Source organism: Vidua chalybeata, chromosome 10, assembly GCF_026979565.1.
Source record: "Vidua chalybeata isolate OUT-0048 chromosome 10, bVidCha1 merged haplotype, whole genome shotgun sequence".
In the NCBI taxonomy this organism is placed as follows: Eukaryota; Metazoa; Chordata; class Aves; order Passeriformes; family Viduidae; genus Vidua; species Vidua chalybeata.
The window spans coordinates 781,518-833,443 of NC_071539.1; the positions used below are offsets into that span (position 1 = coordinate 781,518).

Below are 51,926 nucleotides of genomic sequence, written 5' to 3' on the forward strand. Positions count from 1 at the left end.
CATGTGCAAGCAAAGCAAACCAAGGAATTGATTCCCCACTTCCCAAAGGCAGGTGGATGTTCAGCCAGCCCCGGGACAGACGGGCTCCATGCACAGAATGGGGACCTGAGAGGACAAATGACATCATCCCAAACACCCCCTCCTTCCCTGCTTTGTCCTGAGCACATGGCCTGGCCATCCCTGGGGGCAGTGGGGCTCAGCTGTGCTGGCTGTGGCCCCAGCCCCTGCACACCCCTGGCCCCCTTGCTGGCAAGGCCAGAACCACCTCAGACCTGGGCTCGCTCAGCCAAAGCTGGAGTAACACCAATCACAGCACAAATCCAACAGTGCACACACTAGCATGGAAAAGGAACTCTAATGCAGCACCCCTAACATCTGGCACCTTTCTGTATGTTAGCCTGTGTGCTTTAAGCACTGTGAGAAAGTACAGCAATATCACTATTTACACTTCAGTCACCTCCTAGCATCTGTGACCCCCTGAGCGTTTCTTCTGAGGGTGCTGACCCTGAGCCTCCACCATGTGGGGTTTGGGGGAACTCAACTTCAACCAAAACTGCCATTCTTACCCTGGCTCCATCTCCCTTTGCCTTCGTTTTGCATTAATTATTTAAAAATTAGCCATAATTTCTTCTAAGTACTGCAAAGACCATGAAAAAGGAGAATGCTGCAGGGTATTCTCCTCCTCCTCATGTAGAACACCTGAAGGTGAAGCAGTCAATTGGTGGTGGGGAGGGAGGTTAAACGATGTGTTTTGTGCAGCTGGCAGTGGCAGCGAGGAGCCTGGCACGCTCCATCCCTTGTTAACCCAAGGCAAAGCACAGGCCAGCCAGTACTCCAACTTGTTTCACCTGAGCTGTTCTGCTTTCCTCAGAATAAAGCATAAACCCTCCTGAACCTGATGATTAAGGTCATTTTTGCAAAGGAAAAAAAACCAACAAAACACCAAAGAAGGGAGAAAAGTTATATTTCCAGGCCTTTTTTCTCAAGGATAAACCTCAAAATCCTTAACAAACTTTGTTATTCAAATAACCTTCCATAGCTGGAGATCATTCAAAACAGAACATTCAAAACATTGAGAATAGTTGAAATAAGACTTGCAAAAAAAGACTCTGAATGGAATACTATAACCCATACATGAACTTCTTAAAAAAAAAAAAACCTTGAATGCAATGAAATAGTAACACATAATCCAACATGAATTTCATCTAACCATGCTTTCTGCAGTCTGCAATTTCAGTCAGTAGTGATGATGGATGGGGACAGAAAGCAAAGGAAGATTAATTGAATGGGATGAAGTGCAGAAAAGGAGAAGAATTTCTGAAGACTGTTTCCTCCCACCATAAAAATTCAACAAGTGTTTTCAAGTTTGGTTAAATTAAGCTGTAATTACCTTCTGTGGAAGTGCTGGTGAGCAGACTGCTGCACAGCTGGAATAACACAGCAAGTACAATTACTCACCACACCTCATTAAAAGAAAAAAAAATAAAACAGTTTAGGTATTACTAAGCAGTATTTTAGCAGGTTTTTTTAAATATCTGTTACCTGATGGGTAAAAAACCCCAAGAAAACAGCTACAGCAGGACAAGAACCTTACACCATCCAAGAGCTGCCTTTCTGTCCCTCCTCACAAAGCGACACCGAGCACAGAACACATGCACGTACACAAACTGCCAACTAGCTCCGAGTAACTGCTCCTCAGGATGAGGAAATCACCAGCTTACCCTACAGAAGTTGTTCCTCTAGCTAAAGAAAGGCCATAAAAAAGAAGGAGGCTGGGCTGGCTGGGCGGAGGTGTCAGCTGTAGCGCTCGCCCTGGAAGCGCGGCGCGAAGTTCCTGACGCCCTCGTTCTCCTGCGTGGTGATTAAGTCTATAATAGCTGTCAGCACTGCTGTGTCCCTGCATTTAACATCGTTCCAGTCCACGGGATGAGGGTTTTCTATTTTTTCTTGTAGAAGATCATCAAGTTCTTTTCTCAGTTTCTGGAAAGCGTTGTAATAAAGGAAAAGAAGGAAAAAGGAAGGAGATGGGTAGTTAGAGCTACACACAGCATCAACAGAGAGGTTCCAGTGCCTGCCCTCTGTTCTCCCAACTTTTACCCCTGCTCTTCTCCCCTCAGTTCATTTCCACATTGCTATTTTCAGGATCAAACACTGTCCCTCAAAACCCAGTCTCTTTGATGAGGAATGACCATCTCTGGATGTGATGCCTCTAAGAGCCCACACAGCACTTAGCTAACTACCTCAGGATTAAAAAGACCAGTTTAAAATAAAAATAAAATTTCAAGAAGAGTCAGGTATGATTTCTGGGATCTAGCACTAAACAGTGTGGGTGTGGGAATGGAACCCACTCCTGTTAACTGAGGAGCCCCACTCTCATGTTTCCATACCCATGTGGATATCTCCTGTACTGACCAAGTCATCCTACAGCATCTGTGCAAAATCAGATCTCTTTTGCTCACTTTGTGTGCTAGAACTGCTTGCTGGGAGTGCATTTCAAACATCATCTCCCTGAGTGATAAATCAACAGGCCCACAGGAATATCAAACCCAGAAATCCCTAAGCAGGACCAGTGTTACACTGAGCCTTCCAGGTAGATTATTTTGAACCAGTTACCTTGACCAAGTTAGCTATTTTTTCTGGAGACTGGAAAACAATCCACTCATCCACAGCGATGGTGTCCTGGTCCTTATCCTTCTGAATGGATATATCCCCTCCAAAGAACAAGAGGCAGTATGGAGACACCTCTGTACAATCGTACAGGTAAATCTGCACAACAACAGAATTGTCCAGTCACCCTCAAAATACCTCAAGTGCCACCAGTAATCCTTAATGAGACTCCTACAGAATTCCAGAAGATCCCTACTCAGTTACTCACAAATTCTGAAGAAATGCATGATGCAACTCAGTTCAACAAAAGTTACATGAAATCACATTGCACAAGGGCAAAAATGGTCCCAAGTCTTTCAGTCTTTCACACAGTGGTGAAATCAAATGAGATGCTCCATCACAATGAGAGGAAAAAATGTCAGCATATTGAGAAGTGTTAAGAAAAAAAAATAAACTAAAACAATTTACACCTGGTACTACCAGACATTGAAGAAACCCAAAAACCCCAAGAACTAAACCAAGAAGTTCCTTATTTGTGGTACAATACCCCAGTATCACAAAGGATTTCATCTGATGGTGTGTACAAGGACTGGCCTAGGACAGGAAGGCCCCAGAACAAAGGCTGTTCACGTCCCCTCTGAACCCTGATCCAGCCTCATTCAGGAGGGGATAATAAAACAAATGAACCCCACAAGCACAGCTCCAACTCACACTGCTGGTCCTCATCTTCAAATGGTACACGAGCCAGTTATAATGGAACTCGGTTTCCTCCACATTCACTGATTTGGGGTGGATATTAACTGATCCATCTGTCTTGGTGCAAACTTTCACCCTTCAAAGAAAAAAAAAAAAACAACAAAAGAAAGAGTCTGATAATGCAGGAAGTGATAAAACAACAGGCCAGGATCCCCGGGGTCTCTTTTCCCAAATAACCAGAAGTGACAGTGTTTGAACTGCTGCTCTAGAACCCCTTTAGAGCAGTGCTACTGAGATGTTGTAACATTACCCACGGCATGATAAGGTCACACAAGTTACTTCAGGTGTTAGCAGGAATCCAGATGTTAAGAAATCAACAATCCCACCCTTCTCAGAGGAAGCAATGCACAACCACAACTCAAACTCTAAAGTGAGATTCATTCATGCACTCAAGCCACTGCATCACTGTGCCAAATTATGCCACGTAGAAAACACCTTGAATACAAACCAACGTTAAACCAAAGCCTCACATTTTTCTCTTTTTGCTGAAGCTGGGCCGGATCTTTGCCACTTTGGGATAGAGGCCAGCACAGATGACTGCTTTGAGCAGCTTCTCATTACCTGCAGGAGACAGCACAGTAAGTGAGGCAGTTCTGCAAGCTGAGATTTCAGCTGGGATAAATTCTTCCTTTCCCCCCACGGTTACCTGAGTTGGTGTTAGATTTGGGATCCTTGGGGTTTCTACTATTCACAAATCCAGCTGCAAGGAGATGCTCAGCAAACTGCCCTTTCATGTTATGCAGCATCTAGGAAACAAGGAAAATTGCCCCAGAATGATGCTGTGCCAAAGGCTCCTCCTCTTCCCCACACACAGGATCCTGTCTGAACCTGGCAGGGTGTTGTTACCTGCATGGTATTTGAGGACAGGAAATACTCCCAGCAATAGTCCTTCTCATTCCTGAGACCACAGCTCCGAGCCTCTTCCCAGCCCTAGGAATGAAAACCGGAGTCGCGAGGCGCTCGCAAGTGAACGCTACAAACTTAAGGACAGCCAAACCTGGGGGTCAACAAACAGTCACGTGTTCCCTGCCAGGGAGAAAGTAAATCCTTTGATCTCTCTGTACATGTGCACACACCACAGTGCAGAAAAACCCAGCTTCACAATGTGCTGAATCACAACCTTCCTTTCTCCCTGGCGGGCAGTGATACCTGGCTGTGTTTTGCCAGTAATTAACTTTGTTAATTACCCTTTGTTCTAATTAACAAAGTTAAAGTTCTGGGCAGTAACTGCATTTTCCAGGCCATTTATTTCCTCCTCTCCTCACCACAACACAATACAGCACAACATCCAACCCTTCTGAAGTTGGCTTCAGCCTCTTGTAGAGGCCAGAAGGACAAGAATGAACAACTTCAGCAAGGTAACTATAATACTACATTTCCTTTGTCTTTTTCAGACTTGTCCACCAGAAATCAGGTTACTGAGCCTGGAGACAAGATTATGCAACACCAGAAGGGTGAAAATCAGTTTGGTTTTATGTTTCTGTAGAAGCCAAACAAGAAAGCCTACAGAACATAAACTGATCAGCTTTTTCCTTAGGATCATCTATATTACTCAAATTAAAATTCTAGAAGGAAAAAAACCACATGAAAACATGCTTACAGTGAAAGCATTCACCACAGTCAGATGGTCGCTTTTCGAGTTCTTTGACAGCTCCTTTCTTCTTGCATCTGCGATCTTCTCTTTGCCCTAAAAATTAGAACCTACATAATACCTAGACTGACATGACAGTTCTCTTCTCCAAATTCAGGTACATCTGTACATCTGTACATGTAACACATGAAAATGACAGTTATTTCAAATATTCCACAGGAAAAACTCTAATTCATAGTATGTGAAGGCAGTCTCACTAGTAAAAATGTAATTCTTGTGACATTAATGAAAGTGCTCTTGAACTGTAACACCTCACTGAGTCCCAGCATCCTCCTGAGATTCTTAAATTCCCAGATGTAACTGTCATCTGTGAGACTTTACCAGAGGGATGACAAAAGGGTCCTTGAAGCTGAGGCTGGCTGCAATGGTCAGCACGGGGTCCAGGCAGCAGAACAAGGCTCCAAACAGGATCATCTTCCCAATGTGTGGCTCCACGGGCAGCCGGGCCAGGTGCACACCCAGGGGAGTCAGCTCCTCCTGCCTGTCCAGAGCATTCTGCCAGGGCAAGGGCAGAAAGGAAACAACAAACACGTCATGTGAAACGGGGAGGATTTCCCTGGAAAAGCCACTGGTACACAGGTATCACCCACTAATATCCAAACCAGATGTTTCTATTTATGGCCACACTCATTTGTGCAAATATCACCAGAGCAAGGAGTCAGCAGAACAAACGTGCCACGAGCCTCTCCTTCCCCAGCACCCAAGGGAACAATGATACAAGGTGCTTCTCCCACTGCCTCATTTGTCTCCAACTCCTCACTCACCCACCTGCAACAGCAAGGTGGGGAGGCAGCAGGGGTACAGAGGAGGGAGTTAAATCAACACCCGCAAGGAAATTAGGTGCAGGGTCATTTTGGAGTCGTTTACAAAGTTTGAAGTCATTTACAAAGTCCCTCAGAACCACTGTGCAGAGCCCCTAAGCATCAAGGATTGTGTGGAGTGCCCCCTCTGTGCAGTGAGGGTCCATCGAGGCTCTGCACAAAGGGCAGGGGGCTGCAATGCCCAGAGCTGTGCAGTCACACCTGCCTGGCAGCACCCACAGCACCACGGCTCTGAACAGATGAAGCCACACTTTACCAGCTCCATGAGGTGATTTATGGCCAACATCACAGCATCACGAGATGGGGGGTCCATCAGTTTGCTCAGAAAATAGGCAATTCCACCAAGCCTCAGGATCTGAAAGAAAAACCACAACAAAAGCCTACAGCAACTGGAGAAAGACACTTGTCTAAAACTGGTCAGCAGTAATCACACTCATGGAAACAGTGTGAGTGATTCACAGCCCGAGTTAGAATCTCTTTAGTTAAGAACTAAGGACAAAGAAATGTATTAGGGCTGGAATTTGCAGCAGAAGGATCTATTCTTCATTCACTTCACATGCACATGGCAATCCTTCTGCTTTCATAAGGATTCAATGCAAACTGCCAAAAAGGGAAATTCACACCAGTTCTAAAACTACTTTGTAGTAAAATTCTTTTAAGAGATTATATAAATTGACTCACTGGCATTCTCACTGAAGCTTCTCTGATTGAATGACATGTGATACTCGGGGGACAGCACAGCCCAAATTTTTGTTAGTCGAGTTCACCTTTTATTGATACCAGACAATTCTGTTTCCCCTGGGTTTGATGCACCCAGACACAAGTTTGCATTTACAAAGTTGCTGCAATTATTGGCTAAATACACTGCATTTCTGGTGTAACAGAATTTTGGATTAACAACCCTAGGCTCACAGTTGCATTAACTTATTCTCTCAACCACTTACCCCAATGGAAAAGTAGCTAATAAATATATTTGAAGATTCCTCCACTTACCTTGATTTGCAAGCAGAGTTCTTCCAAGGGTGTCCTCAGGATCTCTGGTAACTGATAATCATCCAGAAGGCTGGCACGCAGTCCGTTGTACAGATGGTAACAGTGGCCTGGCTGAACTCTGCAATGATTTAAAGAAACTATTCCTTTGGGTTTGGTCATTTGTTGGGGTTTTATTTTCCCAATGAAACTGTGACATTATGGTTCTGTTTCTTACAAAGAGCTTCCCAAAACTCCTCAAGGAATTAGAACTGAAGTGTATTCAATTGTAAAAGCCACTTCAGTCTTCTGAAGACCCATCAGCAGGAAAGAGGCACAGAGAACACAGAAATTAATTTTTACACCATTGCCACTTTACTGTATCAGCCTCATAAATCAGGTCTGAGGGCCGTGACAAAAATTACAACAAAATGCAGGACATTCTGCTACAGGAGGGAAACTCTGGAGTTAAACACAGCACAAGTCAATTCAGCTTCCTAGGAAGGCAAGGAAATCATTCTCTGCCCAGAACAGGAGCCAGCAGTGCCAGCACATGCAAACAATAAAGAACCTTCAGCACTGTTGGAAACTCAACATCCCCAAACTTCCCTCAGCACCCCACTGCTCCCACCTTCCTGCTCGACCCTTCCTCTGCTTGGCATTGGCTTTGCTGACCCACTCTGCTGCCATGGTGCTGATGTTGTTCTGGGTGTCAAAGTGAGTCTCCTTTATTTTCCCCCCATCTATAACGAACACGACGTCATCAATTGTGATGCTGTAGGAAAAAAAAAGAGGAAGAAAAAGCAACTTTTCACCTTTGCCAGTGTGACCTAGGATTGGGTTTGGCCTCTCTTTATTTCCTCCCAGAGTAAGCAATTTAAAAAATCTGCCTTTGGGATTTCATTAAGAACTATGCTACTGAACAGTTCAAGTAAGGGCTGATTTATTCTCCTTGGTCTGGCAGAAGTCCCCACTTGGATTCTGAACAGAGGACAGCAGCTCAGATTATCCTGTATAAATCATTCAAGCAATTGTTTAGTATTCCTGCAGTTTAACTGTTCAAAACAACGTAGCTGGTTGAATTGTTTAGAACAATTCTAGGAAAACTCTGTTTAGTCTATAAATATTTCTAAAGATAAAGTGTTACAAGCTAATGGCACAAACACAGAAACATATTTTTGGGAACATCATACAGGTTTACACTTTAAATTATCACTTCCATTTCTTTAGTTAAACACACAGCTTTCCTGGCTCTGGGCAGCCAGGCACTTACCTGGTTTCTGCAATGTTGGTTGCAATCACAATTTTCCTCACTCCTGGTGGGGTCTTCTTGAACACCTGTAATTATCCAAGGCTCGTTTATGTCTTTGCCAAAACCAAACATGTGCTTCATTTTTTTTTTTTTGTAGTTGTGAAATATTGCAATAAAAGAGAAGCATACCTGAGTCTGGTTAACAGTAGGCATCAGTGAATGCAAAGGTATGATAATAAACCTATCTGAAAGTTAAAAATCAGTAGAAGATATGGTGTAAGCACAGAAACGTCCAATTTTACAGGAAAATCTATTAAATCAACTATGCAGAACAGAGAAAATAGGCTGCAAGTCAAGCTACTGCTTCTTGCTCTGAGATCACAGGTATCATAACAGCAAATCACAGGTATCGTAACAGGTATCATAACAGCAAATTCTAAAGTAAAAAGGTATAAAGGCCTTTTTTATGATGTGATAACATGACGAGTTAAGACAATATATGAAGTTATGTATAGTAATTCTGACTTCCTCTTTAAATTCTGAAGTTATTAAATAATTGGTCAAGTTTAATACACAAACTGACACTCAATCTTTCAATGAACTGGAATTCTGCACAACCACACTGCAAGTCACTACCTGAACAGCCAAGTGCCCAGCTCAGACAGCTAAGACAGGTGAGACAGGCGAGAGGGAAATATGGGAGATGCAGAAGGACAAGTTAAAGTGAGTCAGACAGGCACAGAGTACTTGAGAGTCTGTAAGAAATTCTCAACTCAACAGGATTTAAGGGAACTATCAGCAAAGCAGGGGAAGCTGCTCAAGGATGAAGCGCAGAGGAAGCGCACACAGAATGGAGTTTAGTTTTGGATGGGAGCTCTCCCAGCTGCAGGAAAGGACAAGAGGAAGAAGATGCAGGTCAGGCTGTTTTTCAGATTGTCACTCCCACACTGAGAAAAAGGAGCTGTTGTTAGCAGAAGAAAGGGTATCACAGACACACAAAAACTGCTGAACACTTTGGAGAGGAGACAAGGAAAACAATGAATCCAGCACAACTGCAGCAACCCCATGCAAAAGGAGTCTGCCCCCAACGGCACTGCCAGAAGTCCCACGGAGAGTTTGGGTTTTACCTGACTTAAACATGACTTGAGACATCAAGAGCTCATGCAAAGTGCTGATGTTATCCCAGCCTGGCAGAAACACCAGAATTGCACCATCCTACAGGGAAAAGAGGCAGTGAAGGGAAGAGAGATCAGAACACATCACACACTGCACAGAGAGCCAGCTCCTTGCACACTGATATACGGTGGGCATGTGAGATCTGAAACCTCACTGACCCAGCCTGGTACAGTCTGTCAAGGGTTTTTTTTCTATAAAAGAGCTACCTCCATGTATTTATCTGAATGTAAGAGTAATTCAAAACTGTCCAATTACTTAGAAGAGCAAACAAAAGTTTCTCTTGTTTCTGTGTGACCAGCCAAAGTCATTGCCAGCTCTGGCACTGCCCCCAGCTCAGTCCCACTGTACCTCCTCTTCCAGCACAATGTGTCTGATCAGTGCTGCTATAAGGTCCAGGTCCACCTTGTCATCATCCATCATTTCCAGGGCACTGATTGTACTTGCTGAATACCTGCAGCAGGGAAAGCACAGACATGCAAAGCCAGGGCTCCTGCTCCTCCTGCCTGGCTCCGAGTGAGCCACCCAGCCATGAACCCACCTGCAATCAGCTCAGTACTTTGAGCAATTCCTGCACCTCCAAAGTACTCTCCACATTTAGTTCAGTGTGATTGTTGTCAGTTCAGAACAGCTGAAGAATTACCATGTCATGACTGAACCTTTCTGAAGCACCTGCACGACCTCTCTCCTTCTCATCGATGAGCCAGGGACTGGTAGGTAATTTAGGTAATGAACTGAAATTTAACTTGAACAACTCAGAGGCAAAGGGAGCTAATCCTGCTGTCTCTAAAGCACCTCACTAGCTGCCAGCCAACTGTACAGGCAATTCACCACCATTTTCCACAGCAGCCACTGCCCCACTGTTACTAAAGCCCAGCAACACAATACAGCACTAATTTATGGTGGTCACTTCAGAGCTGCCTGAAAACTGAAAGCAGAAGAGAAACTTGGGCCCAACCTGTCCTGCAGCTGCCTTAGGTAGCCTGGCCACTGCTGCCTGTAGATCTCCTCCTTCTCCTCCTTCTCTGGCCTGCTCATGTGGCCCTGCATGAAGCCCTTCCTCCAGTGCAGCCGGCGGTCCGTCTTTTCTGGGGTGTACCTTTGCACAGGAGGAGTAAACACAATTCCATTTGAAACTGAGGGAATTTAGAGCAGCTGCAAAGTTTTCCACACCATGGACAATATGGTGTGCTTTAGCTAGATCATCTGCAAGAATCTTCAGTTTCTCTTCCGACAGAAATCTTACAAAAGCAAGGACCAACCAAGCATGAGAACATGAAGGAAAAAAAAAAAAGTGAAGAGCAAGAAACACTAGTTTGATTTAGAGACCTGAAAATTCATCACAGCAACAGAGAAACTGTTCTCCTCCTCAAGCCAATATTCCCAGGTAACTGAGTGCCACCTGTAATTACTGTACAAGGCCCCCTTAGGAGGTTTTCTGTTGAAAAATACAGGCAATTCTTCTTTATGCCAAGTTGAGCACACATACACTAAGCTAAGCCCCCCCAAACACTCTCTGAAATGATGTTCAGAAAAGACACTTGCCTCAACTTCTCAATGACATCTTCGAGCAGATATTCCACCACTGGGAAAGTGAACCCAGGGATGTGAATCATTGGGCAATGGTCTGTGGAGGGAGGCAGAACTCGGTTTTAAAACTACTGATGAAATACTGCACTGGAAGAATAGAAGCAATAAACATTCCTCACTAGTTCTGCAATACAGCTGCTGTGTCTACAGGACATTTCCAATTGTCAAATTCACCCCCAAATAAGGCTGCTGAATAAAAAAAGGACAGGCAGCAGGCAGTATTCTGCACACCAGTTCAGCTGGTTCCAGCCACTGGAAAAAGCTGGGAGACTGAACAACTCAAAGTTCAATCTGCTTGCCCCCTCACAGCAAGAATGCTGAAACATGGTAAATATTTACTAAGAAAGCACTCTGTGGATTGTGTTTCCATAATATGTCTGAAAAGCAAAACCAGAAGCAATATCAGGTCACAATAATGAGATAAAACGGAGAGAAACAGCATCTCCAGCAGCTGGCACATATTTGTAAAACTGAAGTAATTTCTTCTCTTGATACAAATCAATTCTATAATTCGAGAACTGCACTATACTATAGAAGCCTAAATTACTTAAGAAGAACACTTCTAGGAAGCATTTCACCTACCAAAGTACTCGGAAAACTTCTCTGCATTTAAAGTAGCACTCATCAGTATGACCTTCAGATCCAGCCGAACATTCAGGAGATCTTTAATAATGCTCATTAAAACATCTGATTGAAGATTTCTTTCATGGATTTCATCAAGAACTACGTGACTGATGCTGGACAAGTGCCTAAAATAGAAGGGGAAGAAATTGAACTTTTGCTTTTAGAAAAAAATAAAAAGCAGAGCCATGACTGTTTGGAACTGCTCTTACTCATTTCATAATTGCATTCAGTGTCTCATTAAACAGGAGCTCTTACTTATCTGACTGGAGCCACTGCAGGACAATTCCCGTGGTACAGTACAAAATTGAACCTTGCTTCCTCGGCAGGCGACTGAAAGAGACAAATAAGGAACGCCTCAGTTTTCCTCTGTATTTAACAAAATGCTTTAAAGCCTTAAACCCCAGCTGCAGGTGCCATTGCAGACATGATGCAGAGGTGCCTCACTCTGCCTCCCTCACTCACAGCACAAGGGCAGGAACAAGGAATTAGGCCACTGTTGCATCACTTTTGTGGCTGGGGAATGGAGCAGGGAGAGGCCCTGACTTCCCAGGCACCCTTTGCCATCTCCTGCACACTGAGGTGCTGCCCCCAGCTCCTGCCACAGGGCACAGCACTGTCAGCAAAGAGAAATAGCAGAGAGACTGTATGAACCCCAGTTAAAATGCTGGGAGGGCTCAGCTCTCCTCTCTCACCAGCAGTTTTGCTCCAACAAAAGGGTTCCTTTACGTGCTGGTACCACTTCAGATTTTTAAATTACTACAAATGTAAAAGCTTTTGCTCTGCAAGCCCCTGTCACTGCACCTATTACACAGTCCCATGGAATCAGTCCATAAATATGTGTAGCAAATGCACAGCTTTCCACAGAAATATGGTTTGGAGCATTCTCCCCTTTAGCATTTTCACTTTTCCTTGAAATTCATTGATTAAGGACATCAGTTTTATTTCTGCCTACAGCAGAACCTTTTACTAGAGCTGAAAACAGGACTAACTAGACAAAGTCTAACTTAGATTAGCCATTGTTACATGGGGCATAAAACACAGTAAATGCACTCAAACATTTTCCTAAAATTCAAAAAAACCTCATTCCTTCCTTGCAGGAATCCCCTCAGGGGAAAATATCAGCAGGAAATCAGTAATTTCTTTTTAGAACTACTTTTCAAATTGTCTCCTTTGGATCACAACCGGCCCTTGCCACGGAGCCGCTCACCTCTGCAGGCGGATCTGGTACCCCGTGCTCCTGCCATTGCCACAGCTCTCTGCCCTCTCAGCAGCCACTCTCTCAGCCACCTGAGGGGGACAAGGAACATCAGGCTCATCTGTGACTGAGCTGCTCACCAGTAGGAACACTTGGCACTGAGATGTTCATAGAGAAATGCCCTGAAGAGCCCCTTTTCTCCTCCCCTGAGAGCAGCAACAAGACTCTAGAGGAACACAGCCACTCGGGCAGTTCCCCTTTGAGCAGGGTGAGCTGGGCCATCTGACACTGAACCATCAAAGAGAGTAACTACTGAGCATTTGAAAGCCAGATTCTTTCCTGCTCATTAACACACCTGACACAGCATTAGGTGCCAGCTGCACTGCCCAAATCCATTAAAACCACAGACAGAACCCACGACTGAAGTCAGGGAAGCACGAGGCTGCGGTGCCAGCACTCCACGCCGAACTGTGACTAGCCAGGCGGCGCGCGTTGGCAGAACCGGCACTCGCAGCAGCCTGGGGCACAGCCCAGGGCAGGCACTCACGGAGATGGCGCTGATCCTGCGCGGCTGCGTGCACACGACGCGGCACGTGGAGCCCAGCCCGCGCTCGATGTGATCGTCCAGGATGAACTGCGTCACCTGCGTGGTCTTCCCGCAGCCCGTCTCGCCGCTGATCACCGTCACGCGGCTGCCGTTGATCAGCCTCACGAGCTCCTGCCCGCGCAAAGACACAGCAGTCACCGCGCTGCTGCTGCTGCTAACAGGTCCTGGGGGATTTTGGGAATTCTCCGCTCCTGTGGGATGAGCTCTGAGCAAAGTATCGACAGCTGAAGAAACGCTCGGCTGCTTCTTGTAATGCTACCAAAGAAGTTTAGCTTAGACCTCACAGAAGCCACTTCTGCACATCTGCACTTCCCATGTGTAGGGTTTAAAGCACACCCAACCTCAACACTAGCTTTAAACACTTCAGATCTGCACAGAAGCCACTTCTGCACATCTGCACTTCCCATGTGTAGGGTTTAAAGCATACCCAACCTCAACACTAGCTTTAGACACTTCAGATCCTGTACGAAAACAACATAGAAGAATGTTCTAAAATGGAAGCCTGAAATACATTTTTAACCCTTCCTGCTTGGCTCCTGTAGATCTTTGGAGGCTGAACACAAGAGCTTGCCCTGTTGGACTCCAAGCCTGCACAAACTAAAGGTTTTCAGCACAATGTTTTAACATTCCTTGTACCAACAGGCACAGTTTCCCAGCCTCGTCCTCCCCACCCCAAGGACTGTTGAGGGGAGTGTGACTATTTTAAGTAACAAATGCTAACAGAAAGGACATTACAGCACAGGGACTGCAGGAAGGAGCTCACTAATCACCCACTGAGCCTGCAAAAGCAAACAGATCAGAATACTCCATTTCTACTGCATGCAGGGGATATCAGCCTAAGAATTAAAACAATTAATAACAGCCCCTCCTGTCACTGACCTTATCCTGTGACTGGGAAACTAATGGCACTGAGGGCCAGCAGTGCAGCCACTAAGTCTGTAGTTAAAGCTAAAAAGGCTTAATTGGCATTATACTCAATTCTAAAGTGGCTAATTGTTCAGCAAAGGGCACAGTTTTATACACAGAAGAAAGCACAACAATCTGAGTAAGCAGGAACTTTCCAGAAGTTTAACTGGCAGAAAAAGAAGACCTAACATTAAATGTATGCAGCAGCCATGAATTCCCATGACATTCCCATGATATTCCCATGAGAACGCTGTACTGAGCCCCACACCACAATCAGTGAGCCCCTGGTACTGTCTGGAAAGGAGCAGTACTGAACTGTCAGAACCTGGGAGGCTTCTGCCCTTCCTGAAGGCCACGAGGGATTGCTGCCAGTCACAGGCACAACTGCTCTGCCCCGTTTTGGAGCACTGCACCACAGAGGCTCTGTCACTGCACACTCACCTCTCTCATCCCGTACGAGGGGAGCTTCTCTCGGAACCTCTGGGGAAAAAGAAAAGATGTTTCTCTTTAAACACCTTTTCAGCACTGAGGCAATAGAATGGATTTCACCTCTAACCAGGGCTAAACTGCAAAATAATTGCAAACTGCTCAGCAACGCTTGTTTAAGCACAGGCCCGTGGGAAATAACTTTAATTCCAGGTGTTGTTACAGTTTCGTTCAATTTAGAAAAACAATTTCAGCCCAGCAATTCAGCACATGATGAGGTAGGAATATACAGGTGCAAGAGCAGGGCCTGGTATGGAACAGAGAACTGGTGCTCAGGGTAAGACAATTTTCTATGCGAGGCTGCTCAAAACAAACCTCTGTTTTCAAGAGGCCACTCCTTCAGAGCCCAGTGTTGTGCTTTCATTTCAGATATAACTGCAGGGACACAATCCATAAAAGAGAAAGAGAAACCCACCCAATAAAACAACATGTCAGCCTCAAATTTCAGATTATAAGTATTTCTAAAATTTGTCATTTCTGATTTTTAATCACTGTTCTATCAATAGATATGAATTTTATGAATTCTAAAGATAATTTTAGCAAAAGTTACATTATGACAACTTTCTAGTAAATTACAAGATCTCACATTTTGAGGTTAGCTTAATTTAAAAAAAAAATCCAATTAGAAGTTTTTAACTTAACACAGGGAAAAGTACCTGCATTTCAATATATCTGGGATCAGATCTCTTCTTCATTAAGTCTTCTTTAAGTTGCTCATCTAAATCAGCATCTTGCTCGGTTTTTTCACAGAGGAATTCCACATCCAAATCCAGGGATGTTTTTTTCCAGGCTGGTGTCTGTCTTACAGGAGCTTTCTCAGCATCTGGTTTCACTTTGGCAGGCTGCTCTGGAGCAGGGCTGGAATCACAGAACAAGAACTTCAGATTCCCCCAGCTGTGCCTGGCCACATGCAGAGTGCAGGTAATTACAGCCAGCAGTTAATGAACCAACAGTCCATGGGAACACAGAACCAGGGAAGGGTTTGGGTTGGAAGGACCTTAAATCCCACCCAGTGCCAGCCCTGCCATGGCAGGGACACCTTCCACTGTCCCAGGCTGATCCAAGCCCTGTCCAGCCTGGCCTTGGGCACTGCCAGGGATCCAGGGGCAGCCACAGCTGCTCTGGGTCTGTCACTGCAGTGAAAATCATTAAACCAAATAAAGTCTCAAACTACCAAAACCCTGACCTCAGCATCTAAAGAACAACACGTTCTTTTGTACCAAACGAAGCCACAAAGCAACAAAACATCAGCAGAGAACTGCTGCTTGATCCACTGCCCCATAACTGGATCCCTCAGCCAGAAGGAGCCCCAATCCCTTCATTTCAGCACACCAGCCAATCCAGCTACTCCTGCAAATCCTTAACGACTCCAGAACAGACCCTGCGAAAATGTTCCAAGACTGCACAGTAACTGCAAACAGGAACCAAAACCCACCTCTGGAAGAGTAATTCCAGAGGCCAAGGGAGCTGAAAAATCCCTTATATCTACTCTAATAGGCCTAGAGATGAGTTAGAGCTTTTATGAGCTTAAGCATAAATTTAACACCCCAAACTCAGCAATAATGAAAGAGTTTTACAGCAATGACTACAACCATTTCAGTATGACAATACATGTGGAGAAACTGGAGGATATTTGTTGAGCCAGCGGACTCAATAAAGGTAAATCACTTCTGACACATCTTCCTGCCAGCTTATGGGAAGTTTGTGCAATTCAAAATAAACAAAAGAACTGGCAATTATATCTCTTTACCCTTCTTCATCCCCGGACCACCAGGACATGGCTTCTTGCTCTTTGTCGTTCTTAGTCTGGACAGAATTCAGCAGCTGCACGATTTGCTCTTCCCTGCGCTCGTCCATGCGCACCACGGCTCTCTAGGGCAGAAAGCACAGCGTCCATCAGCGCGGAGCCCCAAAACCACCTCGGCGGCCCTCACAAGGCCTTCTGCTACGGCCAGAGGCTCTTCGGCACGGCCCGGCACCTCCGCTCCTGCCCGCGCAGTGCCACAGGCACGCAGCCTGCCCCAGACCGCCTCCCCGCGTCCCTCACCTGCTGCCGGTCGGCGTCCCGGTTCTTCTGGCCCTGCCTGCGGGCGTACCACAGCCCGATCTCGCGGCCCTTCAGGTGCCCGGGGTGCCGTCCCCGCCCGCCGGGCCCGCCCGCCGCGGAGGGGGCGGCGGAGGCGGCGCCGCCATCGCCGCCACGGCCCCGGCCCCGGCCCCGGCCGCGGCCCCAGTCGCGGCGCTGCTCGTAGCTCATGGCCGCGGCTGCCGGCGCGGCTCAGCCCGGCCCGGCGCGGCTCAGCCCGGCCCGGCGCGGCCCCGCCTCATCCGCCCGCACCGCCCGCCTCATCCGCCGCCGCACTTCCTCCCGCCCGCCCGCCCCGCGGCGCGCTGGGCCCGGGTTCGAATCCCGCGATGGACCCGGGTTCGAGTCCCGGCCCCACGGGAAACTCGGGTTCGAGTCCCGCCCGACCGAACCCACCCGCCGGGCTCCGGATTCGAGTCCCGCCCGACCGAACCCACCCGCAAACCCGGGTTCGAGTCCCGCCCGACCGAACCCACCCGCCGGACCCGGGTTCGAGTCCTGCCCGACCGAACCCACCCGCCGGACCCGGGTTCGAGTCCGGTCTGACCGAACCCACCCGTCAAACCCGGGTTCGAGTCCTGCCCGACCGAACCCACCCGCCAAACCCGGGTTCGAGTCCTGCCCGATCGAACCCACCCGTCAAACCCGGGTTCGAGTCCTGCCCGACCGAACCCACCCGCCGGACCCGGGTTCGAGTCCGGTCCGACCGAACCCACCCGCCAAACCCGGGTTCGCGTCTCGCCGGGCCCGGGTTCGAGTCCTCACCCTGACCCGCCCCCCTGGACCCGGGTTCGAATCCCCGACCGGCAGAATGTGTGTGTGTGGCAGAATGGGGAATTTGTATCGTCTTCTTAATGTTTGATCTTCGTATACTTTCAGGCCTAATCAACAAGAAGAGAGATTTAATCCGTAAATCACAGAGCAGCCAATGAGCTTTAAGTGATGTCCAGGTGTTAGAAAAGCATTTCCAGTATCGTGTCGGTTTCGATGTTGACAAGGACTGCAAGTGAATCAAAACTGCTGTAACTTCCCTCATGTGGAGCTGCTCCCTCGCTTCCACAGGCAGACAGGCCACCCAGTGCCAACAAACACCAAAGCTGGGGTTTCACATTTTATTTAGGATTCCCTTTAGACACGCGCGTGCCTCAAATAAATAGCTATAGAAATAAATAACTTAAAATCCACTATGGAAAGCTGTAAAGCACTTGAGTATTTGTTATCCCCTTGATACATCACTAACAGTTTGAATTGATTCAACAGTGCACCCAAATAACATTTGCACGATAGGAAGAAAAAAAAACAAAAACCAGCTGACACTGTGTTTGCTCGGGTAACTCGGGCCAGGGGCAGCACTGTCTGCCAGAGCAGTTGCGGCGTGCGGATTAAACGCCTTTTCTAGCTGTCGCCCTGCTCCTCCCGCTCTCGGTAGGCTTTGTTCAGCAGCTGTATCTCCTCCTGGTAGCCAGCCCTGGCCGCCAGCTGCTGCTGGCTGTTGCGCCGGTGAGCCTCCACGGTGTCCGGGATGGAGATGCTGAGGTCGCAGCCGGGGCTGTGCGAGGGGATGAGCAGCGAGTAAGAGGCGCTTTCCCCCAGCTCGCAGCACACGAACCTGTTCTCCTTGCGCGAGTAGCGCAGCGAGGGCGAGCGTGCCTGCGCCGAGGACTGGCTGATGCTGCTGATGATGGACACGGTGTCCAGGGCCTCTTCGTTGTCGCAGATCTCCAGCACCTCCACGTGAATCTTCACGCTCGTGTCGGCAAACGCGCCCCGAGGCTCGCCCGCGCTCGGCTCGTGCCCGACGCTTTTGGAGCGGTACACCTCGATTTTCTTGGCCACCGGCGTTATCTTCTGCCCCTCGGAGCTCACCTCGTAGGTGGACAAGGAGAGCGTTTTGCCGGTGGGGGCCTGCAGGGACACGGTGCCCTGGAAGGCGCGGAGAGGCACGGCCAGCGCCGCGCCCGTGCGCTGCAGGGGAACAACACCGTTAGAGCTGAGATTGCCAAAGAACCGGCACGAATCGGCCAAAAAAACTAGCGCAAATAGGTAAAAAAATCCAGCACAAATAGGTAAAAAATCCAGCACAAATCGGCAAAAAAAACTAGCGCAAATAGGTAAAAAATTCCAGCACAAATTGGCAAAAAAAACTAGCGCAAATAGGTAAAAAATTCCAGCACAAATCGGCAAAAAAAACTAGCGCAAATAGGTAAAAAAATCCAGCACAAATAGGTAAAAAATCCAGCACAAATCGGCAAAAAAAAACTAGCGCAAATAGGTAAAAAATTCCAACATAAATAGGTAAAAAAATCCAGCACAAATCGGCCAAAAAAACCAGCACAAACCGGCCAAAAAAACCCCAGCATAAATCGGCCAAAAAACCAGCACAAATCGGCCAAAAAAACCAGCACAAATAGGTAAAAAAATCCAGCACAAATAGGTAAAAAAATCCAGCATAAATCGGCCAAAAAAACTAGCGCAAATAGGTAAAAAAACCTAGCACAAATAGGTCAAATTGGACAAATTGGCTAAAAAAACCCAGCATAAATTGGCCAAAAAAAAACTGGACAAATCGGCCAAAAAAACTAGCGCAAATAGGTAAAAAAATCCAGCACAAATAGGTAAAAAAATCCAGCATAAATCGGCCAAAAAAACTAGCGCAAATAGGTAAAAAAATCCAGCACAAATAGGTAAAAAAATCCAGCATAAACCGGCCAAAAAAACTAGCGCAAATCGGTAAAAAAATCCAGCACAAATTGGCCAAAAAAAACCCAGCATAAATTGGCCAAAAAACCAGCACAAATAGGTAAAAAAATCCAGCACAAATCGGCCAGAAAAACTGGCACAAATCGGCCAAAAAAATCCAGCATAAATCGGCCAAAAAACCAGCACAAAACGGCCAAAAATCCAGCACAAATCAGCCACGTATGCCCCGTTGTTAACTCCTCTTACTGCCTGCTCCTTGCAGAATTTCACACACCTGGTATTTATGACTTGAAAGAGTAGCAAGAAGTTTTTTTGTGTTACTGTACACCTTAGTGTATGAAGTCCCAAGTGGCTGTGACTCACTGTGAAATCTACAGACTATGAAAACCAGACTTTAAATAAAAGCTGATTCCTTCAGTGCAAGGTTATGTCCCGTTTAATCAAACTCTGATTTGCCAGACTGAACATGAGGCACCTGGAGGGAGAATGAGCAATCTCCATTTACTGGAATGAGCACTCCAGGTCTGGAGAATGAGACATTTCCCAATCACTTTCTGAAACTGCCTCTTTCTGAAAGTCTTCTCAAGCTTTCTCTTGAGAAATCAGTATTTACTGTTGAAGTGAAAAAGATCCATCAAGCCTCCTATGTCACTGCCCAGGCAGTAACCAGGGAGACACTGAATGCTGTCATTTCCCACTTGAACAGTTCCAGTGGAAATGTTCAATTCCAGACACCTTTACCTGCTTCTAACGTACAGAATCCATTTGTCAGTGGAAACCACAATGCTGTGCTCTGGGGAGCACTGTGGATACAAGTGCTGGGACTAAATCCATGGTTATGGGGCCCAAGGGAGGGATAAATGCATTTATCCTGGGTTTAGGTACAGCCAAGTAGCACTGATTATTACTGGAATTACTTTCAGTATAAATTATTATTAATGAGAACAGAAAGTGACCTTTATCTTGTCCATTTTTTGCTTTTCATGACACATCCATGGCAGTAAATAGGAATCCACCAGCAAACCAGACTCTACTGGCACATCCTGTGAAGTATTTTGCCTCCCACGGTTCCCTGCAGTTCAGTCTTTGCCTTCAGCTCCCGGCCCTTCCCTCGCCAAGTTCCACTGTTTGTGGAGAGGATTCCCCACGTCAGGGCATCCCCCATGCAGCCCCTGCCCCCAGTGCCTGGAGAATGTTCTGCCTGTTGGAATCTGGGACAGGGATTTGACTGGAGAACTCCACGTACCAGCACAGGCATTTTTAAAAAGCAACGACCAAAAAATCCCAGTGAAAGAAATCACAACTGCCCTTTGTTCCTTACGGGATGCTGGTGCATTCCGAGCAGAGACATCTCCGCGGAATCGACCAGGCAAATCCCCTGCAATGATTCATTATTTAATTATACATCCACCTTCCAGAGTTCACAGAAGACAGGGAACAGCTGTGGTCGCCACGAGGCAAAGCCTCCCCACCATCCCTGGGGGTCGGGAGCAGGTTCCCTGTCCTGCTCCCGCTGCCGGAGCGGGGTCTGGGCTGGCCTCCCCAGGGAGGATATTGTCCAAAGGAAGGCTTGGGTGTCCACAGCAGCTGCAGCAGGCTCTGGCAGACAGATTTCCATTTGGAAATGGTCAAAGCAGCAGCTGGGGGCTGAGTGGGACACGGGGACACCAGCCCAGCTGGTTCTGCAGTGTCTGGGGACAGCCTCCAGCACAAGGCCCTTTGTAGGCTCTCCCTCACAATCCCTGGTTCCCCAGGCCCTGGAATTGGCAGCCAGGTGTGCCAGCAGTGTCCCAGGGAAGCACAGGTGCCCTGGGCTCTGCTCCTCCTGCCTGGGACAGGGCTCTGCACGGGGGTACACAGCCTGTGCCGTGTGCGTGTGGCTCTGCTGGGCCATGCTGCCTTCCCAGACACAAAACCAGCACTCCAAAACACCTCTGAGCAGTTTGCATTCCTAATTACTTTGGTCAAACACAGCTTGAGATGAAAAGGTCTATTTTTAGAATGTTTCCAGTAAGGACCCTGGCTTTTTCTTTCCAGAGACAATGAGTTTTCTGTTTGTTTTAAAATAGAGGCTTAGTCTTCTACTTCCCTAAGAGTGCAAATTAGCTGCAGTGAAATTAATTACTGCAATGATTTGCCTTTTTCTGAAGCTGCCTGCAGTAAATGCAGAGCCAAGGGGGTATGACAGGGAGAGGCAAGCTCCCCTCAGGTGGCCTGAGCCCAGCACTCGCCGCTGGCCTGCCCGATGCAGGCAGACCTGCATTTGTATTTATCAGTAGCAGGAGATGCAACAGAGCACCCGAGGTGAGGACACCGTGGAGGGAAGGGCTGTGGGAGCTCTGTCCAGCCTTGCCCTCCTGGGCAATGTTTCCCCTCTCACCATCCCTCTGCAGCTCCAGAGGGCCAGTGGAGGTGGAAGTGCAGCAGGGAGCACCACAGAGTACACGTGCCTCTGGGAGCAGGGTGAGAGGAGGAAGGTGAGATGTTACACTGATTTTCCCAGCCACGGGAACCTCTTTGGAAATCAGGAACAAGTTCCAAGCACAAGTTCAGGGAAAGCCCCGTTGGGAAGAGCTCAGCACATCAGCAGGGGTGCAGGTGGTGCAGATTCCCACCAGCCAGTGGGAAGCAATGAGAACCTCTAAGGCCATTCCTAACTCAGCTTCTGTGCTGTGCCTGGTGTTCAAGGGGCTGCTCACAACCTTCCTGCAGCGAGTGAGATGCTGTGTATTTCTCATGTTAAATACTCCTGCCTGTGCTGGCTGCTGCTCAGTGAAGCCACTTGCACAGCCTCCCCCTCTCTTTCCTTGCAGGGCACATTAATAGGTCCTGTGCAGTCTCTTCAAAGAGTTTCCTTGAGGCAGATGAGGTAGAGAAAAATAATCAGCAAGCCTGGAACAAACTGCCAGCCTGGGAGATTTCTGTTGCCTGAGGGCACTGAAGCATAGACAAAATAAAACATGACATATTTACACTCAATCTCTTTAGGAAGGGAGATACACGGGTATTTTATGAGATGTTAAAGGTATTTTTCAAAAATGCAGCTGAGCAGGAGTTAGAAATGACAAGCACAATTTTCTCTCTCCCTCTCGATTACAGCCATCCTATCATATATTCAATAAACCCTGCTGCCTCATTCTCTCATGCCACTTTTGTTCCAGAGAAAACACTTTGATGGAGCAACTCTTTACTCACAGAACAGACAATGAAGAGACAACCAGCTCCACAGTCATTACTGTCACCCCAAGGAAGTGCCACTCTCCAAGCCCTCTGCTTCCCGAGGGAGCCAAAGGCATCCCGGGTCCTGTCTGGAACCTGCTCTTCAAACAGCTCCACCAAACCCGCTGATCCCACATCCGTGGGGATGGCTGCTCTCCCTCCTACGGTCAGTTCTTACAGCTTCTCCTCTTGACGAGAAAATCAGCAGCACTCCAAAGAGAGCCCCTGTGTTTATGGGCTCTCAGAAGAACCCCTGCATTTCCTGCAGAAGGATGTGGCCAATCAGTGCCAGGTGGAGTCTCCTTCTTTAACACAAGTGGGAAATGCAGAGTGATGAGAACAGAGTGACTTTTCTCAGACTTTGGGACTTCCAGAGAGGATGAATAAAGGAGATGGTTTTCAGCTTGTTAATGTACGGCCCAAACTGATCTTTCATCTACCATGAACCTGAGCAATGCATTAAGGTTATTTTTACAAGGCTTGCAGGGGATTCACGCTCTGCCCTTCCCCAGCTGCAAAGCAAATGCCAGCTGTGAACTCTGGCAGCCCCTGCTGAACGTCAGAACCAGGCAGAGCTGTGACTGCAAAGCCTGGAACTTTTACCCCATAGGAGCTTTAGTGCCTGGCACTGGCTTATTCCTGGGAAGGTGTCAGGGGTGGATGAGCTGTGATTCTTTGGAGTGCAAGAGGGGAAGAGTATGTCCAAAAGTGCCATTCAAGGCCCCAGGGCACATGAAACACCCCCAGGCAGTCACTGCCAGCTGCTCACAAAGAGCTGCTCACACCTGCTGCAGTCCCAAGGCTGCAGCTGAACTGGCACCAGGGGACATGGGGAAAATAATTTTTTATTTTTTTAAAATATCATCTGGAAACTCCTGCAAGGAGAGCCGCAGTTATAAACCTGATACAGTGATTTTATGAACCAAGCTGTACATGGCACATGAGGCCTTGGCAAGAACTGGTAGATTAAAACCAGGCTGAGTCATCACTCCCTTTTGCCCCCAAAGGCAGGAATTCATCTCTGCACAATGCAATAGAGTGAGCATTGGTTTTTTATGAAAGGGATGATCAGTCACATTTGAAATATCAGCCCAACTCCTACTGTGACTCAGATGATAAACTTGTGTTTATCAGATGGAGAGAGAAGCCCATATTTGAGCACACAACTCATCTTATCATCTCCTGTGCGTGTGCAGAGCCCAGCACGAGCTGATCTGGCCCTGAAGTCACCCTGCTCGGACCAGGAGGTTGGATTAGGTGACTTCCAGAGAGCCCTTCCTACACGAAGCCTTCCAGAGCTCCTGTCCCACAGACTTCATGTGGGCTCTTACCCCACTCCCACCTACTGCAATGCCCAACAGCCACTGAATTCCACAGTGGGATTCTCTGGAAAATGTCATCTTTTGGAGAGAAACTTCCTATTCATTAAGATAAAGTAAGATAATTCATACTTACTTCTTACCATATACAAATCATGCAGGTGCACACAAAATAAGAAAACCCCATTATTAAGAAGACAAGTGAGAAATTATTGCAGGATCAACACCTGCAAACAGGTCTGTGGTTAGTAAACATTACACAATGCCATGTGTGAGTTTTACTGAAAAAAATGGGACTAATGGAAGTATCAACGTCAGTCAAAATCATTCCTGTTTCATAAGGAAACTCCTACTATGAGAAGAGAATAAACTCCTGCTTTACCTGCCGAGGGTTCCTCTCGGATTTACTCCGGCACCACTCCCGGTCCGAGAGGCCGTGTGCGTGGCTCTCCTCGTGGGACAGCCTCCACTCTGGGCCTGCAGGGAATGCTGAGGGGCCAGCGCTGGTGCCCTGCTGGCCCTGGCAGGGCCCTGGGCTAGCGGCAGGGCTGCCCCGGGAGCCGCTCCCCCGTGCCCTGCTCCCGCTGGCACTGCCCCTGCCAGGCTCCCCGCAGGCAGAGCTCGCCAGCCCGCGGCAGGACGAGGGCTTGCCGTGGCTGCTGGGGTGGGCAGGGTTCTCCAGGGATATCCTGTAGATTCCACAGCCTTGCTGGAACGACAGGTTGAACTCAAAACTGCTGCGCTTGGCTGAGCAGGAAGGAAAGAAGCTGTGTTAGGAGCTGAGACCAAAAAGAAAAAGGAGATCACAAACACAATGCAGATGACATGCTGAAACATGGAATAAATTATCCAGCTCCTGCTGGAAACAGGCACTTTTCCCTGCATTGAATAAATGAATTGTTGAGAAGAAGGACTTCTGAGAAGGAACTGCCAGGTAGATGAGCTGCAGTCGTTCTCTCTGGGAAAGTGGCTACAAGGGCAGCAGGGGCAGCACAAGCCATTCTGCACCTGGATGATGTGTTTAAAGCAAGTGAAAGCCATGCACTGAGGATGGCTTTTCTCTAAGATTCAGGAGTTCTTTCTCCCTGAACAAGCAGGGAATGTCAGGAATTCATCCATTGGTGGTACAAGATTTTCACTCCAGAGAATGGGAAACAACTCCCACATCCTCACAAATATTTAGCCCTTAACATTTGCAGTTGAGACCACATGATCCCTGTGAGCCTCTTCCACCTGACCCACTCTGTTCCTCCAGCTATCTTTACACAAAGCCCAAGGCAAAACAAGGCTCTAGAAGATGCCAAGAAGGTTGCCAGGGAAGGTCTGGCAACCTCTGTCACACCAAGGCAACCCTTCCACACTTACTTTTGGCATCTTGTGAAGACACTGCATAGGAGTTCCTCCTGCAATTGATGATGCAGCCGCAGGGCAGGTGGAGCCAGTGCTGTGACAGGACAAACAGCGGGGTGACCGTGGCAGCCAGCGCGGTCAGCAGGAAGCTCAGTGTCTCAAAAGAAAGGCTCTGCAGCCCAGTGATGTACTGGACAGCCATCTGAATCTGAAAGGCAGAGCATTTTGAAATTCAAATCACTTCGGGCACATGAGATGCTTCCAGGAACAAGGAGAACATCTCGCTATGAATGTGACACCACTGTAAGACACAGACTGGCATTAGTGTTTGCTGAGGACAGCAGTAGTGGCTCTAACAGACAGCGCAGGAAACACGCTGACTGCTCTCCTCTCATGCTGCATTTCTCAGAAAAACCCTCACTGAAGCTAAATATAGAGGCTGAGCACCACTGAACAGCTCCTAAATCCAGCCAGTCCCGTGTGGTACCGAGGAGCCCCAGCCTCGCACAGCCAAGGGCAGGGGTACCCAAGGGAAGGGGTACCTGAGGGCAGGGGTACCCAAGGGAAGGGGTACCTGAGGGCAGGGGTACCCGAGGGCAGGGGTACCCAAGGGCAGGGGTACCAAGGGCAGGGGTACCCGAGGGCAGGGGTACCCACACCCAAGGGCAGGGGTACCCAAGGGCAGGGGTACCCAAGGGCAGGGGTACCATGGGCAGGGGTACCCGAGGGCAGGGGTACCCGAGGACAGGGGTACCTGAGGGTCGGGGTACCCAAGGGCAGGGGTACCAAGGGCAGGGGTACCCGAGGGCAGGGGTACCTGAGGGCAGGGGTACCCAAGGGCAGGGGTACCATGGGCAGGGGTACCAAGGGCAGGGGTACCTGCCCACGAGCCATGCTCCCTGTTCCCAGCAGATCCTTTCTCAGGTCCCTGTTCCCAAACACACACACGTGCCCACGGCAGCACTCCCTCCCAGCCCAGCACTGCAGGGTTTACAAAGGTGCACCCAAACTGCGTTTTTCTACCAAACTCCTATTTTTTTTTAACCCAAAGGATGTGTCTCAGAAGATAGGATGGAGGGGCTCTTAGTTCCCAGCCCCAGAATGCTGAGCAAACCCTGTCCCACAGCTGGCAGTACCCAAGGGAGACCTCACTGCCCCTGGTGTTCACGTGGCATGAATGGTGTGATGGCAGAGTGGAGAGCGATGAGCCGGGCTCTGCCAAACCCACGGGGCACCAGTTAAGCTCATGCAGTGACACAGACCTGCTGGAGAGGACTTCTGCTGGCACAACTACGCTACGAGGAGCAACTGCAATGGCCACTGTTCATCTGTTTCAATCCATGGCCCACGGGTGACGTCCCACTGAAATGTAAGTGAGCATTGGAAAGTGAAGCCATCTGAGAATTTACCATCATTGGCAGCCAGAGAAGGACTTTGGTCAGTGCCAGGATCAGCGAGAACCGTTTCTGGGCAAAGCCCACCGTGAAGCTCCTGCTCTGTGTGCTGCTCTCAGCCACACCCTTCCCAAAAACTGCCTCTGAGTTTTGGAAAGGCTCCCGGGTTTTATCCCCAGGGTCCAGCAGCGGCAGTGGAGGGGCAGCAGCACCGCAGCCCCATGGTGTCCCGGGGGAGATGGAGCCTCCAGAGCCCTGCAGGTGCTCGGTGTGCAGCAGCTGGGGCTCACCTGAGCACAGCAGCTGCAGCGTGAGGGGAACAGCCAGCACTGCCAGGAGGGAGAAGCACAGCGAGTACACAACGAGCACAAAGAGGACGTAGGAGCTGCCACAGTCGGCAAAGCAGCCCCAGGACGTGGGGATGTAGCTGCCCCAGCCACAGAGAGGCAAGATGCACATCAGCAGACTGACGGTCCAGATGGTGAGGATGGCCCACACCACACTCACACGGCGCTCGGAGGAGCTGCAGCTCGGTGGCCCGGTCGTGTCGAGGGTGTAGAAGTTGTAAGAAACTATAAGAGACCCTTTCAGGCTGCTAGAAATGCCCTGGAATAAATACATAAACGCTGAGGTGCTGCACAGAGGCTGGGGGAGGACTTCGCTTGACCACTGCATGAGCATGAAAATAATCACTGGCACGATGCTGATCAGATCATCTGCTGCCCAAGAGGTCACAATCATCGAAACCGGGGTTTTGTTCTGCAGTTTCAGCAGGGAAACGAGTGAATAAATGCTGCCCAGAAGGGCTGGGAGTGCAATGGCAAAAGTCAAGCAGAACAGAAGGACATTCCAAGTTCTCTGCTCACTGGGCTTGTCCATAATGCTGTGATTGTCAGTCAAGAAGCTCGTCCCATTGAGTGACAAATTACCAGGAGTTACCGACATTGTCCTGGGCATTTTTTCCTTTGCCTTCTCACTGATTCTGCAAGTTTTCACCAGCTGAAACCAGAACTGTCAGCTCCACATCACAAGTTTCTTTGTTCTCCTAGACTCTCTTCTGTGGCATCTGATGAAGAAATATTCAGGTGGCAGCACCCCTAATGACCAAACTCATGCTCTCAAAAAGCCAGGCAACAATGAAGCGACAAAGGTGCTGGAAAAAAAAAAAAAAATGGAATTCTTCAAAACCGTTCCCGTGCTGTCGGGTGGTGAATTCGGGCTGCTCAGGTGCCCACACGGCATTCCCCCTGCCGGACGGCAGGCACTGGGGCTGGAGGCGGGCAGGGCACAGCCGTGCCCGGGCTGTGGCGAGCACCAGGAGCGGCTGCTGGCCCCGGGCTGCTGCCGGAGCCGCAGCAGGGAGGAGCCGCGCCGGCAGGATGGCAGCGGGGATGCTGCCAGCCCGGAGCAGGGTCCCCGCTAAGCCACACCTCCGCTGCGAGCGCTGATGTCAGCCCAGGATGTCATTCCCGGCAGTGCCCAGCTGCTCCGGGGCTCGCACACCGGCTGCAACGCTCGCGTTCCCTGGCTCCGGGCAGGATGAGCGGGATGCGGGACGGGCTCTGCCCTCCGGGCAGCATCCCCGCTCCCTCTCGGGCACACGGATGCTCCCGGACACCTTTCGGGGACAGCAGGGAGCTGTGTGAGCGAGGCAGCCCGCTGGCATCTGCCCGTGGCCGCTCAGCTCAGCCTGGGCTCTGAAAACTTTCGCTCCTCGCCCGACCCCAAGCCGAGCCTCTCCAGGAGCTGGAAAACTGCTCCGCCGTACCCTCATGGGCAGCCTGCCCCGAGGGCAGAGAGCAAGGAGCTTCCTGCAGGGTGCCCCAGGATCTTCCTCCTCACCCACGTCCTGCCCCTGCTCGCTTTCCTCCTCTGCCCCTCCGCAGCTCTCTGGCTCTGCGGGCAGGGCAGTCCATCCTGTGCTCCCGTTTGTGTGTGCCAGGAAATGTTCATCTTGGGAAGAAAGCTGCTTTTGATTGCCTTGCCCATTCAAGCCGGGTGATTTAACAGTCCAGTTTGTCTTCTCACACAGTGTATCTATGATCTGAACTGCACCTTGCTACCTTCTGTGGCAGCTTTTATCATAACGTACACTGTGGTCAGATTCCCTCCAGTTATCTATCACTGCCCCCCGTGTCCCGAATTTTCTAAAGAAACAGGGAGAAAGGGATAACACAGCTCTGCCAAGGAGGCACAGGTGATGCTGGTGCAGAAGCCGGGAGACAGGAGGAGGCAGCTCTGTGTGTGTCCTTGGCAGGACTGTGCCAGGAGGCAGGGAGCTGGAGACTCCTTAGTGCCTGCTTTTCCTTCTCTGCCATCAGCCCCCTGCATGGTGGGAGGTCCCTACACCACAACTGCCCTTCACTGTACCTGGATTTATTCCTTATCCTGCTGTGAATTCTCCTCGCTCAGGAATGGTCCCAAAGAGAAGATCCATTGAGATGGGACCTCCCCTCTGGCCTCGCTTCACACAGAGCCCAGCAGGCTGGGAGTGCAGCTCACGGAGCAGCATGAGGTGAGTGATTCTGGGCTTGCTGTGTCGCTGCAGCAGCAGTAGAACACCTGCAACCCAGAGTGCCAGTGAGGTCACACCCGTCACTGAGCAAAGCCAGCCATGCCACGCTGCTCGGGAGCCTCTCCTGCTTTGGAGGCTCCCAAGTGTCTGTGGCACATTGGAGAAAAAGCCAACGTTGTGCAGTCTGCAACACCACACCACCATGGGAAACTGCACGGGGAGGGTTAAACGTAGAATCCAAACTGATCAAGAAACAGCTATCTTTTTCTGAAGGGAGGGAATAAAAAAAGAAGATGGCATATGCTTGGAGTGACCCAGCTGTGACCCCATCTGGAAGCAGCAGAAAATCAGCTGTGTAGATGGGACTTTCTCCAATAATGATAAAATTAATGGCTGCAAGAGCCATGTGTAAAACTGCACATTTCCCTGCCTGCTGTACTCCCAAGAGCTCTGCCATGAGTTGTCTCAGCCCTTCATTGCTCCATCTTTACTTCCCCATCACCTTCTCTCCCACTCAGCTCCAAGGAAGGCAGAGGGAGCAGATTGGGAAATTCAGCCCCAGGAGCTGTGATCAAACTGAGTTTTAATGACAGATTGAAAGCTCTGGAACCAAATTCTGCCCCTAGAGGACCAGGAACTTGTGTAAGAACAGTGCTGGTTAGCGCTGCTCTTACCCACACCCTACTTTTGATGGGGAACCTTCAGCCCGGGCTCCAGGGCTGCCACCAGCTGTAGTTCCTTGGAATCTGTGCCTCGGGAAGTGCCCTGGCAGGGTCGGTGTCTCCCCTGTGCAGAGTCCCCAGTGTGTCTGAGGAAGGGATGCTCAGGGGATGAACACCTGACAAAGCTCTGCCTCCTGATTAGGAGGTGTCAGATTGGGAACGTGTGGAATACTGAAAGATCCATCCAGAAAGGAAGTGCAGAGCGATGCCACTGACATCAACTATTTATTAATGATTCCAGCCAAGAGAGAGAACTCATGAATATTTTAATGAGATTGTGAGGGAAAACCTCCCAAACACCATCAAATCACACTCAGCAAACAGCCTTTCAGCTGCAGTGGTGGTTCCAGCCTCTCTGATCTGTGCTTTCTCAGATTGTGGCAGGGACTGCAGAAGCCAGGCTCAGTGCCAGCACAGGCTGGACAGAGTGTGTCAGCAGGACACCAGGGACTATGGAAAGCCTTGCCATAAACACCTCCCTCCATCAGCCTAGATGGAAACCATGGCTCACTGCCTCGGAGATGAAGGTTTCAGAGAAAGATAAAAGAAATAATGCTTGAGAAGAAGCCAGAGTATTTTCAAACACTGAATCTTTTCAATTCATGTGTTTATCTTATTCCCTGGGGCTGATGACAAGCTGGACTCTGCGTTCACAGGGAAGTGGAGTCTCCATCAGTGTCACTGTTGTAAAACAGCCACCACTGGGACAGCCAGCCCTGCGCCCTGGGGACACCCCCGGCCCCTCATGTGAGCATCATGTGGGGACAGAGAGGGGCCCAAGAGCTCCTGCCCTGCAAAGTGCAGAGGCAGGGAGCAGCGGCTGCTCTGGCAGCAGTGCTCTGTGCTGCTCAGCACGGCGTGGCTGCTGCTCTGTTTTATTTCACCAAATACTCCCCAGAGCCAGGAGCAAGCATGGCTCCATTAGGCTGGGCTTACGCAGAGCCAGCCTGGCTTGTGCTGGGATTGCTGGGGAGGTGAGAGCTGAGGACCAGCAGCCCCTTACACAGCGTTTGCTTTGCACAACGGGCACTTATGGAATATGCTGAGAGGTGATTAGGATGCGATTCCTCATTTTGATTAAAATGCTGCTCCCTTCATGTTTCCTGAGCTTCACAAAACAGCCTGATTTGTATGCTTGCATAGTGTTTTTGTGAGTCTTTTTTACAAACTATATTTAACTTCACTGCTATGTGTGCAAAAATGGATGCAAAAATGCAGCTTTCTTTAGCTTACAGTTATTAACCTGAGAGATAATCTGTTAAGTCCAAGCCCAAAACGATGGCTTTATTTCTGGGCTGGGTGCTGGGGTGCTGGCATTATTTTCAATCACCAGGAACCCTTTTTCCCCAAGATTACATGCCCAGATGCTGCCAGATGCATTGGGCCTGGAAATGTTAGACCCTGAGCCTAAGTTAGATAACCCTATTTTCAGTATCCCATCAAAAGCCTTTACTACTAGAATTGTGAAGTTGTTAGGATCTGCAAAAAATTTCATAGTCTAGAGAAAATTGGAACTCATTTGGAGTAAGCTGCATTCAATGGCAAAATGGGCCTTTCTTTCTCACAAATGGCAGAAAATAAACCCTAGGGGATAGAAAAGAGATTTAATTCATAGGTAAAGGTGCAGTAATTTTGTTTTCCCAGCCATTTTACCAGTGCTTTTATTACAGATTTTGTATTATTCACTCCTGTGCCAGCACTCCACCAGGGCCTGACACCATCCAGTAGCACAGTGTTCTGAAATTGAGCTGGCTCCTGAATCAGATTCTGTTATTATTTTAATGTCTCATATATCACTGCCTCTGAAAGACCTGCCAGAAGCCTTTTCACAGTGAAGATATCACTGGTCTTTGAGCCCCTAACAGTGTCCTATCTGCTATCCTATTTTGAGACAGTAAATTTCCCATTTCTTTGACAATGCCCAGCCTCCCTTCAGTCCTCAATTTCAATTAAAAGAGAACAAAGATCTTAAGGCAGTGTTCTGGTATCACTCACTGGGTATCTCTAACCTTCAGCAGCAGGCACTGGGGAAACTGGGAGCTGGTGGAGCCTGGCACAGCTCTTTGCTCAATGAGAACACGTCTCTCCAACCCCCCAAATCTGTTCAAACAGAAGGCACTACTGAATTCTTCCTACAAGAATGTCTGCCAGTGCCAGGACCCCTCCACTCCATTTTGTCTGCTGATAAGAAAATTCATGGGAGTAACCGTGTGATTTCATTCACCACTCTTCAGTGAAATATTAATGAGCTTTTTTTTTACTCTCCTCTGCTTCCCAGAACTGTTCCACCCTTTATCTCCTGCCAGATTTGAATGAGAACAACAGCAAAGGTCACCATGACAATGGTAACTGTGAACTGCTTAAGCACAGGATGGATTTATCCCTGAGCATTGCCAAGGCCACTTACAGATGTGGTAGGAATCCTAAATGCCTGCTTATCTTCCACTGAAAACATTTCAATCAAACAGCAAATCATGATCATGATCAGTACCCTGTGGGTACCTTGGGCACTTGATGCAGGTGCAGCACTGCAGCCACGAGCAGACAATAAATATTGGTCTGTATCAACGTTAGGAAGACATTTAAGAGAAAAGACATTGAAGTAGAAAAAAGAAACAAAATGACTAAGCCAAATTCCAGTGGAAATTATATCAGAATCCAAAAAAAAAAAAAACAACGAGTCAGTGGCTCCCCAAAGGCACAGAAAATGGCACACGTTGTCCCAGCACAACGGCAAGTTGCAAAACAAGCTGCAGGTGAAACAACAGCAGGAACATCTGCAGTGCAAGGAGCAAACCCTTCAGGCTCAGGGCTAAGAGCAAAGCCTTCCCTGCTGGAAGAGCAGCGATCCCTCCCGAGTGGTGAATGGCCAGCAGCCGCGTCAGCGCGGCCTCCAGGGAGTGGGAAATTCACTGCCCCCAGAGCTGCCCTCCAAGGACTGCACACGGGGAGGGAGCTGCTGCCCAGCCCTGCTCCCCACCACCCTCAGCCTGCTCCCCTCCACCTCCCTGCCCAGCAAAACCTACGGCAGGAAAATTCCATTTTCCACAACGTGCTAAGAAAAACTGCAAGAAAGATCCTTCACTCATTCGCTGTGCTCCCAGGAGAAAACCCACCCTGCCTTTATAAACTGCATCCTCCAAGCTCGACAATAAAGTGATTGTCCTTACATCGTGGAGAGGAAACAATGAAGTCATTTCCATGGATATTTCCTTCTTTCCTCACTGCTCACATGCGGGAGGGGAGCAGGCAAGGGAGTCTCTCCCTACATCACCACAACGCCCCAAGGAGGGCGTGGATTAGGGGAGGAACAATACAGGGGGAGATTTTTACTTCTTCTTAACTCCCTCCACACTCATTTTCCCATAATGGATCGTTTTTCCTGATCTGTTTCCAGATCAGATGCACTCAGTGGCAGAGCTGCCATGGGCACAGGAGGGCACTGCCACGAGGGGACAGACACTGATGCCAGTGACAGGGGCTGCCTGGAGCCACAGCTTCTGTATGGCATCCCCTGGAACAGGAAACTGCCCTCAGAAATCAGCATTCCCACCTCAGGCCACTGCATGAGAAGTTTTAAAGATCTTCTGCCACCTCTGGCAGCCACAGCCTCCTGCCGAATGCGGGGAGGCCTCAGAGCACCTTCCCAACCTTTCCCTGTCAATCACAACCAGCAGAACGTTGTCTCCTGTACCATAACCCATTCAGAAAGCCCCAGAGCCCACTACAGCTCAAACTAGTGCTCAGAACAAGCTGACTGTTCTATATGGGACATTGTAGAACATAATGAACTTTCATTAATCATTCTCACTCTGAAATCTGCCTGAACATCTGTGCTTGTTGGGATTTCAAGTGGGATTGTTCAGACAAAATTACAGAAGAATTTGCAGTGTGTGAGAGGAGGTTCTGGTATGATCAAAGGAAGAAAATCAAAGCTTTACAGGGTCTCACATGAGACATTGAAGAATCTGAACTTTCATTCTGCCCACATGCACCTCATTTGCTGTTTTTATGACTGCCCAGTTCATGGCTCCTTGTTTTCACCTGTGTAAAATTTCTCTGAGTTCAGAAAGCGAGGCTGATGTCACAGGTTCAGGGCAGCCTGGCACGTCTAAAGGTTAAAGAGAACAATTAAAGAAACATTGATCTCATCACAAACAGTCACCTCTGCCAAAAGCTGGGATCAGTGAGGGCTGGGGAGACAGGACTGTGCTACACTTCTGCCTTGTTCAGTCCTGATGGATCGAGTTCAGTCCTTCCTGACAATCCTGAGCAGCTTTTGTTCTATTTTTACCTCCTCAAACATAGGATAATGTCCCTGAAAGCAGAGTGAGAACATCAAAACTACTTCTGGAGCCAAAGTTCACCCCCTAGAATCAGGGAACTCAATCTCTGACAAAGCTCCCAGAACATGCAGCAGTGCCAGAAATAGTTCCCAGACCTGTGTCTTGCTCTGCTAAAGCCTGGAGCAATCACTCTGAAATCTGCATCCTGTCAGGAGATATCGCACTGCTAAAAGATTGCAGGCAAGTGGAGCCAACATTCCTGCAGCCAAGGAAAGGCTTCCTCTCAGGAAAACAGCTGGAGATAGTCTTGAACTAATTACAACAGAATTTATAGAGGAAGAGGCTTTGAGATTTTCCAAAGTAGGGAAATCCTTACTACTTAACTGAATTTATTTAGGAAACAATAAATAAAACCCCAAAAATTAAGGACAAAGCAAGTTGTAATTGGGACTACAGAAGGATTTTCCCTTCTGAAATTGCAGCCTTGAACTCCTGTGGAGCTGCTCTTGGTGCATGACCTGGTCCCAGGCTCTGGCACTGCGGGGCTCTCCCAGGGGAGGGACACAGGAGAATGGACATCCAGGAAAGTGGATCAGGTGTGACAAGAACCACCACAAGGCATTTCCCCCTTTGTTTGGATTCCTGTCCCAGTTTGGTGGCTGACGAGCATCAGGTTATTGCAGCATCTGTCCTTGTCTTTATGCATTGCAGGACCCCTGGCACAAAATAGGGGTCCTGTCAATTTTCCAACTTGCATTTCTGGTTGGTTTTTTTCATCTCGTTTAATTACCTGTAAATTTATACTGGTGATACAGCTTATCCACTCTAAATGTCTCTGTTCTTGCTCAGCTGCTTTGAGCAGAAAGCCCGGCACCAGAAATATGCAAGATAACTGCATGTACAAAGAAAAATAAATACATATGAGTCACAAAAAGCACAGCTCTTGCCCACGTGCCTGCACTAAAAGAGCCAAGGTCTGCCTTCAGTCACCCCTTCAAAGGGATGAAGAAATGACAGCTGAGGTTCAGACACACCACCACTGGAGATGATGGAGTTCACGTCCATTTTCATGATGAAGTGGTAAAATATGGATGTTCCGTGAAGAAGCTTCACTCCAAAGGCCTGGAGTGCAGGACTGGCTGAAAAACGACGAGTAGGAACTGAGCTACAAAAGCTGCTCCCATCGGCTGGCTGGCCCAAGCAGGCTGCCATTCCCACCCACGCCAATCCAGGGACATGGAAAGAGCGAGCGTCACCTGGAGCTGCGGCAGCCCTCGATGGGCGCGCACAGAACCTCACCTGCCAGCCGTGAGCAGCTGCAGGGGCCGCGGGAGGAAGGGAGGCGCTGGCAGCAGAGCCCCAGGCTGCACTCCGCAGCTCGGTCAGTGACTGACTCGCTGCCACACGCTGCCCAGCCCGACAGAGCACGGGCACGTTCCCTCTGCCGGCTCCTCAACAAATCCGGGCCACTCCTCTGCGGGCCGAGCTGCGAGCCCTGCTGATTGCCATTAAACCCCAGGGAATGACCGAAGAGCTTCCTCCGGAACTGGTGCAGGTGGCAGCACGGCTAATGGCAAGTGGCTTCAGTCACTTCACCACACACTTCTCACGCTCAGCTTCATGGAATGAAATAAAAATGACATTCTGGCACAGTGGAATGCCTTCTTTCTCAGTGTCTGCTCAGTTCGAGCATTTCCTCTGTGTATTTTCCCGAGGGGGTGTTTGATCATGACTTTCCTGCACATTTTCCTGCTCTTCAGCAGTGAATCAGCAGCTGGAATGCCACAGAAGGGGAGCAGCAATCACAGCAAAGACCACTGGTGTTTTAAAGAACTGCTGCTAAATATACACGGTGCGAAAACCTGCTTTGAACCAAAGAAACTGCACTAAGGACAGACCAGCTCCTCTGGGTTTTAGGCACCCATTTTTTCAAGATATGCCCCCAGTGTCCACGACAGGACCCAGAGAAAGGGCCTGGAAGCATACAAGTGTTTCTCATAAAATCATTTTCATCTGTACGTGTAAATGGAAAATTTCATGGAGTGAATATGCTTTCTATAACAATTAAGTTCATACTATGACTGAGAGCAGAAAAACACAAGCAAATAGGAAAAAAAAAGATATAACATCAAAGCAAAAACCTACATATTCCATACAAGTGCATTGATGTCAGCTTGAAATATAAATGGGGAAATCTACTGTGCAAATTGCTTTTGAAGCCTTGGAGAGGCCCCTAAATGTCAACATTAAAGGGAATTTTACGGAGAATCAGGTTCTTTCCCTGTGAATAAGGGGAAACTTATTTTGGAGGTAAGAACTCTGCTCTGTCCATTATTGTTATTATTTTAATAATAATTATTATTAATCAGCCTCTGGCAGCTTTGCTGGAAGCACGTGGAATGCCCAGTGCCTTCAGCACCGAGTCCTCAAAGGTTTTGTGGCTTTCCTAAGAGTCCAGACTAGGCTTGTGCTCCGTGGAAAATGGGCAGTTTTATTATTACTTTATTTATAAAACTACAGGCAGTTTTAGCCCAAGCAACACACCGAGTGAGAAACGAGCAGAACTGTGCTGGTCCCTTCTGCAGGATGCGGCGCTAAAACCACCGGGGGAACCGGGGGAAACAGCACAAAAGGCACGGCAGGGTTTTGTCCCGGCGCAGTTGGTGCCGCTCGGGGGCTCTGCCCCGTCCAGCGCCTGCAGGCAGTGCCGGGAGCGGGCAGGGAGCTCCGGGCGCGGCCGGTGGAGCCCGGCCGGGGCAGCCGCCGCTGCTCGCGGCTCCGGAGAGGCTTTCCTGCAGCAGAGGGAGCTGCAGCCCCGCGTTCCCACCGCCTTCCCACCCTGCCGGCCCCGGCAGGCGGGCGGGGAGCCGGGACATCCCGGCACAGCCCCCGGTGCCGGGCCAGCTGAGCCGGGCCAGGCACAGCGCCGTGCCTCTGAGCCGAAGGAGGCTCTAGGAGGGTAAAAGCCGGGTTTTCCCTCGCTCGGGGCGCTCCTGGTCCGGCAGTGAGCCGGGGGTACCCTCGGGGTCCCAGGGCAGCGCTGCCAGGGGACACCGCACTGGCAAAACGTGGAGAAAGCGGCCACCGATTTACTGGCAAACATCTCCAGCGGCACCTTCCTAATTCCCGCTTTCTGTAGCTCTCCCTTCTGGGACAGATTTCTGCCCCCCGTGTCGCAGCCCAGGAGCCCCGATCAGCCCAGCCCCGAGCCCGCAGCGGGGACAGCGGCCGCTGCCCGGGGGCGCCGGACACGGGCACGGGCACCGACAGGGACAGGGACACGGGCACGGGCACGGGCACGGGCACGGGCACGGGCACGGGCACGGGCACCGACAGGGACAGGGACACGGACACGGGCACGGACACGGACACGGACACGGACACGGACACGGACACGGACACGGACAGGGACACGGACACGGACACGGACACGGACACGGACATGGACACGGGCACGGGCACCGACAGGGACAGGGACACGGACACGGACACTGACACGGACACGGACACGGACAGGGACACGGACACGGACACGGACACGGACACGGACAGGGACACGGACACGGACACGGACACGGACACGGACACGGACAGGGACACGGACACGGACACGGACACGGACAGGGACACGGACACGGGCACGGGCACTGACAGGGACACGGACACGGACACAGACACGGACAGGGACACGGACACGGACACGGACACGGACACGGACACGGACAGGGACATAGACACGGACATGGACACGGGCATGGGCACGGACACGGACACGGACAGGGACACGGACACGGGCACGGGCACTGACAGGGACACTGACAAAGACACAGGCACGGACACGGACACGGACACTGACAGGGACACGGACACAGACACAAACACGGACACTGAGAAGGACACGGACACTGACAGGGACACTGACAGGGACACGGACACAGACACAAACACGGACACTGACTGGGACACGGACACTGACAAGGACACTGACTGGGACACGGGCACAGACACAAACACGGACACTGACAGGGACACTGACAGGGACACGGGCACGCAGCTCACGGAGCCGGAACGTGTCAGGACGGCCCCTGCTTCACTAGGGCTGCTTCCAAGGGCGGCTGCTCTGCCCTGTGAGACCTTCTGTGGTGGCCAAACGTGAGTGAGTGCAAAGGCAGGAACTTGAACACCGCTCTCAGCACCTGGCTCCAGCTGTTCTCCCGCGGGTCACCCCGAGGGGTTTTGCCACCACCACGTGTGGTTTGCACAATCCTGTACACTCGGTGTCTTCCCTGATACTTTGATGACATTCAGGCAGGACCTGAACTTTACCCCAACTGAATATTCAAAGTAACAAAAATCAAACTTATACAGGATTGGTATAGGGCGAGCAAATGATCTAATTCCTCAGAGCCTCATTATACAAAGTTAGGTAAAGGGAAAATACCTAAGAATGGAATGGGAAAATTAAGGACTGCACACAGATGCTGAAGAGTTTAATCAAAGTTGTTTTTTTTTCATGTTCTTATAGGAAGGATGAGTACCTGGAAGATACAGCACCTATACGTTCCCTTTCAGTAAAAGGGAAGGTATACCCTTCCCTTTATCAGTAAAAATGTGACACTCATCCCCAGATAAGGAGATCATTTACTGAGGTTCCAGTTCAGCCCTGAGAACCAAGAGGAAAGGCCGAGTTCCTTGCTATCCCCTGTGTATCAGTGTGTGACACACCTGCTGTGACACGTTTTCTTGGATTGTGGGTTCTGTCGAGTAATGGGTCTCATGATGTTTTCCCTTGGCCCGTTTCTGAAGCAGAGCTTTGAACTGCAGCACCTGAAGTGGAGCACTGACCTGTGCTTTCATCAGTGAGCCACTTTCTGTCTCCCTAACCTGCCCACAGATCAGTACTTCAGGGATCTCTGGAGTTAAAACATTTTCTCTCAGTTCTGCTGCTGCTTGTGAATTGGCCTGAGTGGGTTTGCAGGGCTGGGAGAGCAAAGTTTGGCTGGAGGAGTGTTTCCTTTTGTTCCATCGTGGCATTCCTACTGATCCCCCACAGCAAGAGCAAAACAAAACCAGTTTGTGAAGTCGATTCTTAAAAAACCCTCTCAGCCAAGTCAGAGATGCCTGTATTGTGCAAGGCCTGGGGGCAGCTGGGGGGGTTCAGCCATATAAAAAAGTGTTTGTTTTCAATGCACTCCCCTTTGTTTCAGGAGAACAATGTCCTGAAGGATCTCCCTTCCCTCCCAGGGCCCAGGGCTCTGACCAGGGGCAGCAGCCTCTCGGGGCAGGGGATGGATGCACATCCCAAGGCAGGTGTGCCAGAGATGCCCCTGAGCCCTCTCGTGTCTTCCTCAGCACAGCTGCCAGAAGCTCTTCCCCCCGGTCGGGAACCCAGAACAGAAGGTGTTTTGTGGCAAAATCAAGTATGAACAAGAACTGAAATAAGCCAAAGACTTCTTTAAAATCCACATTTCCTGTGTGCTTCTTGTCTGTTGCACAGCACATCATCATTTTATACTGCGGGGAAAGGACTCAGCAGAAGCAGTAACACAGACAAAGGCCTTCATAAGTAAGAAAAAACCCTCTTTTTAAAATACCTCTGCCCTCTGGAGAGCTGGAGTACCTGCCACTGGAGTTCAGTCAGCATTTTTCTTGTCTAAACTCCACATGACGAACTCACATAGCCCTTAATGACTCAGTGTGGTTATTATTTTTAACAGGGAATATTACAGTCTCTCACCTACTTTTAGGCCACTGTGTTATCTTTTTTATATTTCATTACTGAAACAAGCAATCATTTGTAATAAAACATTGTAAATTTCTGTATGTGCTTCTACCTAGTCCTAAAAGAATGCTACAGCATTGACAAGGGCTTGAAGAGATTTAAAAGGATGATAAAAGATTCAAAGACTCTGCATCTTTGATCTCAAATGATATTCTAAGCTGTGTTATTAAATTAAGTCTAATTTAAATGTCAAATATATGAAATGCTCTAATTGGAGCAAGGTTAATGTATAGATTGAAAGCATCTCCTAGAACTTCTCTTTTAAACTGTGCATTCTGTGCTAAGTAATTAAAGTTCACCCAGACTCTGAGGCAATAATAGATAATCCCTCCTCATTTGCAGTAATCCCCACCCAGTGAAGTTCTCTGAATTCTTGGTTGAGCATCAGTGGTTCATGGGCACTTCCAGGGGCTCCTGGAGTTGTTCCTGTCAAGTATTCCCATTTTTCAGCAGTGTTTGCTGTAAAAAGGCAATCCCTGAGAGCTTTTGGGAATTTTTGGGAACACTTAAAACCTCCCTACTTGTACTTGCTCCAAGTCCTTCTCTCTTGTGTGTTTCTCACGTGGGAATTTATTTACACTAAAATTTGCTGTTTCAGGAGAAGCAGCACACAGAGAATTGTATCCCCCTGTGCAGATGGGAGCAGCTGGAGCTGAAACCAGCACAGGAGACTCAGAAAAGGCTGCTGAGCAGAAACCCTGCAAGCAGAAGTAAAGAGCACGGGCAGAACGTGGGGGAGAGGAGCTGCACAGCCCTGATTCCAGGCAGGAGCCAGCTTATTGAACTCCTCTCCCTAAGGGCATGGCCCAGTGCCCCTCCATGTCTCACTGCCCCCAGCAAGGGGAAAGGATAAAAGCAGGAGAGTGACACTTTAGGAGAAAAGACCTCTCGAAGCCCTTTCCCACTGCTGTCACAACAGGAGGGGCTGCAGGATGAAGGCTGCAGAAGGTGAGGTCAGCATGATCAGACACTGGAGTGAGTTTTCCCAGAAGAGCAGCCTTGGAAAAAGGAACTCGGGCAAATTTCCATGTGGAAATCAATTCAGACATAAACGCTCTGGCTGGACAGTGTCACCCAGCTCCCTGCATTCATTCCCACAGCCCTTAAGGGTACCTGCAGGAGGCCCTAAAGGCCAGCTGACAGGATTGCAGTCCCTCTCTTCCACAGACCTTTGCTGCACCCGCCAGAAGGTAGGACTGAGTTCTCTTTTTGGCCCCTCCAAAGCCAGATTCTACCTGCCTTTCATCTGAGTGTCAAGCCCTGGTGTGTGAAGAATAAAAGCAACGTAAACCACCTGGTCAATATTCCCTGAAATCCCCCACACTGCTCCAGAGTGTCTCAGAAGTTACAGGGACTTGTGCAGTCTGGCTCAGGCAGAGCAGACCTCTGTCTGTGGTGCATGCACACTGCAGGAGTTTTCATGACAGATTATCACTCATTTTTTCTCACAGAACTCCGTGGGAGTCTGACTGAATCAGACATGAACAAGGGCTGAATCAAAACCTCAGGACCTGGTTCACTGGACACTTAAGATGCAGAGTTAATCCCAGAGTGAAAAAAGTCAGTTTTCAGTGGAAGCTCACAGGACTGACTCACTGGAGTAGCTTTTCTCACCTTCCTGATATTTCTAGAACTTGGTCTTTCAAGCCTGTCTGTAACACAGCTCAGGTTCTGGTCATCTTTCACAGGGCAGAATTGACTCTGTTTGCCCCTTCTCTCTAGCTGTCTGGACACAGCAGCTGGGATATTACAAGCTCAGATAGGCAACTTCTGTGTACAGCAGCATTAATGAAGATCTGTGGTTCTGTATCTTTATCATCCCTGGCTAGCAGAACTTACAGGCATTAATTCCTTCCTGGCTGTGAGGAAGAGAAAGCTCTGTAATCCTTTTATTATAATTCAATAATCCATCATTCTTTTAGCACTGCCCCACTGCTGTTGCCAACGAACACTTCTAAGTGGGAATATTGCCATCTGGAACAGCTGGATGTGCATTTCTCTACCGGGGATAGGGAAGACAAGAATTGTGAGGGATCTCTTTTCTTCCCCCCCCCATGACCATCTTGGCTACCTGAGTTTTTTCTCCACTGGGAATGAGAGCAGTGCTAGTCAGCCTTCCTCATTTTGAGCTGTCCACTGACAAAGACTGGAAAATTGTAGATGACAATCGTGTGTTATTTGCTGTTCTCTCACATTCTGACCAGCTTCAAAGGGGGCACGCAGGAGGCTCGACGACCTCAGCCAGCCCTGCCCACAGCCCAGCACAGACCGTGTCTCTGAGCTGCTTTCTGCTGGGATCCCAGCTCAGTGCTCGAGTCCAGCCCACCTGGAACAGCCACAAACCTGCACTGTGCCCCTCTGGCTCCCCTCCTGGGCAGGCAGCCCTTGCAAAGGAAACCCTCTGGCAAGGCTGGAGCTACCCCACACCGTGCCAGGAGCAGTGCAGGGCCCCCCCAGCACCCATGGGCAAGGCTGGAGCTACCCCACACCGTGCCAGGAGCAGTGCAGGGCCCCCCCAGCACCCATGGGCAAGGCTGGAGTTACCCCACACCGTGCCAGGAGCAGTGCAGGGCCCCCCCAGCACCCTCTGGCAAGGCTGGAGCTACCCCACACCGTGCCAGGAGCAGTGCAGGGCCCCCCCAGCACCCATGGGCAAGGCTGGAGCTACCCCACACCGTGCCAGGAGCAGTGCAGGGCCCCCCCAGCACCCATGGGCAAGGCTGGAGCTACCCCACACCGTGCCAGGAGCAGTGCAGGGCCCCCCCAGCACCCTCTGGCAAAGCTGGAGTTACCCCACACCGTGCCAGGAGCAGTGCAGGGCCCCCCCAGCACCCACCCATGCCAGGCACAGCTCTGCACAGGGCTCAGGCTCAGGGAAGGCCACTCAGGCTGCAGCCTGACCCACTTACGTGGCACTGCCTTGGATTTAAGATGCCACGCCGCTGCAAAGTAATTCTCCCCCGGCCAGAGAATCCTCCAGGAATGTGTACACACGTGGGAGCTGGAGCAGGAGAATGTGCCTGGTCTGAACACAGGCTGACCTGTGAGTTCTGGCTGGTGACAGCGTGCCAGGATTGGCTGTCCCCGGGCAGAGCTGCCACCCTGACGCTGCCAGCGTGTCCCTGGCATGGGCACAGCAGCCCTGCGTGCTCACAAACCCCGTGTGTCACAGCACGGGCTGCTCAAGGTTTCACTCACACATTAACCAAGGCAATTTCAGCTCGATTTGGTCTTAACCTGTTCCAGGAAGCGTTGAGAACAAGCAATAAGGACTTAAGGGCTCTACGCAGAGATTCCTCCCAGACTCAGCTCCAGCTGAGGCATGTGGGCTGAACTGGGAGGGAAACACTCACCAAAGCACAGTTCAAGTCTTCAGGGCTGGGAAATCATCATTTCTTTAGCATCAGCTTCTCTCCACTGTTTTCTAGAAGGAGGAAGAAGGGGGAAAAAAAAAAGTAGAAGTTTGGGAATAGTTAATTTGCAGTGAGCCCTGCTTAGGCAAGTGCTTCTCCACCAACTCTTCTTTTAAATATTTCTGATAATGGGATGCAGACACTTACACCTGTGAATTACAGAGGTAATTTGCACCCACTTAGAGCTCCGTTTTGGGGAGGTATAAAAATACCCCAATAACAGGAATCCGGTCCATTCCTATAACCGTTATTAGAAATGAAACTAGAAATTATTTTAGCTTCACTAATAACAGGAAAATCAGGCAGAAATGTGCCTTTGAACATTCTGTGACAATCTTGTCTGCCACTAAATACATGAACAGCATTCCTGCAAAAGTTCTCCTTGCTTTTCCATCCTCCTGCCCCCTTCAGCCACCCCCTTCACAAGGATGGAATGATGCTGGAAGAAAGCAAAGTGTCCCAAGATTGCTCCAAGACATCTCAATGCCCAAGTTCACTGAATTGCCTCAAGCATGGGCCTGGTGACAGAGGCTGCATCCCTGCAGTCCTGATCCCCCAGGGATGTCAGATCCATTCTGCATGCTCCCCTCCACAGTGAGCCTGGCTGCACACTGGCCCACAGACCTGGGATGTTAGGGATCCAGGGAGAAAGCATTCAAAGGAAAGGGACTAAACAGTGGGCTCCAGCACAAAAAGGCATTTGTGTCCATCCCACCTGGGGACATTCTGTGTGTAAATCCTTTCTGATACAAATCCTGCATAAACAGACATCATTTAAACCCTGTAAGTGAGCAAGCTCAAACTTTTCATAAAGAACTGCCAAGAGAAAAAAAATATCTTTTTCTTTTCCCCAGGGATTCCTCCACATACACTGGAACAACACTAAGATATTTTGGGAATGCTGCTCCCCCTGTAAAATTGACTCTAGATTCTCCATGACAGGTAATTGTGGCAGGTAACAGAGCAGATGACCTGAGATTGTCCAAACAGATTAAAGTGAGCAGGAAAATGAAGGGGTTTGAAGGCAAGCCATTTGGATCATCCCTCTCTGCAGTTACAGCTGTCATACTCCACATGACAGCTACAACTTCAATTTCTTTCAGCTTGATTTGATCCTTGTGTGACAGTCCATCAAATTCAGGAGTCAATCCCAGAACTGTATCATAAGTTCCCCTAAAATTCACAGAAATCACACTGCTTCTAATTCTGTTAAAATAAATGGCCTGAAATTAAAACTCTCCCCAGCCTTTGATGATTGTTTTCAGTGAGAGCACAGCACCTCCCTAAGCAAATGTGCAGCTGAAAACTGTGACAGTGCAAGAGCAAGACCAGCACAGAACCCACCAGTGGCTCCAGGAGCCCTTCCAGCGTAGGACTGGAGCAAAGCCTGTGCTGCAGGAGGGTGCAGGAGCAGTTCACCCCATCCTGGGCTGCTTGGCAGGGCAGCTGTGGCCCCCTGAGCCCCCGTGCTGGCTGCTGAGCCCACCAGGGCTGGCAGGGCTGGAACATCAGCTCCCTGAGGAGCAGCCACGGGTGTCACCTCTGACTGTGAAGCTCTTGCTGGTGAGCACTCACAAGGAACACGCTTCACCTTCCCAGCCGTGGGAACACATCCCTGATTCTGACGTGCACTGGTGTGTACAGGATTGGTTTAGTGGCTCCATCCCAATCTCCCTCCAGAAAATGGGCAAGGAGTGCAGAGAGGCCACACAACCTCCAGCCCAACCCTGCTGGCACCAGCACCTCTGCCAGCTCAGGGCCACCCACGTGTCCCCAGGTCCAGCACAGGAACCTGGGTCAAATACAGATTCACAGGACGAGGAAAACCAAGAAAACTTCTCCCTTAGCACTCCTCACCAAGGATCCATGGGCTTAGTGTGGGGCAGCTTACAAATCCTGGGAGAAGACCTGAGCTGTCTCCTGGGAAGAGCTACAGGCTCAGCTGGCTCCTGGTGGATGCCTAAACCTCCCCACACAGAACTATTCCAGGCATCCCGAGTCATTTCCTCTGTTTACTGTGCCCAGGTCTTTCCTTCTGCCAGGTGAAGGCTGCTGGGGGTTCCGAGGGTGTCCTGGCAGAGCCCCCAACCCTGGCAGAGCCCCCATCCCTGGTACAGCCCCAACCCTGGCACAGCCCCCATCCCTGGCTGTAGCAGAGACAGTGGGAAAAGTCAGGAATGAGACTGTGTTTATGCTCTGGGACTGTAGCAAAGCCCAAAGGTGCAGTGGAGACTTGGTTCCACAAATCCACAGTGCCTTCACGGCCAGGCTGAGCTCAGGCTGCCCAAAATCTCAGCAGCTCAGCCTGCACTCCTTCCAAGAACAACTGGGAGAGCACGGAGCAGCGGGGGCAGATGAGAGGTGTCGAAGCAGGGATGGAGCTCCTGAGGCCAGGGTCCCTGGGAATGCAAGCACACATTCCCAAAGCAGTGCCCTGGCCGTGCTGGGACACACTGAGCCCCTGAAGAGCACCCTGACACCTGGGTGAGCTCCTGGCACAAGGAACAGGCTTCTCCTTCACCTGGGGCACAGTTTGTGAATAAACCCTTCCTCCGTACCCTGAGCAGCCTGGGGCTGTCACTCATGACACAATAGCAGTGCCTCGACTTAATCACAGCCTTTCCATCAGCTGCTGCTTCGGGGGCTCCCACAAACCCACCCCTTTTCCTGGTGCTCCAGCCTCACCCCTCCTGGGATTTCTGCCTTCACTTGTTTACACCTGACCTTCCAAAATGAATCACGAATCAAGCAAATCCGTTCATGTTACTGGACCATGCTGAGCGTAAAGTAAAGGCACTAAAGGAATCAAACTTAATTTTAACCCAATGCAAACAAATCTAAATTAAGAACTTTGATTATTGAAAAGCAGATGGGACAGTGAGGCCTTACATGACCACTGCTGCAATGCCTGATTTATAAAAAGGAAAAAACTATTTCATCAAAATCCATTCTTCATAGTAATGGACATATGAGATAACTAAGGCCCATTAAACCAAGTTATTCTCTTTAAATGTTCATTGCAGTGATAGAAACTACAATAAATACAGTGTCTTACTGCAGGATAAAAAAATACACTTAATTTTAACCTTTTCTTTGTTCAGGGGTACATCAAATGCATCAACTTCATCAGCCACAATTCTATATGGTGGAAGTTGGGAGTTTGATGCAAATCAGGATTAATTCTCTTGGCAATAGCAGAGGACCCCCACTTCACTGCCAGGGTGCCACTGCCTGGTCAGAGGCGTGCTGAGACAGCCCGAGTCACACAGGGCATTATGCACCAGGGAAATGAAACATTCAGAGCTTCCTTTCCCAGCCTGGCTGTGGCTCCTCATTCACTCAGCAGCAATGATCTCCCAGGATTCTCCTAGAGGAGGAAATGGGTTGAACTGATGAGGTATTTTTAATGTGTGTTGACAAAGGTCCAGAGTGAATGTACAGTTACATTAGTTAAATTGGGACTGCTCTGCTCAGCCTCACTAGGAATGCCTTCCTCTTTTATTATTTAAAGCTTCTGGGTTTTTTTAGCATTTCCTTATATAGAAAGAAGAAATACATCAGATGTAAATCCAGTGGGAAAATATTCCTGCATTTTCTGTAAAATCACATTGAAGAAGCCATGGGAATTTGTTTAATTTTCGCACTACCTTTCCACAATTTGTACACAGTCCTTTCGCTTTTCTTTTCCTAATTCCACATAGGATGCAAAGAAAGAGGAAAGGAAAAGTACATTTTTGTACTGAGCTCGAACAGAGTATCCCTGCAGGGCGAGGATAAGGATCAGGGACACCATTCCAGCCCCTGTGGCCTCACTCCCCAGGTGACAAGCAGAGGAGAACAGAGGAGAACAGACCGAGATCCTCCCCAGTGATAAAGTGTCTGTTGTCACCGAAGAGGACAGCCCCCCATGGGTGTTGTGGCTGGCACAGGAAGCAGTGAAGCAGTGGCCTGTCAGGTCTCTGAGCTGGTGAGCTGAGTCACTTTGGATGCCACCAGGTGCTCCCCTAGGCAAGGGGGGACCACACAGACCCAGACTCTCCTGTACAGCAAATCTGCCTGCACTGTTATTGTACCCACAGGTGAACCTGGCAGGGAGAAATGCTGATGTGTGACTCCAGTGCAGAAGGCTGAATGATTTCTTTATCATAACTATACTATAATACATTAATATTTGTATTATTAATGCACCATTAATGTTCTATTTAAAGGAGATACTAAAACTACAAACCTACTTTTCTAACTCTCTCACAACTCGTGCCCATCTCTGAGAGTCCAGCCACAGGTGGGTTGGATTGGGTTGGATTGGATTGGATTGGATTGGATTGGATTGGACTGGATTGGGTTGGATTGGATTGGATTGGATTGGATTGGATTGGATTGGGTTGGATTGGACTGGATTGGGTTGGATTGGATTGGATTGGATTGGATTGGGTTGGATTGGGTTGGATTGGATTGGATTGGATTGGATTGGGTTGGATTGGGTTGGGTTGGATTGGATTGGATTGGATTGGACTGGATTGGATTGGATTGGATTGGATTGGATTGGATTGGATTGGATTGGACTGGATTGGATTGGATTGGATTGGATTGGATTGGATTGGATTGGATTGGATTGGGTTGGATTGGGTTGGATTGGATTGGGTTGGGTTGGATTGGGTTGGGTTGGATTGGCCACCAGCCCCAAACAATCCTCACCAGCATCCAACCAAGCAATCACCCCAGGTAAACAATTCCCCAAACACATTCCACATGGGAAAAACAAGGAGCAGAAATAGAAATTGTTTTCTCTTTCTTCCCTCTGTGCTCCTCTATGAAAAAATCCTGAGAGAAGAATGCGCCTGCCACACACTGTCATTCCTGGAATCCTTCCACAGGGAATTTCCTTCCTTTCCTTCTCCTCTGCGGGCAGAATTCAGCGCTGAGTGACTTGATCAGACTGTGATTGCTTTCTGCATGTGAGCAATGTGTGTTCACGCCCACCCAGACCTGCTTGGCATGTTGGCTAAGCTGCACGTGGTGCCCCTCAATTCTAAAATATTCAGGTGTCATTTCTGGTGAACAACAGCACTGTGGGGACTTTTTAGGGAGACCCCAATCCATATGGCAACTGGGCTTAAAATTATCTATAGGTGCAAGTTCCCTGGTGAAAGAATGCATCAGTCTTGTATTACAAACAGCCCGAACATAAACAGATTTTACTGTTATTGCTTTAGATAAAATCTTTCACCCCTTCCAAGGTTTTATATCATTTCACACTTATAGGAAAAAGTCCCAAAAGCTTTCAAATGGGATTCAGCCACAGCTGCTCTATCATAAATCTAGAGAATTAAAACGTGCAGTGAGACAGTTTGGCTAAACAACCTCTTAATTTCCTTCACGTGAAGCAGCTTGTATAAACAGGAACAGCAGCAGGGATGGGAGCTTGCTCAGGACGTGGAAGTGGAGAGAAAGGGAGACCAAAACATGAGGAAAAGCAGCACTGGAGGAGGCTGAAGGAGAGGAGCCAAGGAGAGTTAGCCAAGTCTGTGGAGTCAGAGAGCACGGGAGGGAAGGAGAGAGGGCGGGAAGGGGAACATTCACCTCAGCCATAGGTGGTGGGACCACCAGCCCCCAGCTATGAAAAGCCCCCTGGAGCCACTGGAGATCCCACTGGCAGTGGGAAGACAGAGCAGCATAACCTGGCATCACCTGTGGGGCTCCGGGAAGAATTTAGATTTTGCAATCTGAGAACAGATTTAGAAATTGCCTTGCAGTCTTCCCAAATCGATCCCTCCATGATTTAAATATTTCTCTCCCCGAGTCCTGATGGAATTCCTCCATTTCTGACTCGATCCATGCAGGCACGCTGCCAGCCCAAGGTGGGTACTGGCTGTAAGTGACTGCTCAGTGTATTGCAGATTTTAGCAGCCACACCAATGAGCTTTCCATGAACAGCAAATTCGGGATTAATACCAACCCCAATGTAACATGTACACACCCGGCATGCAAACTGTTCTCACTCTTGTACAACCAGCTAAGCTGGCAACTGGCCATTCTTATACAAATACTGAATACCAGAAGAAAGAAAAAGAAGCAAGAATCCTACAGGTTTTACTTCTCACTTAATTAATCAGAACCATATAACAAAGATACTGTGGTTCATTACAGAGAAAAAAAAAATGCTATTCCTGATGGAAAACATGTTTTTTCCTGATACCAGCAACCAAACGGCTGCTAAACTCTGAGCTGTGGAAGAAACCTGGGCAGAGTTTTCCTTCCTCTCCCTTGCTCCAGCTAACATGGACATTAGGTTTGCACTGCCAAGGTGTTTAATCCCACGGAGCACAGCCCCTGGGCTGGAGGGAGCAGCCCTACTCTCAGCTGGACCCCGTTGCTCTTTGTGGCCCAGCAGTGAGACTGGAGCTGTTCCACAGCCACCCAGCCCTGGGACACGGGGCTCTCCAGCTGCACTGGCTCTTCCAAGGGACAGCTTCTTGGAGCTTTGAAAGAGCCCGTTTTATTTTAGCATCTGCACGAGTTCTTCCCTGTCAGATCAAAGACAGAGATTGTATCAGCCTGTGCAGGTATGATTCCAGGATTGCTCCTGCTCTCATTTCAGACCTGGCCTCCATATCCCAGCACTGCCGTAGCTGGTGCATGTGGCTGGAAGCTGAGAAGTCAGTTGTGTGTTTTCCTTCTCCACAATGTCTCAAAGGCTTGGGAACAGAATGTGTCCCTCCTGCTGAAACACACTCCACCTATCAGCACCGCTTTAAGGGCCTCTACCTTCCTCTGTCAGTTCACAGAAGTGCCTGCCAAGCTCTGCTTTGGGATGGGGCTGGAGCAGCCCCGGGGGTGGCCCTGCTTTCCCTGAGGCAGAGCTCAGCCACCCTCACCCACTGCAAGGCACAGCACTGGGGGAGTGCTGGAGCAAACTGGGAACCCACAGGAGCCACCCCTGTCTGCCAGCCCCGACAGACCCTGGGAACAGCTGGGGGGATTAGAGGCTGCCAGAGCCCACGGAGCTATGGCCACAGCACCACCCCTCTGTGCGTGTGCCATCAGGAATAATGGGACATGTGGGTTTGCACTGACCCCTTCCTTCTCCACACTCCTGCTATTCCACAGCCAAGTCCTGCCAGCGTCATTGCCAAGCTGGTCAAGGGCAGCAGGAAAGGCCAAAGAGTGGAGACCTTGGGCGTGGGCTGTGGCTCAGCTGCAGGGTGAGCCTGCTGGATGCTGCAGTGTGGTGTGGCACTGGGGACAGGAGCTGCAACAGCAACACCAATAACAGGGCTGAGAGCACAGAGCAATGGCCTAACTTTGGTCCCAGAATTACTGAGCAGGACACCCAGGCTGACATGACCCCCAGCCAGGACGGTCTGTCCCTGCCTTTCCTCCCACTCACGTGTCTGCAGGTCAGGTTCCCTCTCTCTCACAGAGATCTTTTGGACCTGTCCCACGTGGCTGAGGTGTCACCACTCAAAGTGCAGTTCCAGAAGGCCCAGGGTCCATTACCCACTGCTGAACTCAGTCCAAAGCAGGTGTCCAGCCTTACACTCCCGTTTCCAGGTGTGCACAGTGAACCAGCCCAGCCTGGAGCAGGGGGTGGGAGCAGCTTCCCAGGCTGTGCTCCAGACACGAGCTGGGACGGGCTCTGCTGCTGTTTTCAGACAAGCCAAGAAACCACAAACACCTCTGCTGGTTCTGAGACCGACTGCCCTCCGACGCCAGAGTGGGAATCCCTGGGAGCCCTCAGTGCTTTGGGAATGTGTGCTTGCATTCCCAGGGACCCTGGCCTCAGGAGCTCCATCCCTGCTTCGACACCTCTCATCTGCCCCCGCTGCTCCGTGCTCTCCCAGTGTTCTTAGGAGTGCAGGCTGAGCTGCTGAGATTTTGGGCAGCCTGAGCTCAGCCTGGCCGTGAAGGCACTGTGGATTTGTGGAACCAAGTCTCCACTGCACCTTTGGGCTTTGCTACAGTCCCAGAGCATAAACACAGTCTCATTCCTGACTTTTCCCACTGTCTCTGCTACAGCCCCACAGCAACCATGAGCTGCAGAGCCAATTCCTAAGAAAGGCTGCTTTAAGATAATACAAAATAAAAGACTCCCTCATTTTAAAGCAGAAGCACAAGGCCCCAAGCAAAAACATGCACACAATTAAGTTGATTTGTGCATGGAAATACAGTGAGCACACAAAAATGCAGCATATTTCTGTGTTGCCTTGGGCTTCTGACTTTATGGAAATTCACTCCAATATATTAAACCCTATTTGTCCTTTGAAAAACAAACCCCCATTATTAACCAAAGTGCCCAAACTGCATAAATATGATTGTCCCATGCTAGCTGGATTGCCTGTTTTAAAAAATCCCAAACTAACCGTTCATATCCACTTTATTAATATAACTGTCTTTTCAGCAGAAAACATGAAAAAGACAATGGCAGAGTTTCTAACATTGACATGTACATTAATCAGCAAGTCACCAAGCAATGTTCATAATCCAGACAGGCTTTGCTTTCCAG

General features: G+C 49.4%; 2 protein-coding genes across 2 annotated transcripts; both read right to left on the reverse strand.

The window, feature by feature from the left end:
• Nucleotides 1-947: 947 nt before the first annotated feature.
• Nucleotides 948-16,894, reverse strand: DHX36 (DEAH-box helicase 36). The gene is made up of 25 exons (XM_053951171.1): nucleotides 16,685-16,894; nucleotides 16,388-16,509; nucleotides 15,294-15,495; nucleotides 14,593-14,631; nucleotides 13,186-13,356; nucleotides 12,651-12,730; nucleotides 11,699-11,773; nucleotides 11,402-11,568; nucleotides 10,775-10,856; nucleotides 10,188-10,328; nucleotides 9,581-9,683; nucleotides 9,184-9,271; nucleotides 8,246-8,301; nucleotides 8,078-8,142; nucleotides 7,436-7,579; nucleotides 6,829-6,946; nucleotides 6,092-6,190; nucleotides 5,336-5,509; nucleotides 4,964-5,050; nucleotides 4,210-4,293; nucleotides 4,010-4,109; nucleotides 3,834-3,924; nucleotides 3,319-3,439; nucleotides 2,614-2,766; nucleotides 948-1,980 (listed from the first exon to the last, which is right to left on the reverse strand). Exons 1-25 carry the CDS (start codon nucleotides 16,892-16,894, stop codon nucleotides 1,795-1,797), a joined length of 2,958 nt encoding a protein of 985 aa, XP_053807146.1. The 3' UTR covers nucleotides 948-1,794.
• Nucleotides 16,895-17,852: 958 nt separating this feature from the next.
• On the reverse strand, nucleotides 17,853-29,196 carry GPR149 (G protein-coupled receptor 149). Its single transcript, XM_053951886.1, has 5 exons — nucleotides 29,076-29,196; nucleotides 26,721-27,858; nucleotides 25,327-25,519; nucleotides 24,344-24,708; nucleotides 17,853-18,688 (listed from the first exon to the last, which is right to left on the reverse strand). Exons 2-5 carry the CDS (start codon nucleotides 27,660-27,662, stop codon nucleotides 18,119-18,121), a joined length of 2,070 nt encoding a protein of 689 aa, XP_053807861.1. The 5' UTR covers nucleotides 27,663-27,858; nucleotides 29,076-29,196; the 3' UTR covers nucleotides 17,853-18,118.
• Between the last annotated feature and the right edge of the window lie 22,730 nt (nucleotides 29,197-51,926).

Excerpts from the sequence above, each read along its gene's own strand:
- DHX36 (XM_053951171.1), bottom strand. The coding sequence starts at position 16,894 with ATGAGCTACGAGCAGCGCCGCGACTGGGGCCGCGGCCGGGGCCGGGGC. Across the intron at positions 14,632-15,293 it reads CCAGATATATTGAAATGCAG|AGGTTCCGAGAGAAGCTCCC; the intron begins GTACTTTTCCCT and ends CTTTTTCCCCAG. Across the intron at positions 8,143-8,245 it reads CTACTGTTAACCAGACTCAG|GTGTTCAAGAAGACCCCACC; the intron begins GTATGCTTCTCT and ends GGATAATTACAG.
- GPR149 (XM_053951886.1), bottom strand. The coding sequence starts at position 27,662 with ATGCCCAGGACAATGTCGGTAACTCCTGGTAATTTGTCACTCAATGGG. Across the intron at positions 24,709-25,326 it reads GTCTTCACAAGATGCCAAAA|CCAAGCGCAGCAGTTTTGAG; the intron begins GTAAGTGTGGAA and ends CTTCCTGCTCAG. Across the intron at positions 18,689-24,343 it reads CCGAGAGGAACCCTCGGCAG|CGCACGGGCGCGGCGCTGGC; the intron begins GTAAAGCAGGAG and ends GTTCCCCTGCAG.